This window comes from Cupressus sempervirens, chromosome 5 (assembly GCF_028749045.1).
Source record: "Cupressus sempervirens isolate cs-2001-9-10 chromosome 5, ASM2874904v1, whole genome shotgun sequence".
NCBI lineage: Eukaryota > Viridiplantae > Streptophyta > Pinopsida > Cupressales > Cupressaceae > Cupressus > Cupressus sempervirens.
The window spans coordinates 427,935,804-428,007,892 of NC_143122.1; positions in this window are offsets into that span (position 1 = coordinate 427,935,804).

Sequence of the window (72,089 nt, forward strand, 5' to 3'; positions counted from 1 at the left end):
AGAAGATCAAAAGAAGAGACATAAAGAGTTCCAAGTTGGGGATTTGATTATAGTTTACTTGAGGCAGGAATGATTTCTAGTAGGAACCTACAACAAGTTGAAGATGCAGAAATTTGACCCCTGCAAGATTTTGAAGAAACATGATTCAGGGAATGCATATGAAGTAGAGTTGTTAGAGAGGATCCATATTTCCCCTATTTTCAATATTGTAGACTTAACAGAATATCATGAAGATGATATAGAGGAGGAGTTGATACTATATCCATGTCCAATTCCTACTTCTTAGAAGGAGGAGATTAAAGAAATCTTGGATAGTTGTGTGGGCTAGAGTACAATAAACATATAGTATGAGGAGTACTTGGTCAAGTGGAAGGGACAACTAATGGAAGATTCGACCTAGTTATCAAAGACAAAGGTTTCCCATTTAGGTTTTCCTTAACTAGCTATAAAGTGACAAGGTCACATTTCAATTTATCATGGGTGTATGATGTAGGAGCATCCAGTGGTGTAAAGGCAATTTAGTATGACCCAAAATATTCTTAGTATTAGTTTTTATTTAATATTTTTGTATTTATGGATATCCATATGGGCCAAATAGAGACTCCAACTCTCATAGTTCTACTATTAGTTTTCTAAGTTAGTATTTTTTCGCACCTCGGAATATGTGCCAATGTAGAAAATGAGTTATTTTGTAACTAAGCCATAACTATGATGACTCAAAGAATTTAAGTTTGAGGGATGATTATAATTATAATTTCAAGCACTACAGAAAAAGAATCAGTTTAAAAGGCTTTACATTTTGAAAGTTATGGCAGTTTTATTTTACCTTGAGACCTCCTAAGAATGCTTCAAAGTCAAATTTGAAGCACTAAAGGGCCTTGCACAAGCCTAAAAAATTGAGACAAGATCTTATTTTCTTTTGGCATATAGAGTGCACAGAAAATTTTCTATAAATGGGAAACAATTCATCAATTAGAGCCCCAGATCAAAAGTTATGCCTCCCAGAAGTTGGACTAGCATTTTTGAATTCTTCTAATTTTACATTGACTTCTGATGTGTCTTCTAGAATCTTATGATTTAGTAGTTTATGGTAAATGGACTATTCTAAAATTTATTCCTAAGCTTAAACCTAATTTTTGTTACTTAAGGTCATTTCTTGCATTGTAAAGGCACTTTTTGTGGAGTTGGGGAGAAGGTGCTATGAGAAGGGTTTTTCTCTAGAATCTAATTATGTTGTAAGCCCATAGGGCATATAGTTGAGTTTTTTTTTTTCTATAATGAATGTAGTAGCATATCATTTCTAATAATAAAAGTCTCCTTTCCTATTGTGTTCATTTTGTCTTTGGTTGTGCCCTCATCATAGATCATCTACAGATTTCTCTCTTCTTATCTTCTCCTTCTTTATGATTTTTTGAGTCATGTAAAGGTCCATGCACCATATAATTAATAAAATAAAAAGTGCAAGCCTACTTAGCACCTAGGTAGGAGTTTTTTTTATACACAATTTGCTTAAAATTAATGATTTTAGCATAATTTTTGCAAGAAAAAAGCTCTGGATCCAAAAAATTCATTAAGGACAGGGTTTCTTATAAACATAGAGATATAATATGTATTTAAGGTTGGTATTTTGATGCAATAAAGTTTTCTATTGGTGCTCTCATTTTGTGTGTAGCATTTCTTCCTAGAATGTGTGTTTCTTTTATGAATTTTATGTTCATGAATAGCGATCGATGGATCCAATGGTTTTATTGTATGTTAATGCTTGTGAAATCTATTAGTTCTGGTGTTTTTCATTTGCTAAAAAAATTCTCTATTGTGATGAATTAGAGAAAGGACCACCTTCAAGTTCTTGCATAGTGATTTTTCTCATATATGCAGACTTTTCATGGCTATACAATTTCATGAGTTGCGTAATATCTTATGGTTTTCATGATTCCCTTTGATAGTTTCTTTGGAGGAGTTGAGGATGTAGTGCTACTAATTTTATTGGTTTTCTACTCAATCATTTTGAATATTTAATTCCCATACACATTGTGGCTTTGATTTATGTCCATTAGGAATTTTATTTTTAGAAATCATTTTGAATATTTAATTCCCATACACATTGTGTGTCATGTCCCCTGTTCAAATAATTAAAAAAAAAAAAACTTTGTTAAGGCAGGCAGGCTCCAAAAAGGTAAAATTTCAGAAAAAGGGGCTAATCTTTGAAAACCAATGGACTAATAAATAAAAATTATTATTAAATTATATTTTATTAACCCCTCTTGGACGTGAGTTAGGGTTATGCCCTCTTTAAAAGGGGTTTGGAGGCATTTTGGGCTCATTCTACATCTTGATTCTTGCTAATTTTCTTGTTGTTCTTCAGAGGCTGCCAAACCTGTGGAGAAGGAGACCCAGGAATGGGAGTTTGCAAGTTTCCAGGAAGGCTAAGGACGGGAGTTTGAAGCCATTCCATGTGCATGCTCATACAGAGTTTGCCTTTGTGCCGAATAGTGCCGATTTGGGTGTTTTCGAGGTTGTTTTTGGTTTGAGTTTGGGTTTTCAATTGAGTGTTTCATATCAGTTTGGTTTGCTGCTGTATTTCAGAATTTATGATGTTAAAATAGGGATGAATATATGTATTGGGTCGTGATTAAACTTCTGAGATAGTTTATGAGTGTTTTGTGGTGTTTTTGGGCATTTTTTTGTGTTAATTTCGGGAGCCCGATTGAGCATAGTTTTGCCCTACATTTGTGAGCTATTGTGTAAAGGCTATACAAATATGGAAATGTCATTTTGTCGGCTGTTATGCTGCTGAAATTTTTGTAAAAATGTCCATTTTCAGATTTATTAATAATTTGTGAAGTTGTGAAGTTTTTGGCACTAATTTGGACATACCTGATTTGGGTTTTATTGGGAAATTGGCAGATCTTTGTAATATTGGTTGTTTGATTTTAAAGTTCTGATTTGAGGCTGGAAATATCATAGAAAAATCAGTAAAGGGACATTATAGTGGTATCAGAGCCGTGATCTTGCCAGCCTGAGGGTTTGTAGAAATTGCATGTCAGTTTTAACAACTACCCAGATCTTGCATGTCAAGTTTTGATAACTACCCAGATCTTGCATGTCATATTTTATGATTGCATGCAACTAAGTGAAAGAGAAAAAAGATATTTGTAGCGAGAAAAGAATAAAGAAATTTTGATCAAACCCCCAGTTGAAAGAAAAAGTACAAAATCCAAGGAAGAAAAAAGTATGGCTGATCCAGATGAGATGGCAAAGAAATTCTTCCAAGACATCTAAAATACTCAGAAGCAAACAGTGGATGGTTTGGAGAAAACTAGAGAGGCTTTGCGAATATTGACAGAAAAATTACAAGGAATTGCATCTATTAATGAGAAAGGGAGCACTTTAGAGGAGCCAAGGAATGGGAGATCCACACCATCTAAATCAACCAAATCTATTTTCTTGCCTGCAGATGAGCCACCAGTACCAAATCCAGCCATTAATCCAGTGGAAGAGGTTACAGGTAATTTGATTACATTAAGAGCTACTTACAATGGCTTAGATGATGACTTTCGTAGTTCAGTTCCTTTTAGAGAATATGTGGATATGATGAACGCTTTGATGCCCAAGAAAGAGAACATGAGGGAGCATGACACAAGTGGAAGAGAGCTCAAAAATAAAATAAGCAAGTTTACAGCACCTACTTTTGATGGAACAAATAAAATTTCAGCTAGACCATAGCTACAAAAATTACAAACTTTCTTCACACTTAACCCCATGAAAGAGAGTGATGCTATTCAATTTGCAAGTCTACACTTGGAAGATGCAGCCTATGATTGGTGGTATCATGGAATGACTACTCAAGGTCACGATCAGGTAACTACATTTGAAGATTTCAGTCAAAGGGTGATAGATAGATTTGACCTCAAGGATGATGAAGAGTACTTTAAAGAATTGTCAAAGTTGAAGCAAACCAAATCAGTTAATGAGTATATAGAAGAATTTCAAAAAGTGGCTGTTATGGTACCTGATATGAGTGAAAAGAGGATCATTTATCTTTTTCTTGATGGTTTAGAAGATTCTGTTAAGGGTTTGGTTAAGGCTTTCTCACCCTCAACCTTACAGGAAGCTATCAAAAGAAGCTTGCAACTTGAAACTTGCGTGCCTATGAAATCAATCACTAATCAAAAACCCCCAAATCTTTGGCAACATAAGGGAAATTTTCAGAAAAAGACTTTCCCAACACTACCACCAAAAGATGTGACAAATGTGGCAAAAAAGAAGGTAGATGAAGAGACTAGGAGTGAATTATGAAGGAAAAAGTTTTGTTTTACTTGTAGAGAACCATGGGTTCGAGGACACAGATGTTTGGGGAAAGGTCAAGTGCACTATATTGAAGTTGCTTCAGAATCTGATTCAGATGAGCATGAGGAATTTCATGATACTAAGGAGGAGGTAGAAGAAGAGAAAGTAAAAGAAATCAGCAAGGATGGCACTTTAGCAGCATTATTAGGAGTCCCAAGATACCATCCCTTCCGAATTCGAGGGGTACTAGCAGGGCAAAGGTTGACTATTCTTCTTGATAGTGGGGCAACTCACAATTTTATTGATGAGGGATTTGTCATGAAAAGAGGGCTTAAAGCAGAAGATTTTGAGGGATTCAATGTTACTGTAGCTGATGGATTCACTATGCCTTGCACACGGGTGGTGAAACAACTCAAGATGACCTTAGGAGATTATGAGTTATGTGATGACTTCTATGTGGTTGGTATTGGGGAGACAGATCTTGTATTGGGTGTTCAATGGTTGCACTCTATCGGAGGCTATTACATGAACCATCAAACTATGGAGTTTAAATTTCATTCCAATGGGAAAGAAGTCATATTGAGAGGGTTATCGAATGGAGCACCTAAGGCGGTCTCTGCAAAGAGGATGGAGAGGACTTTTCGAAGAGGACAAGTAACATGGGCAGTAGGAGTCATAATCCAACCAACAAGCTCTCCAAAGAATCAAGGTAATTTCCATTTTGAAATTCAAAATATTCTTGATAAGCATAGTATAGTTTTCAACGATTTGCCTCCAGGATTACCACCAGATAGAGGTTTTGAGCATGTTATAGAGTTAGAACAGGGTGCCAAACTAGTTATAACAACCCCATACTGCCATCCAAGAGGTTATAAGGAAGAAATTGAAAAAACTATTAAAGAACTCCTGGACATGGGATTCATAAGGCCTAGCTCTAGTCCATTTGCATCATCTGTGGTACTTGTCAAGAAAAAGGATGGTACAATGAGAATGTGTATAGACTACAGGGCTCTAAACAAGAAGACCATAAAAAATAGGTATCCCATACCATGCATAGATGAACTCATTGATGAGTTACATGGTGCTGTATACTTCTCAAAAATTGACTTAAGATCAGGCTACCATCAAATCCGAATGAGGAGTGAAGATGTGGAAAAGACTGCTTTCAGATGTCACTATGGGCACTTTGAATTTCTTGTTATGCCATTTGGACTCACTAATGCACCTGCAACATTCCAATCTTGTATGAATAAGGTATTCAATCAGCATCTTCGAAAATTTGTTTTGGTATTTTTTGATGATATCTTGATATACAGTAAAACATGGGAAGAGCATCTAAAGCACATAGACACTGTTTTGGGAATCTTGGAGCAGCAATCCTTCTATGCTAAGCTATCTAAATGTGAGTTTGGTTTGACAGAGATCCTATATTTGGGACATATTATAAGCTCTAAAGGAGTACAGGTTGATCAACAAAAAATTCAGGCAATTTTGGATTGGCCTCCACCCACTAATCTTACACAGTTGAGAGGTTTCTTCGGGTTGTGTAGCTACTATAGGAGATTTGCCAAGGGATTTTCTCAGCTTGCTGCCCCCTTGACTGATTTGACAAAGAAAGGAGCTTTTGTTTGGATAGAAGAGGCACAAAAAACATTTGATAAGCTTAAGGAGGTAATGAGTTCATGCCCTGTGCTTGCAATTCCAGATTTCTCTTTACCTTTTGTTGTTAAATGTGATGCTTCGGGAGAAGGTATAGGGGCTGTCCTAACTCAAAGGGGACATCCAATAGCATTTGAGAGTAAAAAATTAAATCAATCAGAGAAAGGGTACTCCATCTATGATAAGGAAATGTTGGCAATCATGCATGCACTACATAAGTTTAGACAATATTTGGTATGTGGGAGATTCATTGTAAAGACAGACCATAATAGCCTCAGGTTCTTCTTGAACCAAAGGGATTTGAATGATCATCAACAAAAATGGGTAAGCAAATTGCAAGCTTATGATTTTGATATTGAATACATGAAAGGAAAGAATAATGTGGTTGCTGATGCTCTCTCAAAAAAGCCCACTTTGTGTTCCTTATCATCTATCTCTGCTGATTGGAAAGTCTCCATAATTTTAGAGTATGCTAAAGATTCATTTGCCACAAAGATTTTGGATAAGTTAGTGGATGATAACAGGTACAAGGTTGTTGATGAATTGATTTATTACAAGAACAGAATCTTCTTAGTGCCAGGGTCAAAAACTAAGGAGAGGATATTGAGGGCCTTTCATGACACACCTTTGGCTGGTCACTAGGGATACTTCAAGACATACAGGAAAATTCGAGAGCAGTTTTCATGGAAGGGTATGAAGGAGGATGTCCTTAAACACATTAAGGAATGTATGGTATGCCAACAAAGCAAGAGTGAGCAAAATTTTCCTGCAGGGTTGTTGCAGCCACTTCCTATTCCCGAACAAAAATGGGAAAGTATTTCCATGTATTTCATCACTGGGTTGCCCAAGGTTCAAGGTAAGGATTGCATATATGTGGTGGTAGATAGACTAACTAAGTATGCACATTTCTTTCCTATCACATCTGATTTCAAGGCATCACAAGTGCCCGAATTGTTCTTCAAGGAAATTTTTAGATTACATGGTTTGCCTAGAAACATTGTTAGTGACCGTGACAGTAGATTCCTCAGCTCTTTTTGGAAGGAGCTCTTTCATTTGGCAGGAACTGAACTCACTCCCAATACTAGCTATCACCCTCAAATAGATGGACAAACAGAGATAGTTAATAAATGGATAGAAGGATATTTGAGGAACTATGTTTCAAATCAACAACATGCTTGGGTGAAATGGTTACACCTAGGGGAGTATTGTTACAATACATCTCATCACATGTCTATTGGTATGCCTCCTTTTCGTGCTCTTTATGGTTATGATGCCCTTTCCTTTGTTGATCTAATACTTTCCGATAGCAGAGTACCCACAGCAAGTGATTTCATCAAGCAAAACCAAGACATAATAAGGTCCCTCAAGGATAATCTACAACATGCACAAAACCAACAAAAGATATATGCTGATAGGAAAAGGATTGAAAGATCTTTTGAGGTGGGAGATTTGGTATTTGTTAGGTTGCAGCCATATAAGCAAAGCACTTTGAAGAGAAGTGGGGCAGAGAAACTCAAGCCAAGGTTCTATGGGCCTTATAAAATCATCAAGAAGGTAGGAGAGGTAGCTTATGAATTGGAGCTCCCACCAAACAGAAAAATACATAATATTTTTCATGTATCTTGCTTAAAGAAGGTTCTAGGCCAGCAAACCATAGTATCTACAGAATTACCACCTCTTGATGATGAAGGGAAATTAGTTTTGATACCAGAAGAGATTTTGGATACAAGAGAGAAAAGGTTGAGAAATAGGAGCATCATAGAGCATTTGGTCAAATGGAAAGGATTACCACTAGAGGATGCAACTTGGGAAGGAGCACATATTCTTGAGAATTCCAACCTTCATTGCTTGAGGAAAAGAAATATATGGGAGGGGAGGACTTGTCATGTCCCCTATTCAAATAATTAAAAAAAAAAAAAACTTTGTTAAGGCAGGCAGGCTCCAAAAAGGTGAAATTTCAGAAAAAGGGGCTAATCTTTGGAAACCAATGGACTAATAAATAAAAATTATTATTAAATTATATGTTATTAACCCCTCTTGGATTTGAGTTAGGGTTATGCCCTCTTTAAAAGGGGTTTGGAGGCATTTTGGGCTCATTCTACATCTTGATTCTTGCTAATTTTCTTGTTGTTCTTCAGAGGCTGCCAAACCTGTGGAGAAGGAGACCCAGGAATGGGAGTTTGCAGGTTTTCAGGAAGGCTAAGGATGGGAGTTTGAAGCCATTCCATGTGCATGCTCATACAGAGTTTGCCTTTGTGCTGAATAGTGCCGATTTGGGTGTTTTCGGGGTTGTTTTTGGTTTGAGTTTGGGTTTTCAGTTGAGTGTTTCATATCAGTTTGGTTTGCTGCTGTATTTCAGACTTTATGATGTTAAAATAGGGCTGAATATATGTATTGGGTCATGATTAAACTTCTGAGATAGTTTATGAGTGTTTTGTGGTGTTTTCGGGCATTTTTTTGTGTTAATTTCGGGAGCCTGATTGAGCATAGTTTTGCCCTACATTTGTGAGCTGTTGTGTAAAGGCTATACAAATATGGAAATGTCATTTTGTAGGCTGTTATGCTGCTGAAATTTCTGTAAAAATGTCCATTTTCAGATTTATTAATAATTTGTGAAGTTGTGATGTTTTTGGCACTAATTTGGACATACCCGATTTGGGTTTTATTGGGAAATTGGCAGATCTTTGTAATATTGGTTGTTTGATTTTAAAGTTCTGATTTGAGGTTGGAAATATCATAGAAAAATCAGTAAAGGGACATTACATTGTGGCTTTGATTTATGTCCATTAGGAATTTCTTGTTACCCCAACTCTGTTATTTTCTTTTGAACATGAGGTTAGAATAGTAATTCATATAGTTGCATTATTGGAATTTGCATCCATCCTTAAAATTAAAAAATACAAAAATATATATTAGTTTGTGGTTGCATTTTTCAAAAGCATTTTTGTAGATTAAATATACCAGCAAAGGCCTCCTATGAACATTCACATTTATCTTCAATTGAGCTATCCAACAAGTAGAAAAATAACTATCTAGAACCCTGGAGTTGGTTAAAATTGATCAATTTTTTGAAAGATAAATTTGTAAGGATTGTTGTCATTGGCATTGTGCAAAATAACCACTCAATAGAAGTGGTGGTAGAAGGAGGGCCTAATTCTATAATTTTCTTGGATTTTGACAATCACTAAGGTGTGCAAGTGTGCAAGTGCAAAGGTGGGTAGACACATAAGTGTGAAGGTGCACTAGATCTCCACCCCAAAGGTATGCAAATAGGAAAAAATTGATCCATTGTCTCCCTTTCTAAGAGCATTGAGATCTTCACCCAAAAAATGTGAGTTCCTAGAACTCAACTATTTTTGAAAGAATTGTAGCGACAAAGGGATACTAAAGCTACATCTATTCATGTCATACATTCCATCGTCATTATCTACCACACACTCTACCACCTCTCTCCACACCATTTATCTCAATCCTTTTCAATAGAAAAGTCAATGCCACCATCAATCACCATGGATTTCTTCAATACCCAAAGTTCACCATTGAACCTAACTGGTAAATTACACGACTTGCCCAAAAATCCTAAAAAGTTTTTCCCATGGTTCACCTATGAAGAATCATGAACAATGAAAGAGCATATTAAAATTTTCAAAGAAATCTACAACTGGAAGAAAATTTAGCATATGGACGTAGTCTATCACCTATTCCCTTACACTTTGAGGGAAACAACATTCCAATTGGTACCTTAATCTTCTACTAGCATCAGTCATAGATTGGAAGTCTTTTGAGCAAAAAATTCTGGCATAATTCAAGGTCTACATTGAACCATCTATCCCACATCATTAGTTCATCTCAATTAAGAGGGATCCCCATGAGTCTATTTTGTATTTTAATCATCACTTTTATATGATGTATCTAAGAATGAAGTCTCCTTACTCTATACCATAAGAGGCCACCATCCATATCTATTTGGGAACAATGGAATCATTAACTTCTATTTTTCCATGAAGGATCTCTCTTGTAGACATCGATACCCTTGAGAAGGTCTTCAAAATGAATGTTACATTCATGAAGTAGGTAGATCCCCATGGTGGCAAGAACTTTGTGTCTTCCTTCATTTTGAATAAATTAACAATCATACCATTATATCTACAAGGAGTGCCTACTACACCTAATCAAATTCCCTTGTTGAATCTAGTATCTTTACTGCAACAAGTGACTACTTCTCCAATGCCAACAATTACATATTTGGGGTATGACCCCCAAAGACTGCATTCTTTGAGCATAAGACTTCTCCACCTACTAAACTTGAGAACAATATGGATAGTGAGTTTGAGGCCATCAAGAAGATAATGTCTCTTTTTTCCAATGAACTCATCAGAATAAAGTTGAATTCCTCAAGAAACCAAGCCAATCATCCAAGATAGCTAGCTTCCTTAAACAATTATTCTCAAAATCAGAGAAGAAATTATGGACCCTACAATAAAATCAACAATGCAAATAATGGTATTACAGATATGAGTCCAAGTGAAAATGGATATGGGTACAATGAAATTTTAAATCAGCATCCCCAAGTCATGGAGGAACAACCTTTATAGTTTAATGCTATGTTGTTTGAATAATATAATAAATCTTCACAAGAAGAAAGTGATGAAGACTGTTAAGAGGAGTTTATGTTCCCATTCAATGAAGAGAAAGAGCATGGACACTCTAAGATACATGTATATTACAACAATAATAGGAACACATAAAGTTTGAAAAGAAGAGAAGAGCCTCTAATGAATAATGTCTCTCTATGCTTGCATCCTACTCCTCTAGACATGTAGGTTTCTACCACTCCAATTCATTATGAGGCTCCAACCAACATTACCCCAACATTTTAGAAGGAATTACATGTAAAAGATGAGGTTTTGAAGGGTTTTATGGATATCATAACAAGAAATTTGAAGTATCTTGGAGAAAGTCAGAATCCAAACATCATTTTGCTTCCAAACTATCGCCGCCTCCATCAAGATAGTCATTTTGGGTTGGAATGTGCTAATTGCAAAGATGCAATATCTAATGTGTTAGCCTATATGAACCAACTTGCTGAATTTTATGAAAATATTGGAGTTACTACAAATTTTGGTGTTGTGGAAATAATAGAAAATTTAGAGGAAGCAAATAATTGTGAAGTTCCAAAAAACTATGTTGTTGCAAATTTTTTCAAAGTTACTAAAAATGATGAAAATATAGAGGTTGCTGATATTTTTGAATCAGGAACTAGTCAAGAAGAAGATACCAATGTTTCCTACAACCTATATTAGTATCTCATTGGATAATGATAGGATACCTTCCTTTGAACAATATATGTCATTAGACAAGATGTACAGAGTGCTTAATTTGGTCTCAAGCTTGATTGAGGAAATTTCCATTTATGGGTATTCTATGCATATATTAGACCATCCAATAAAGTTCATCCCTTTGGGTTACATTCAGAAGTAAGTTGTCCCAATTTCTTTCTAGCTTGGGACATCACCATGGAAGGTAAGTATGATTTTGAACATGCCTCTTTGAGATATGAGGTTGAAAACACCTTGATTGGTGATATTAATAAATCGTAAAATTCAAAAGGAAGGCATATGGTTGAGTTTTCTAGTCACAAGGAGCCTAAATGTAACAATTTGTGGTTTAGGGCTAATCATGGTGATAATAAGGATCATAAATGTAAAGTTCTATCTTTTGGGTCTTGTTTTGATAGTTATGTTACATCACTGACACATATGTTCCCATGTGTACATGGAGTTGTGTACCACGTGATAAGACCACTAGGAGGAGAAATTGCCAAGTGTGAGTGTACCCTATGGTGGGAGACTCATTAAATTAGGTGATATTTCTCCATTATTCCTCTTAGTTTGATGATTTTTAGTTTGAATATGATGTGAGAGGTAAGAAAACTTGTTAGTGGATGAGTCATGACCATGGAGAGTTACCACAACTTTTGATTTTGTATGATTTGTGCCCAGAATTTGAACCAAGATTGCCCAAATTTTGTTTTTCTGAGTATAAAGACAACTCAACAATTTTTAGAAATATATGGGGTGGGTTATTACTACTATACATAATGAGAAATATTCTAACAACCAACCCATGTTCTTATTGTTCAAGGTTTTTGTAGATAAGTTTTTGTTTCCTTTTCTTTTGAGTCTAATTAGGTAGAGGATAGTTTTCTTTGTTTTGAGTATGTTTTGTTTAGGCCTTTTTCATCCTTTTTTTTCTTTTTTCTTTTGATTCAAGGAGTTAGAGTATTTTTTTGGGGTTATTCCTAGCACATGGTTCATCCCAACTAGTTCTGACTTTTGGAAGAGGTATTTCTTAGTCAAAGTACTTAAGGATTTTATCTTGTAAGAAACTTTACATAGGTCTTATTGAAGGAACCATGGGTCTTTGGTTATCAATCTCAGATCCTAAGCTTGTTGTTCTCACCACCTTACACATATAAGAGCGATACATAGGTTGTTGTCAATCTAGGTGAGTAGTGATTAAGATTTATCCAAATTGATTGGTATGAGCGACAATAATTTTTAGAACCTCTCCATGTTTCTTGTTGGCATGTGAGTTTCTCGAAATTCAGAAAAGAGGAACACAAATAATGAGAGTCAAAAGAAGTAAAGAAATCGAGAAAGTTCAAAAGCTCTCATAGAACAATCTAAGTGTTACCCTACCATCTCAAAAAAAATGTAAGAAAAGAAAGGAAAAGAAAAATAAAAGATCATGCAAGGTAGCATAATCTAATCACTGCCTCATATACACAAAAGGGTTCAAAGAGAAATCAAATGGAAAATGTGTGAAATCACTCAAATTATAGATATTACATAAAAAAGGAAAGCTAAAAGATGAATCATTAAAATATCCCTCTGAATGGATTCTCACATCTGGCCAAGAGTGAAAGTATTGTTTCTCTAAGATTTCTCTTCCTAGGTTGTGAAGATGGGTCTTGGTTATTGCTCATTTGTGGCTGCCTATGCCTGAGAATCCAAAGGAATAAAGGAATTATGCACACATTGAACATGAAAAATGAAGTTTTGGATTGATGGATAAGATTATTTGTAACCTTTTATAGAATCAATGTTAAGTTTATTTCTTGATTATGTCTAAGGGTGCTTGCTGATAAAGAATCTCCTCTATCATTTCTTCCTTTTGTCAAGGCTATTTTTTTGTTCCACAACACACAAACCCCATTTTCAAATTTGAAGATAGGGACCCCTCATTTTTCTTTTAGGTCATGGAAATATTCTCTTCAAAATAGGGTGTCTTCCAAGATGCTTCAAGGAGTGGGAACTACCATGGTCTGAATTTGGTAGTCAAGATAAGGCAATGTCATCCAACTCTAGTGGCTAGAAAGAGTTATTTGTGTATAAAGCTCGAAATGTGTGGACCTACACATGTTAAAGAAGTTGCACACTATGCACAACTATGCTAGGATCATAAGGTCCATATCTCCCCCTTTTCTCATAGACCATGTTCACAAAAAAAAGTGCACCTCCAAAGTGTGCAGGTGTGCAAACACGTAACATGCATTGGTATGTTAGTCAAACACTAGACTTAGCCAATTTAGTGCACATTACACACCCTATGCACATGCATAAGTGTGCACGATGCACATGTGTACACCTTGTAGTTTTTTTTCATGTTTGTAGTCAAGCATTTAGTTTTTAACCAGTTTCTTTGAGTCACTAAGCATCTGTTTTCCTTCTAGAAATGAGAGTTTATTGATGTTTGTCCTTCTGTGTAGGTTACCATGGCTTCATAGACTTGCACTCAAAAAGATATAGAGCTTAGACACATGAACCTAAATGAGGTCTTCATCTTATGAAACTATTATGGTGAGATTCAACACATGCACTTTGGGAGTTCAGATTAAAGAAGCATAAGGATCTCAAGTCTATGTCAATGTTGGGCTATAAGCAGGGTATAAATCATCAAAAATACCATAAATAAATACATAGAAGTGGTCCAAGACTGCAAAAATGTTGAAATATTGGAGATTCCCAAAGTACATAGGTGCACTAGTGCAATTCTTGAAGTTTATTTTGTCTCCAAAGGTGTGAAAGTGTGCAAGTGCACAATTTGAAGATTTGCCGAAGAAATTATCTCTAAAGGTGTGCAAGTGCGCATATCCAAAACATCAAGATGTCTTCAAATCCCCCAAGATTACCATGGGTTCCTTGTCTTCTATAATAGCTAATATCACACCAAACCCATGACTTTCAAGTTTGAAGGAGTGCCCAAGAAGTCAGACTTCATGGATTTGCACTCAAAAGTGAGAGATACTGAATGCTACTAGATAATATACAAGAGAATCTAATTGGATAACATTGATAATTGGATTGAGAATAAACAAGACAATATAAGGCCATGTTATATATGTATGAAGATGTCTAAGATATGCAGGAAAGAGCACACACTAAACTATTAGAAGCATATAAGTACTATAGTGTGGCCATCTTAAAGATTTTCGATGATAAATCCAAAAGATAATTACACTCAATAGAAATAGTTGTACAACAATTTTGAGCATAATTTGAAGAAATTTCCTCTAAGGAAGATGTTAGACACATTTTTAAAACCAAGGGAACACTAAGAGAGTTGGACTCTAAGTTGGATGATTTTGCAGAGGTAGGGCAAGAAGTTCATGATTTCCATAAGGAAGCGAGGGATAAGAATGAAGCTTTAAAAAATTTGAATCCTCAAGAAATAATTTTTTCCAATTAAAATTTAAAATAAGCACATCTAAACATCATTTCGGTCAAAGGTCAACAAGACCCAAATGCTGGAAACTAAAAATTGTGGACTTCGACAAATTTTGCCAATTTTAGTCGTGTATCTTCCAAAGCTGCACAAGTGTGCAGGTGTGCAAATGTTGAAGTATTAGAGATGTACAAGGTCCTCAAGGTGCCAAGACACATAGGTTCCCAAGTACCCTAGTAGTTAACTACCATTTCTATTTTTTGAGTGCTTCATGCACTGAAAACAGATTTTGGTGGCAGTTTAAGTAATAGAGGCACATAGTGGAGCCTCAGTTTGCATCTAAAGAAGTAACAGAGACTCCCAGATCATCTAAAAACTTATCTCTTCTTATTTTATCCTTGTTTATAATTTTTTCAGTCATGTAAAGGTCCATGGACCATATAATTAATAAAATAAAGAATGCATGCCTACTTAGCACTTAGTTAGGAGTTTGTTACATAATTTTCTTAAAATTAGTGATTTAGCATGCTTTTTGCAAGGAAAATCCCTAGATCCAAAATTTTCATTAAGGATAGGGTTACCTATAAATATAGAGATGTAGTATGTATTCAAGGCTGATATTTTGATACAATAAAGTATGTTATTGGTGCTCTTATTCTATATGTAGTGTTTCTTGCTAGAATGTGCATTTCTTTATAATTTTTTTGTTCATGAAAAGTAACGGAGACAAAAAAATTATTGTATGATAATTCTTGTGCGATCAATTAGTTTAGGTGTTTTTCATATGCTAACAAATTCCTTTGTTGTGATGAATTGGAGAAAGGATCACCTTCGAGTTTTTGCATAATAATTTGTCTCATGTATGCACAATTTATGTGGCTATACGATTTGATGAGTTGTGAAATATCCTACAGTTTTCATTATCCCTTTTGATGATTGTATTGATGGAATTGCACACTGCTCCTAATTTCATTGGCTTTATACTCAATCCTTTTGAAGACTTAATTCACAGACGTGTTGTGGATTTGATTAATGTCTATTAGGAATTTCATTTATAGTACTTTCCTTTAATTGATTGCTACCCTAACTCTATTTTTTGGTTTGAACACATGGTTAGAATAGGAATTCATATAGTTGCATTGTTGGAACTTGTATTCATCCTTAAAATTAGAAAATAAAAAAATATATATCAGTTTGTGGTTGCATTTTTCAAAAGAGTTTTTGCAGATTAAAGATATCAACAAAGTTTTTCTTGTGAAATTTCACATTTATCTTCAATTGAGCTACCTAGCAGGTTGAAAAACAACCATCCAAAACTTTGGACTTGGTTGAATTGATCAGCTTTTCAATAGAGGATTTCATAAGGATTTTTGTCATTAGAACTGTGCAAAATGACCACTCAATAGTCATGATAAGATCAACTCTTTCTTTTTTATCTATTTTATTGCGAGTCTAAGGAATCTCATACTCCTGCTAATATGGGGGCTAAATGTAACAACCTAAAATAAATACACCCATTATTTAAAACCTTTTAGCTCCTACCCTTTAGCAACATTATGGACCATGGATGATTTTTTGCTTGATCATGTCTTTCTCCTATTCAGCCCCATATCTTCAACTTTTACAAATGTAGTACCTAAGACCTCAAGGATGGATCTCTATGGGCCAAACTTGGAATAAACTAAACTCTTCTAGAGTAGGTTAACCTATTCCATAATAGGTTAACCTATTCAAGAATAGGTCAAACCAAGTCAGCCTATTCCCTAGGGATTTAGAATCCTAGGGCCAATTTTGTCTCAAGGTTTTTAATTTAATAATCAAGTAATTTTTTTAGCTTGCTTTATTTTTGCACCCAAAAGTTAGTATAAAAGGAAGCTGAAGAACTTCATTTTTATATCACATTCATTATATCAATCACACATGAAATCTCAAGCATTCAAGAAATCAAGGAAGCATATTTCCATCAACCATTCAAAGCATTCAAAGATTCAAGGATCCTTTGAGAGTATTTCCTCTTTAAGATCTAGTATTTGCTTGGCCATCAAGGGAGGAGATCCACATTGATACATCTATAATATTATATTGATGGACATTTACATCCATGAATCCATGATCTAGTTTGGTAGATCCATTACGTTTGTGGAGATTTCCTATATTCTTCATTGTGAATTCAATATCCATGACATACTAGTATTGCAAATCTTTATTGATAGTGATTTCTACAAGTAAGTTAAATAGCTACATTTTTCTTTCTTTCCTTTATATATTTACATTTCAATCTCAACGTTAATTCTTCAATCTAGGGTTTGACCAAGGCAAGCACTCATACACCCAAAATAAAGAAACAAGTTTTTTTGTGTTCAGGAACATGATAGTCAAATTGTGACTACAAATTTGAAAATCATTCATCAAACCATTCTCGAAGAAGTTGGGTCAAATTTTCTATTGTACATAGAGAACATGATGACTTCATGGTAAATCATTTGAAATGTGTGGCACTAGGTCAACATCCTCCTCAGGCCTTGAGAAAAATAGTAATTTTTGGGTTTTCTATTGTGATCTTGAATCCAAAATTAAAAGTTCCCTCATTGTCTTAGATCCATGATTTTTGAATCAAAAAATCATATTCCTCTACATATTTTGAGGTAAGTAATTTACCATTTGTTTCATCTTTAAGCATAGACCTATTTTCTTTTCTTAATTAGGTTGATCCTTTATATTTGGCACCTAGACCTATCTTTCACTTCTCATTAAATCAATTAGCTCCATTGCACTTTGACATTTTTACATCTTAAATTTGATCCTACATTGCATAAAAGAGGAATTTCTTACATACTTCCTTGATATAATTTGGGTTTAGCATTGCCATGCCTTTATCTCCTGGGTTTTGCTAATCCAGCTTAAGTTATATTGAAAGTCATGTTTTGAAGCCCCTCTTCCTCTTGTATTGAATGTTAGTGGTAAGTGGAGGCCCAATATTTACATACCCTATTGCGTGCTTCCATTTCCCCCCTAAACACCTAAGGTGGATTTTCTCTTAAAGAAGAGGGAGAGATGGAGACTTTTAAAATTACAACCCTTGTATTAGCCCTAGTAAAATTATGAATACACATCTGCTACTAATCCTAGTGATGATGTGAAGACTAAATTTATTCTTAACATCTTTACTTTACAATGTGAATGAAGAGAAAGTATTATTTTTCAGCTAATCCCTTTTGATGTAGAGGAAAAAATTTTGAATCAACAAACTTAATCTCCTATCATCCTATAAAAAAGGGCTCACTTGGTGGAATAGGTGGTCACCTTCTCATACTCCTTGTCAACCAACTACCTCAAAGGCAACCAAAATACCACTTCCAACTCTTACAGATATTTGACATTTTCCAAATAGAGTTCTTCATCAAGAGCTTCACATAAATCTTCTTTGAAATGAATTATGAGCTTATCATTTTCTAGCTTCAACAAAATTTCATAGTACACAATGTCTACATACATGTACTCTATGGATGGAATACAATCTCCATTGCACATTCTTGAAAAATAATACCTACAATGTAATCATAAATTAGCCCTAGTAAGCTTGCGAATGCATATAAGTTGTGTAAATGATGTTTTTTTGGTGCTATTGTGATTTTACATTGAACATAGGATTGTGCATGCCACTATAGCATGTGTGTGCTATGACTTGGAAAATCCAAGCCATAACACATGTGCACTATAGCACTCACACACTTTGTAGGGACCAAGCATTTGACAACTTTTTGGTCCCCTATCTTTGTGCACCAACCCCTTGGTTATTCACAACCTTATCTCAATCAACAACCTAACACACCTTCTATATAAGTAACCTAAGATACCAATTGTTTGTATGTTATTTTGGTAAATACTAGAGCTAATAGTGCAAATATTAGCCCAAAGTTCTTATATTTTTAACACCAAGTTTGATGTATAGAGCCACCATATGAATCTTAAATAGATAATCAAATCTCTTATTTTGCATGGAAACATCTTTAAGTGTGATTTAAAAATACACTAATTTTTTTTTCTATGCCACAGTTAAAATATCTCAAGGTGCCTACATGATGAAAAACACCTTTTAGCTCTTCCTGTCAATATATTTGAGCTCTAGAAATGTTGATAGGCTTTAGCTTCTCTATCCCTAACCAATCTTTCCACATTGCTTTCTTAGGTTCCTTTATCATCATATAGATTTCTATATCATTGAAACAAGATGGTCAAAAATATTACAACAAAACCTAAGGTGTGCTTTAGGAACAAAATTAGCCAAACTTGCAATGAATGACCATGTACTAGCACTCGCTATGATTTAATAACCCCAACCAATTATCTCCTAAAAATAATGAATTGCGTTAAAAGATAATTATCCCATACTCCACCACTATGTTTAATACTCTTACATTTTATTGCACTTTATTTACTAGTCATTTCTATTGTTAACAAAAAAATCCTCTATTGATAAGATGTCACCAAAGATAATAAGACACCAATCCCATAGTAGAATAATAGTTAGGAAATGAAACTCTATAAAGTCCAACTAAACAAATACTAAATGTGTCTTAAACTCCCATGCATTACAATGATATGACCAAGCCAAATAATTATAATGCTTCAAACACCATAGAAGAGATCCCCACTAGACAAAGTTAATTAATCTCATCATAGCATTTTCTATCAATAAGATTTTAAAAAATTGAGTTAGATATTAAATTTTCCCCTTCTAAATTATAAAGAGTGAAATATGGGAGTAAAACATGATCATTGAGGTTGTTGATGGATATATATTTTAAAAACTTTATAAGTATAAGAATGATGACTCTAATATATTGTAAGAAAATAGTGCTTTGTTCTCATATTAGCTAAATAATTCTTTGTTGCATTCATGCCACTCTTCAATAATGACTATATTTTTTAATTAAAAAATTCGCTTTCAATCCTTTTACTTCAACAAAATGGTTAAATTATTGATCAGGATCAAATATTTATTTGAAGCATTTATTAATCTTATAGAATCTCCCTTTACTACTACATGATTAAGATTGAAAGATACAACTATACACATCCTTTCTATAAATACTTATTTTGAAAATACTATTAAGCACTCTCAATTATATTCGTCACTATATCAAGAATCAATGTCAAGTAAATGAACAAATTTGTCAAAATTGATTATATTTAAAGTATAAGAATTATAATAAATCATGGAGCTTGTTTCTATTTGGTATCCAAAACCTAGGCATACATATGATAGTTACGAAGATTAGCTGGTCATACATTGGTTATGACCATACCTATTTAAAGGAAGGTGAAACTATTAGTTTATCATTCTATTGAACTGCCATATGAAGATTAATGTTAATGTTCATAGAGGAAGGAACATATTCCTTAAAGACAAAAACAATAAACTCAGTGCCCATTTCAAGAATAAGCTCCAATTAGAAAAGGACAGAAAACAACCATAATATATAGTTTAAATTGGATAAGTATTATTTTCCAATATCCCGAATAATTAGCAGCATTTTATGGTTGATAGAATAAAGATGTTTTGACACATGATTTCACATGTTTTGAAATTAATATTGGGAAAGACCCACCATGTGAAGAATACTTATCACGTTTAATCTGCATTGTTTGCTGGCCGACCACCTCGATAAGTAAATTGCCAAGAAAGAAAAATAGCAAAGACTAATGTGATAGCAAAGTCAAATAAATAAATAAATAAATCAGTGATCTGCAGGGATGATTAAAATACAATGATTTGCAAACAAAGGACTCTATTATTACCTAATGGTCGATGTCATGCATTGACAAAATGCAGCAAATATGATGTATGCATAGCATGAGAAAATAAGTGATAAACTAAACAAAGATTTGACTAAGAGAGCAATGGCGTCTCTATAGATTGGTAGTGATAACTAAACATGTCTCTAACATAGCAATTAGAATTGGGACAGGCAAATTGATAGGCAAAATGTACTAAAGACAAAATAAAGTTTTTTTTTTTTTTTTTTTTTTTCAGGTTCACAAAAACGTAGTGATTTTTTTCTAATTTTTTTTGTTGTTTTTGACTACAAACTATGCAGATCATGAAGATCAGATGCTGAAATTTTCGAAAAAATCCATGATGTTTTTTTTTTTTGAAAATTGGTCAATTGTACAATTTGTATGGAGGATAGCCGTGTCCAAAATATAATTAAGTGGAACACTGGTTATGTGTCACAACCCATTTTTTTGATGGAAGTCATCCACAAACAAGTTTTAGGTACCCGATACGGGCCCACGGTTATGTGTCACAACCCATTTCATCTGATGCACATGTGGAATTATTTTCTAGATACATGGATTGAAGTGAATTTATTAAATTATATATTAATGAACAACTATTGGAAACTTGTCCCATCTTATCTTAACAGTTTAGTTAAGAATAGGAGAATAATATGTCATTATTTTGTATCCGACGATTGGGTCAGTTACCATTACTCAAGACACAAACTCTTGCTTTTCCAACTTGAAATGTTTATGGAATGATTGCTAGTGAATAAATATGTGTTCTGCCTTATATTAAAGGGGGTTTTCTCTATACAAATTCCATCCATTTATTCATAGAAAATGTGGTGTTTGCGGGCACCCTTAAACATCACACATTAAGGCGAAAATTAAGCTTGAAAAAAATAAGTCAACTTTGACTATTTAACACTTTTAGTATTGGAATGAAGCTTAGTGTGTGATTTCGTCTGCGTGTTTGCCTTAAAATGCGGTTGATGTAAGCTATAATACCGATTCTAGAGGTTGCGTGGGTAGTTAACCTCTGTAGGAGACTTAAACTTCTCAAGCAACATTTTTATACTCTCTAGAGGATAAATAACAATGCTTAACAACAAATTGATGTTTTTGAATTAAAAAGCAACCAAAACAAGGGGGTTGGCCCATTAAACAGTCAAACTGGTGAACCATCAGCAAATTACCACTAACCAAAATTACCCCCTACCACTTTTAACACAAAAATATTGTTCGGAATCACAACTAAAAAAATATCAACAGGCATAACACAACTACTGCCTGTACTAGAACTTATAAAACTAAGAAAACAAAAAAACAAAGGCACTATTGCCTTAAACCCAACAAAGTTCAACAACCAACAGAAAAAAAAAAACATAATAACTAGGAGGAAAGAGCCCTAAGGCTTCTTGGCATCCTTCCTCCCTAGGAGGATTTTAGCCTAATCTTCTGTAAGGAAGTCAAACAACATCTTGGAGTCCTCGTAGTCAAATCACCCTCCTGGTCTTTTAGCAAATGTAGCGTGGTAGCAACATGCATCATCTTGACAGTAAATTTAGTCAAGAGACACATTCTTTCCTCTAGAGCATAGATTCTCTCCCATAGTTCATTGCCAACTATCTTTCGAACCTCCTCAGTGACCTCCTACTTGTCACAATGGTAGCCATCCACCTGCACCTTAGTGGTATCCTGCACAATCGGGGGGTTAGGTATAACATTATCTTTGGAAGAAACCCTTACAGGAGAGGATATCGTAATAGGGGAGGGCACTCTATCCACAGTTTCAGGGAACTGGTCCCGAGTTAAGTCCACACATCCCAACCCCATGGTGGCCAAAACATGTATCATCTCTTTCCTCCCTTTAATCCCATCTCCCGAGCCAGGCCTTGAGGAATCAAAAACCTCCACTTCCTCCTCCATGTTCCCCTCACCAAAATTTGAAGCCTTCTCTTTAATACCTTGTTTAGGATGACCCATCTCCTCCGAATCTGACTCCTCCTCTTGTGAGGTCCTAGATCTCAGCTTCCTTTTAGCAGCATTGGATTTCGTAATCCTCCCTGACCTCCTCCTACCACCTCTCCCCTCATCCTCTAATTCCTCTGGTTCCTTCTCTTTCCCTTTATCTGACTTCCCCTTTTTTACTCAAGGGGGTGGGCTTTGCCTCAATAGGGGACCCACTGGGCAAAAGCAATGGGGTAGGGGTTCTGGGGCCCGTGACCCTAAGGGGGGCCTATTAGGGACGAGGGTTGGGGTGAGCAGGAATATCAATCTCAACAATCCTAGGGGGACCAAAGCAAGGTGAAATTGATAAAGCTAGAACATTAACCCTTGATGCAGAATGGTATAATAAACTCCCTTCCTCATTTTTTCTTTAACATCAGTAACTATATCCACTAAATCATGTAACAAAAAGAATGGAATGGAAATAAATTCATGGTGGCAAAAATGGTTTAGGAGAGGGAAATGATAGTAATAACAAACACCATACCTCCCTTCTAGAGTTAGGTACTTCATCAACATTAGACAAACTTCATTCCATGGCTCGGGGAGCTTCTCCCACATAAACCCTCCTCTGTGTCAAATAGGTTCCTCCCTTTTCAAGAAGAAGTGATTCTGACTCACTTTGTCAGCCACCCTTGTCACTTTTTGCCATTTCCTACCCCTCATAGCAAGTCATGTTTCCAAAGAGATGACTTCCTCCAAGATATGAAACAAGATGCCATTAATCATGACTCTTCGATCCTCCCAAGAATTGACAAACTATAGGGAACAATTCTCATCGTACCCATTCAACACCTCCATAAATGAGATGAATCCTCCTTCCTTAAGCATGTACCACACCAATAGCTTCCTAGCACTCTCCTCTATCATGGATGACTCAATTTGCAAAAGATCTCCCCCCATCTCTACAATTTCCCTAAAAATCACTCCTCCCAAACCTAGAGGCAATTACTAAGAATGCAATCACACTTAGGTGCAAAAATAATGGCCCTTAAGCAAACATAAAGGCCCTTTTTGTCAATAATAGTTCTGTCCCATCTAGACATAAATGTCACGTGTCGACCACCTCTATCTCTTCTCTAATTTTTTCCATCATTCCCAATACTCCCAAATCATTTAAAATTTGAACTTTTACTCATCACAGCATACGAGGACACATAGAAAATAATCATTGAAAATTTGTTCATCTAAAACTTTAAAATTCTTTCTTTTTCGAGCCATGTGAATTTATTATCACAAGTACCTTTTCCACCACTCCTTGCCATCTATCCATAATGACTCTGTCCCATCCACCTACTCAACAAAAAGTCACTATAATTTAAAAGGATCCTCCAGCTAGATTTCATCATGCTTGATTTCATTATTCACTAAATCTCTTACCAATTTGGCAAGGCGTTAAATTCCCTCCAACATCGTAGTTTCTTCACAGTTAGACCTAAATCCACCATTCCATCAGCCGCACCATTTCTCTCTCAAAAAATATGATGCATTTCAAAATCTTTTAAAAATAATTAATAAGTGTTTGATGTCTTCTACAATACATTTGATTGCCCACCCTTCCTTCATGATGCCTTTTACAATCTCCATAATGATTTTTTAGTCACCTTCAATCTCCATGTTTTCCCATCCAACACTAATCACCAATTTTAGACCCCAAAAAAGAGCCATTGCTTCCACAATATTGTTGGACACTTTCTCCAGCTATCCAGTATAGGCCAAGACCATCCTACCATCGTTGTCTCTAGCTATACCTCCACCTACTGCTCCCTCCTTTCTAGCTGCACCGTCAAAGTTGAGCTTAACCTAGTTCTCTCTCGAAGGTTTCCATCATGTCCTTTTCCTTTCCAATAGATTGGAATTATCAGTCTCCATTATACCCTCCTCCAAATTCTAGCACTTGGCAATCCTAATATCCAATTGATTAGGGGGGATTGCTAGCTTCCTCCACTTGTTGCACTTCATAGTCCCGACCAGAAGTTTGCAAATCTTGTCCAAAACAACCTCCTCACTTCTCTCTTCATTCCTAAATGACCTATTATTTCTCTCCTTCCAAATACCCTAGAAAACATGGGGGGGATTACCTTCCACATACTGACAAGGAGGGGATAGGTAAAAGGACCTTGCCAACACACAAAAAATTGCTCGATTCCCTTATTAAACACCCAAGTCACATCCAGTTTCTGTAATAGCCTTCCCCAAACATTAGAAGCATAATTGTAATTAAGGAACACATGTTTAATAGTCTCCTCCACTTTCTTGCACAAATAACATCTATTTGATAATTGAAATCCCCTTTTCATGAGATTATCAATAGTGAGTATTTTCCCATTAATGGTGGTCCACTAGAAAATATTAATCTTTGGGATTAAATGGTTAAACCATATATCCCCCTAGTAATTAAGCTCTAAAGCTTTATCAAACATTAATTTGTAAGCAGATCTAATAGAGAACTCCCCCGTTGAGGTAGCACTCCAAATGAACTTATCATTCTGGTCTACTCCTAGGATTCTATACCCTCCAAGTAGACCATTTAGCTCTTCGATTAAATCGCCACCATCTAAAGCATTCTATTGCAATTCAACCATTTTTCACTTCCTCCTTGGGCCAATAAATCGAAAACCTTATTCCCCACCTACTCTTGAAGGTGATTTTGAAGGGACCCATACTTCATTCTTCTTAGAGGTTTTTTAGTAAGCTGTGGATCCTCCTAGAAATTAATCTGATTACCATCACCCACCAACCACTTCACACCTTCTCTCAAAATACTTATGTTTCTCACTATATTACCCTAGATCTTATATCCCATAGGAAGATCATTTATCCAGATGCAGTGAGAGAATTTCAAATTTTCCAAATACTTGGCTTTCAAAATTTTACACCAATTGGCCTCCTCCTTCATTAGGTTCCACCCCACCTTAGTGAGAAGCACATTATTCAAATAAGATATCCTTCTAACTACCAAGCCTCCTCTACTCTTAGGTTTAAAAACCGTGTCCCAACTTACCAAGCTTAACCTACTCTTCTCACTTCCTCCCAACCAAAGGAAGTTTCTTTGAATTTTCTCCAATTTGTCTGCCATACACTAGGTAATTTTGAACAATGATAGGAGACACACAGGTAGGCATTGAAGGGATGAAATCAAAAGTTGAAACTTATATGCACTACTCAGGTTTTACCTTTCCACCCAATCAACTTCTTTTTGATTTTTTCTAGGATGGTATTCCAAAAGTTCTTACTTACATCTTTCACCATTAAGGGAAGGTCTAGATACGTATCGAGGAGCACAATAGTATTACACCCCAAAATATTTAAGATCCTCTGCTGAATATCAAGAGTGTTGAAGAAGAACACCTTACTTTTATCCAAAATAATTTTCTATCCTGCATTGACCATAGAAACCTCTAGGGAAAATTTTCAGGCCTTAGCTTCACCCACAGAGGATTCCCTGCATAGGAAGATGTCATCCACAAACTACTGAATCACCTCCAGTGGAAGCGTGGGGGTAGGCTTATTACTTTTGATCACCCCCCCTTCCATCTTTCTCAGGAATGCCCTTCCTAACACTTCTACCACCATAATAAACAAGTAGGGAGAGATAGGGTCACCTTGTCTTAGTCCCCTCTCCCCTCCAGAGTTCCCCCAAGCTGAACCATTCACCAACGCTGAGTAATTAATAATTTCTATCATTGATTTAACCATCCTTATAACCTTTTGACTAAAACCAATTTTAACCATAACTTCATACAAGAAGGTCTAGTTGATCCTATCATAAGCTTTAGAGATATCAAGTTTCAAAGCCATACCCAGATTAATGCTCTTCTCCATAGAGTGAAGCACCTCATGAGTGGTTATGGCCACATCAAGGATTTGATGCCCTGAAGCAAACCCATTCTATGTTTTCCCTATGAATTTATGCAACAATAGTTTTAACCTATTCACCATAATTTTAGAAAAGATCTTATAAGTGGTGTTATAGAGGCTAATCAGCTTGAAATCATAGAGGGCCCCCAGGTGTTTGACCTTAGGGATCAAGGAAATAAATGTTTTATTGAGTAGCTTGAGAAGCTTCCTAGTTTAAAAAAATTCATGGGCAGCCTAGAGTAGATCCAATTTAACCACTTCCTAGAAGAATTGAAAGAAATCCAAGGGGACATCATCAAGGCCCTGGGATTTGTAGGCTTTCATAGAGAAGACATCTTTGCAAACTTCCTCCTTAGTAACCAGCTCTGTTAGTTCCTCATTCTCCTCCATTGAGATCACTATGGGCATGAAATTAATCAGCCATCGTCTGTCCTCCTCCTTGATATTTCTACGCTCCTCTTTATAAGATTTCTTGAAGTAAGCAATATCCCAGTTACCTATCTCTTCAGTTTTAGTGAGCGCCATGTTATTATCATCTTTGATAGTATCAATTGTGTTTCTCCTTTTATGGATGGATGCTGACCTATGAAAAAAAGTAGTATTCCTATCCCCTAGCTTGAGCCATAACACCCTTGATCTTTTCTTCCAGAAGGTCTCCTCTCTAATAATCATATCTTTCCAAACCTTCCTATAGTTATCCTCTTCCAAAATCATTTCTTTCGAAGCTAAGCCTTCCCCCATAGCTTTCTGGAGCTCCTCTAACTTCATTTCCACTTTTTCCTTAGTCTTAAAGATATCCCCAAAAAATCTTTTTTGCCAAGGTACCACCATTCCTTCTAACATTCTCCAATTTAGCAGAGAGTCTATACATAATAGTTCTTTCCACACTAATCCCCCACCATTCCTCCACTTGAGTACTAAAATTAGGATGAGATTACCACATCATCTCATATCTAAAGGGTCTTGGTCCCCCTCGGGACACTTCTTTCCAATTAAAAAAGATGGGAGCATGATCCGAGACTGTCTTGGGTAATCCCGTGAGAGAGGAGGAAGTCAGACCCTCCCAGCCAGCTGAGACCAAATTTTTATCCAATTTGACTTGGATAAGGTCAAACCCACTTCCTATTTTTTGACCAAGTGAACTTCACTCTATGCATCTCCATATCCATTAAGTCATTTTTATTAATGAAATCAGCCAAATCCTTCATACTGTCATTAAAATCCACTGTTTCTCCAACCTTATTTGAGGGGTATATAGGGGAGTTAAAATATTCCATACAGAAAGTATTTTTGTCATGAGAGAGAAAGATAAACAACTCCTCCCATAGACAACTTCTTCCTTGTCTTGAGTTTGGGGCATACACATTAACAATATTCTAGATCTTGTCATCTTTCCTATGTTCAGTAATAAGATACTTTTTTGAACAATGTATAAAACTTCCTTTCCTAGCACTTGGGTTCTAGAAAGTGGCCTTACCTCCTAATGCTCCCTCTGCTTCACTATAACAAAATTTAACACCTAGCCAAATATAACTAGCAATACATTCCAGGTTAGACATAGTCATTTTAACTTCTTGGATCAGAAGGATATAAATTTTAGGTTAGACAGCTACTACTTTAGGGAAAACTATATTTTGAGGGCTATTCCACCCTCTCATATTCCATGATAGAATAATCATTTTCTACCTTTTGTCAAGGACTCCAATGTAGATTGCCTACCAGTAGCCACCTCCCTTGCCATCTGCTTCATTCATCTACTCTATTTTTGGGATTTCCCCACATCCATCTTTAACTGTATCTCCAACTTAGATTTCTTTGATACTCTTTTCTACCTTCTCTGGGTTTTCTATTTCCCCTCCACATTCTCCAACATAGCCAGTGATTCTTCCCTCTTAGAAATTGGGGAACATTTTCACTCCAACAATGTACTCTAGCTACCTCCACATCTTCCAAGTATTTCCCTTTTCCTCTCTCTGAAGCTTTACATTTATCCTCTTTACCCCCATATACCTCCTCAATCACCATGTTTCTCGAAGGGGTGCTGAGGAGATCCTTTATGCCTTGTAGAAAGGGGAAGGTCTTGTCTCCATTGAAATCTTCAATTTCACCTTCCTCTAACCCCCTAGGAGGCCCATCTGGTTCACAGGTCTTCTCAGAAGCCTTTTTCATGTTAATCTCCACCTCTCCTTGGTGGGTAGTGGCCTTCTCTTCTAGCCCCTTCCTAGGTGAAGCAACCATCTTCACCTTCCCTTCCAAATTTGCATCATCTTTATCCAAAGATACATCTCCCTCCTCTCCCATTTTCGAAGAAACAAGCACAACTTCCTTCTGCCCTAAAATAAGGACTTCAAGTATAATCCATTAGGATGAATATTATTTAATCACATATTTTTAGTCAAAATATAATCATTACCATGTGAATTACGTATATTGTCAATCATTCAAGAACATTTCAATTTTGACAATCTTTAAAAGAATGCAATGTCTACTCAAATTCATGACATATATAAGGAGCATTGTATCCTTCTCTATCATATGTAATCATAACTAGGAGACACAACATGCAACCCATGTCATCAACTTACACAACATAAATTAAGCTAGTTGACTTACAGTTGTGTGTCAAGCATAGTGAACTCAAGGCCCTAGTGTGGACCCAAGAATTCTGATACCATATGTAAAGACTACCCCAACAAAACCCATGCCACATCAACATTCTCTGTAAAATACATAAAATTCAATGAGATTCAAGGTACTTTTAATATTGACTAGTCAAGATTAATTTTTAATTATCATTAAAATTAAAGAAATACATAAACTAGATACTAGATACTAGATATTGGAATACCAAGATGGTCTAAACATGATGACCAAGTTGAAATGAGCTTTAGAACTTGCTTAGGAAAATATAAGGGCAAGAATATTGTAGGAATGTTTTACCACCCTACCATGAAGCTATTAAGATTCCTCAGAATGTTTCTTGACATGAAAGATATCCATCCCAACATCAAGAAAGTCTAACTAGGTAATACCAAGAGAGATAATGGAACTGTGTGGTTAAAAGGAATCATGTCCATATCATAAAGAAACATGAGAAACATTATTTCATTTTACCATAGTACATTTATAATCATAATAGCCACCATATTTCATAATGAAGTGCAAGGACATCCAACCATAAGAAAATCTAAATGCACCCATTTCAAAGAAGAGAATTAAATGAATACAATAATTTTAATGTGCTATCTCCACATAGGCATAAACTGAGATGTTGGTGTAGGGAACCTCCCTAATTTTTGGTTTTTGGAGTTATTAGAGGTTAGTTGGGTGTGTGTGTGTGTGTGTGTGTTTGTGTATTTAATAAGTTCCAAGATTCCTTGGAGTGCAACTAATCCAAATGTAAGAGCCAAGTTGTTCACTAGGTCCTAGGTTGCTAAAAAGGTGCTCAATAGGTCAAATATGATTAGGGATTGGTAACTAAGGTCTTTGATTTCCTAACTAGGTCCTAGGTATCTTATCTAGGTCCCTATAATGGTCCTAGGTGGAACCATTTAGCCAAAAAGTCCTAAGGAGCAAAAATTGCTCAAAAGTTGCTTGAGCAACTTTTGCAATTTTTACAAGAAATTACAAAAGATAGTTTTGGAGGTTGTAACTACCCATGCTTGGGTATATGAGCATGGAAGATCATACTTTGAAGGTTGGAAGGTTTTACCATCAGATTATGCACATGTGGGACTTCTGTATGGACTATTTTCTAAGTTTTCCATTTTTTAATGGTGTAGTATGGTTGTGTAAAAATTGGCACAGTAGATCAAGTTTATGGTTTTTTTAGATTATTCTTTCCTATTCATTTTTCATATTCAAACTTGTGTTGAAGTCATCAGGTTTGCAAGTTATAGCACTTTCTTATTGACTGGTTTGAGAACTTCTTGCACAAGGTTGTCTATACAAAAATGGCTCTAACCTAATCACCCATGGTGGAAAATGAATGAAACCTGGTGGGGTGATAGGTTAGATAGTGTACATAGTGTTTTAGTTTTTTTTTCCATGTTTATTATTGGTTTATGAGCCATGGAGTGATGCCCTAAGCTGGCTGCTAGGAGTATGTGAGCCTGGACAGTTTGTAGAAGTTGGTATAAAACACACCCATGATCAAGCTAGGTCTAACAAATGGTGTTCCTCAAAACCCTAGTAAACTAGATTTATTGTACAAGTTGAATGGGAGGTTTTCTTAAGGTTTGAAGAGTTCTAGAGGCTTTGTAGTGATGATTGGTTTAGAGGCCTACAAAATAGGCTAGAAACTAGGGCTCAAGATTGAATAGGGTTATAGGTGTTGTGAAGCTCTAAAAAATTGGAATCTTAGAGTGCTAGGGGATAGATTTCAGATACCTAAGGTTATTCATGGGGTTATTTGGAGTAATTTGGGGTATTGGTGCAAAATAGGGTTACTAGACCTAGAAGTTAATAGGCCTAATTAGCCCTATGTGAAGAAAGTTAGTTTTCTTTGGTTTTGGTTGTGACTAGAAGTATTGGACAAGGTTAGGAAAGTTATGGAGGGTACCTAAAATGCTAGTAGACTCCAAGGGAGTGAAGGAAAAAGATCCTAAGTGAGGGTTAGGGTTCTAGGGGAGAGAAGAGCTAGTAGGAATAGTGCCTAAAGTGAGAGATTAAGTCTACACCATACCAACTACACCTACGAGGCAATTTGGGGGAAGATTCTTGGAGGCTTGGATTGGTGGAAAGGAAAAGAAACAAGAATCATTGGATGATTAAATATTAAAACCTTAATTAGGTTTTATTTTTTGGAATCCTAGACCCTCTACATCAAAGTGGTATTAGAGCCTACTTTCAAATTGGTGTATGTTAGATGTGGAAGACCAAGAGGCTGATAGTATGACACCCAAAGAAATGAGAAAGGGTGCCATAGTGGATTTGGTCAAGGATCTACTAGCCAAATCCAACCAAGAAATACAAAAAAGTAAGAAGAGAATCATAGAATGGGGAGATGAGTGTGAGGAGGAAGATGAAAGCATTATAGGGGAGACATTTGATAGGGGCAAGGATCCTGAGGTGAACCAAGATAAGAAGATGTTTTTGGATGCCTTTAAGTCTCTTAACAAATATAGTATGGAGCATATTCCTTACTATAGTTGTAGCTTGAATGGGGAGGAATTGCTAGATTAGTTGGAAGCCATAGATAATCAATTTGACTACAAGAAGGTGCAAGAAGAGAAAAGAGTCATCTATGCTAAGGCTAGGTTCAAGGGATCAGCACTAATATGGTGGAACATGATGCAAGATGTAAGGGTTGTATTAGAGAAGAATAAGATTGTGTCTTGGGATAGGATAAAGATTAGATTGAGGGCAGGGATAACTTTAAGAAACCCCTCCCAAAAAAATGCCTAAAATGTTGGGCGGAAAATCTTTAATGTCAAGGGCAATTTTTTTTGTTCCATGTAGGGAAATAAAATATTATATGTTGGGATTTTTTGATTGCCCTAAAAAAAAGCATTTAAAATGTGGCTAATTAAAGATTTTTCTTGCTGACAAATAAATAAATGATGGCTATTTTTTTCCTTGGCAAAGATGAGATTGTAATGTTAGAGGCAAATTACGTGTTTTGTAGGAAAATGAATAATAATGGTGTTGGATAATCTTTAGTGGTAAACTAATTTTTTTTAAAATTTGAAAGTGAATTTGCAACTATGTTGGCTAGTGACCATTAGTAATCAACTGCACTGACTAGTGTACTTTTTATTATTAATAACATCAGTGTCACCATTGGCTAGTGACCAACTGTACTGACTATTGACTAGTGTACTATTTATTATTAATAATGTCAATGTTAGTGGTCACTATTAGTAATTATTGTCACTTTCATATTATTAAAACATTAGTTTTATCAACCATTGATTAATTAGGGATCAACGATAGAAGATACATTTTGAGGCTAGATGCTTGAAAAGACCTGGATCGACATGAAAATCTTTGGAATAAAGACACATGACAAGTTTTGCACAGAAACCATTAACTAGAATGTATTGAACATCACATCGAGATTAAAATCATAAATGTGGTATTGATAATTACAATTATTACATTCTATTTACAGCCGCATTGGCAAGCACTTTGATTGTCTGACATTAATGCGAGTACATTTCCCACACTTGAAAATTACTAGGAATATGAAAAAAATATATGAAAGATCATGAACATTGAACAATTTAATGCAACTACCATTAAAGAGTCTCTTAAATTACCCTTTCATTATCATTTCTTAAATTCTTGAATCTCAATTTGGTTTGTAAAGTTTCCTAGTTTGCGAAGTTTCTTAGAATCTTAGGGTTGTAAATTGTAACTATCATGGATACACCAATTTGGTTGAAATGCACCACAAAGGGTCTACAAAATCCCTTTTTGGGCATGATACATGAGGATTTCCTAGCCATGGTTTGCAAGGAAGATTTTGCAAGTCCTTTTATTCGCTCTACTTTGTTCATGATCCTAGGCCATGAATTATGAAGAAAGGGGAAGAGGTACCATGTGTCTACAGATATTAGCTCCTGCTTCCTCGGGTCTCTTCTTGACCTTGGAGATAATCAAGTAGGCATTTTGATGCTTCTACAAAATGTTTTTAAGGAAATATTTTTAGAAGATGATGTCAAAATTCTTTTATTAGTGGAGAAGATATCGGGGTTGGGCATTAACATCCCTTTTGTAGATGTGAAAGACAAGTGTTGGGAGAAAGACATAGGAAGACTTGTATAGAAGCATCCATTCCTACTCAACATGAATGAAAACCAATTGACTTGCCATCAGAAGTGGGCGTAGCTCGGGAGGGATTTTATGCAAAAGTTGTTGGAATGTTCAAAATGGGAAGAGTACTTTTAGGTGGTGGTGGGGGGGGGGGGGTGTAAATCAGAAGTATCACACTTTTAACTCTTTTTCAATCCTTTAAACACATAACTAAAAAGTAAACTACATGCATGTAAGTATATAAAAGAGCATAAAATAAACACATGCAATAACACATAACATAGGATTTGATAACCCAGAAACCCTCCAGGAATAAGAAGGTAAAATTGGGGTGGGGATGATACCCACAAAAATTACTACAACAATAATTATTTGACTACTTCTGATAGTCTGCCCTGTTAAAGGCTTTACACTGTGTCAATAGTGATTTAATTAGAGGATTTACAAACACTTTACATAAAATGTCACCCTATTAAAGGATTTACAATAGGTTGTTAAACCCACCTAATACAAAGGATTTTCAATCACCTTCTCCAAAGGTTCTTCTACCTAGTTGTTAAGCTAACCTATCAATATAGGATTTCCATCTTCTAATACAATGGCAAGAAAGTATTAGAATAATGAACCTGACAATATGCAATCTCTAATTGATGGATTCAGGCACTGGATCTACTCTCTCTGATCTTGATCCTCTAAGATCTAATATCTGATCATGTCTCTTGTCCCTTGTACTATTTTGATCAATTGGATGTATAGTTGCTGCTCTATTCCTCTAAGTCTTTCCTTCTTTACACTGAAATTTTGCTATAATCTCCCTATACTTTGCTTTCATCCACACATGCAATGGGTTTTTTGAAATCCTTTTAAAGATTGTGAAGACTTAGGGTTAGGTATGGATCTACAATCCATATTGAATCTCAAATTCTCACTCATTCCTTTCATTTTTCTCATTGGTTGCATGCCTTCTCCATTTTTCAGATTGGCTGCATGCTAATCGCATAGGAAATGTAAAAGATTTGATCTTATCCTTTTTCTTCTTTGAAATCCTTCTATGTCATCTCTAAAAATAGTTTACGTCTGAGTTTGTGAGGGCACAAACTCATATGCTAATTCTATGTTTCTCGGCACATACTGAACTACTGGTGCTTAGCACATACTATCCTGAATTGCTCAACACCTATTACACTCTGTCTTGATCAACACATACATGATTCTATCTCACTTGACATATGAAGCATTCTAGCTTGCTCAGCACCAATTGTGACTCGACACCTACATGTCACTTGACACTTATATACTGCTCGACACTTATTGAAAATTTGACTCGGCACACATTGTGGCTCGACATACATAGTGTACTCATCTTCAATGTAGAAAGTGATTAAGTGTGTTGACACTAATATGTCAAAACCATCTAAGGACCAACAATCTTCCCCTTTGACATGAGTGTCAAAAGAACTTAACTAGGCATCACTAATTTGTCCTTATGAGTACCTTATCCACAAAATTTCAAATTTGTTCAAAATTTGTTCAAAATACCTTAAGTCCCCTTGAGTTGTGTGTGCCTTGTCATTCTAACAATCAAAACTCTATCTTGATACTCTCTGTCTTCTACCCTATACCTATATTTTGTACTTGTGTCTCTGTATCTAATCTTTTAGAGCTTATGGAGTTTCTGCATTTTGCATCAGAGCAACAAAATTTATAGCATTCTCCCCCTTTGATATATCTTTCTTACTATTATTTCTCCCCCTATCTTATTATCTCTCCCTTTCCTTATTATTATTTCTCCCCCTTTTTTGACACTTATGTCAAAGGGTTTTAAGGAGTAATACTATACTTAGCCAAAAAAAATACTATTTACCTCTATTATTGTTTTCAGAGTTGCATCCCAATTCTCCAAAGCTATGTAAAGTGACTTGTGTTGGATGGTAGTCTCTACAGCAAGGTGTACAAGTCCATCAAGTGTAGAAAGATTTGGATCTTTCTTTAAAACTATTTCAACATAAACTTGTTCCTTGTGGAGAACTTCTAAATGAGGGGTTATGGAGGACTGGATCTACATCAATTTAGCCTTAATATTTGCTTCCTCTACTGTTAGTACAACTAACTCCTTTTGTGTGTGAAGCGATTGTGCAAAATGCTTCTCAGTTTGAGCTAGATCTCTAGGTAATTGCACGCTAGAGATTTTCAAGTTTCTTTCCAAGCTCATTATTCTTTGGTTTGTTTCTTGTGTGAAATTTGAAAAGTCACACAACTTCCTATATAATGAAAAAACGTTTTCAAGAACAATTTTGGCCTTATCTATTTTCTTGGGCAACTCTACCTATTCAAGTGATATTCCACTTTATATCTTCTCATTCACCTTTCCCTGAAACTTTCTCTTTGACTATTCCATGAGTTTGACATTGGTATCTCGATCTTCATTTGTCACCTGGTCAAATATGTCTGATAGTTGCTCAATTATTTGCTTGGCTTCATTTGGTGATTGCAAGCTAAAGGCATCCATGAAGATGTCCTTGATTTCATGAAGTTCTTGCTTATGTTTGAACTCTTTCCTTAGTATTTCACACCTCATCCTTCTATCTAATGCATTTTGCATTTCAGTCAATTGTGTCATTGTTATAGTCTTGGAATCATAGGAAGGAATCACAATATGTTTGTCTAATTCAGGGTCTCCATAGTGAAGTACCCTAGCCACTCTTGTTGAACTCAAGCCTAGAGTTGAAAATTGCAAGGGGATGACTTTAGTGCTTAGCTTCTGAATGGTCTTAGTAGGAGTACCAATCTTTGGTAATTCTACCAATGTCTGAATGGCTGCATGTTCCTTTTCTTTTGTTGTATCCTCTTTCTTATCTAATTTCCTTTCTTCTACACTCGGCATCTAATCAATATTACTTGTTGCACTTGGTGGAGGTGGTGGTGGAAGCATCATAACTTTTTTCCTAGTAGTTGTGTATGTGAAAGGTGGTTCTTGTGTTTTCACCTTTACTTTTTGTGGTGTAACTACTGCTTTTTGGAGTTCATCTAGACTCACCAATATAGGACTTGAGCACAACTATGCCTGTAAAGTAGATTGGTGAAGGATCTTGGAGAGATCCTCAGTAGTTAATGGATTGGTGTTCTGAGATGACTTGTTAGTAACATCCTTTATGATTACTATCTCTATATGTGTAGTGGTTACATGAGGTGGACTGGAAGGTGGCAATTATGTATCTTGCACACTGTGTTCTTCTTCTTACTGCTAATCAATTGTTGCCATAGTTTTTTCTCCCTTAGCTAATTCCTCTTCTTCTTTCTCCTTATTTTCTTCCTCTCCTTTCTCTTCCTCATCTTTCTTTTCTTTTTCTTTCTTCTCTATTTCCTTTACCTCTACCTCTCCTTTTTGCTCTTCTACCTTCTTTTCCTCTACCTTCTATTTGGCACTAGTTTCTGCCTTATTGGTTTCTTCTACCTTATCATCAATAATCTTATAAATGGTTTTCCACAATTGTGTGGATTTATTTATAACATCCTCAATTTTGTTTTGGAAGATGCAAAAGGCATTGTACTTGGGTGCAAACTTGCCACTATGTTTCTTGTTTACTTTTGTTATTTGAGCATTTGTCATGTTAGGCTTCACTTGAGCTAGGGTAGATTCTCTAATCTCCCTCTCCATCTTTAGATAATAATGCCATTTATTCTCAACTATCTCATACAATTCCTTTGGTATAGTATTGTCAAGCTCTAAAGGTGTTTTTTTAAATTATGCCATCATGGCATACACATATTCCTCTACCTTATTATTCTTCTCTTCCCTATTGAGCTTATTGAAATTAAGAGATTTTAAATCATTTAAATCTACATTTTTAATCTTATTATAGAGTTTTTTAATTACAGATATAGGAGGATGGCTTACCACTTTAAACTTGTTGATGTCCTCTGATTCTATCCTTTCATCATTTGTATCTGGTTGTGCCACATACCTTCTTCTTTTCTTGGGCTCTTCAGCTGGCTGTACAATGGTTTTCTTCTTTTCCTTTGATGCCTCTTTGGTCTTTTGAGTGGTTGCTCTTGTAGTGGCCTTTGTTGCTAGAGCTGGTTTGGTTTGAGCTATTTTAGTAACCCTTTTAGGCTTGGATTGAGCTGTAGGATGAGTTTCTACCTTTCTCTTCTTTTGTTTGGCAAGTATAGGTGCTTCCTCAGCTTCTTCTCCCTCAGCACCTTCCTCCTTGTCTTCTCCTTGGCCTTGTGTTAGCTCAATTTGGCCTTGCCCTTGCTCTCCTTCTTCCTCACTATCTCCTTCTACTTGTTCTTCTTCTTCTTCACCTATTTCTCCCTCAATACTTGCCCCAAATGTCTTCTTTATTTTCCTTATAATTTTCTTTTTCTTTTTGATGATAGAGGCTATTTTCAATTTAGTCTCAACTTTGGACTTGACAACATCATATGTCCCAAAGTGAGGAGTTGCCTTATCAATTTCTTCTACAAGCAATGTTGTGATTATTTTTGAGGCTTCATCTATATCAAGCTCATATCCCAATGGCCTTAGCCATCTTACTCTTGGTATTGCTGCCTGAATATAGGTGTAATCTATGTCAACCAAGAAGCATATGTCATTGACATGTTTTTCTACCAGTGAAATTGGTATTCTCATTCTTTGCTTCATAGACTTCTTAAAGTCTTCAAAGTAATTTGTCATTTGTGCCTCAAAATTGTCACCCATTTGATCAATGAACTCATTGATTTGTGTAATAGCAGTTTTGTTGGGGTTCCAATTTACCTTTCCTATAAAAGGGAATTCCTCCATCACATAAAAGAATATACTCATAAGAACTGATCCAAATTTACATTCAACACCTTTTGATCTCCTTATAGCTCCTAGGTTCTCATTAATTTGCTACAACATGAGTTCTGCCAGATCATAGGTATGATCTTTCTTCACCAGTTTGAAGGCTACATCAACTGCTAGAAATGGCACACTGTTTAGTCTATTGGATTGGTAGAATTTTTGAGATATAATTCTTGCAAAAAAATATAGAAGTGGATCAGTTATTGTATCAATGGTCAATCCCCTATTGTTCCATTTCACTTTTGTATTCTTCTCAATAACCTCCTTTCTATCACTTCTCAAGGTCTTTGGCCGATCTAGGGTTGGGAATCCTATAATCCTATGAACTATTCTCTTTGTAATCTTGAAAAATCCTATCTCCAATCACAAACATCCATCATGAATTCAACTTAGAACAATGCAAATTCATTCAGTTTTGAATCCTATAGGGTAGACTAGGGCATTTGTCAAACACTTTTTCTCAACTATCTCGAACTCCTTTAGAATCTTGTTCTCACACAGTTTTTCATAAGCTTGGAATATTTCAAAGTCACCTATGGCACCAATTTTGCAATTGTAGCACTTTCTCACATTTTGGACCATGACTACTTTAGGTGGAATGACGGAAAATGCACTAGCTAGGTCATTTTTATAGGCAACTTTGGGAATTTGTCTGAATTCAGGTTGTTTTACTTCATTGCTGACTAAATGAATCTCATGACTCTCTTTTGCTTTGGGGTTTTGTGAACTAGAGGCCATTTTACCAAACTAGGGTTTTACATGTATTGAAAATTTTAACTCTGCGTAGCTCGACACTTAATAAATACCTTTGAATCGATGAGTTCATGTTGAATTATTGTTAGGTTGTTGGTTGATTTCTCCTTCACTCCTCTCAACTTTTCTCTATGTTCGAATGACATGAAAATGAAATAAATTTGACCTCTTACCTGTCACATACGTAGCATTAAATGCTTCATGCATATAGCTTTAAATTCAGCACTTGAAGGATTCATCATGACTCGGCTCCCATTGTATCTCATTTACTCAGCTACCACTAGACTTCTACTTCACTTGGCTTCCACTATTAGCTCAGCATCCATTAGAACTTTACTTGGCATGGAAGGGTAACTTGACAGCTTCTTCAAGATTTTGTCTTGGCATATTTGCTTATGTAGTACTCTTTTGTTCTTTGGGACTCATGTATGATATAACTTTGTATATCAGTCCCATGCATCTTTCTCTTGCTTAATTGGATGAAGTGTGATCACTTGACCTTTTAGGTGAAGTGATCCCTCCATTAGATGTGTTGCACTCATCTTTCTTCTTCCAAGTTTTATTCATTTTCCCTCTTATTTTTTCAACATCAACCTTCTCTTTTCCTTTGTTGACTTCTATCTTGGGTTCTTTTGACTTTGTTGGGCAATTCCTGTTGATATGACCAGTCTTCAAGCAACTAAAACATGTAGTTTGACTTAATCATCTACTGTAACTTCCTTTAAAATGTGCCCTTATACAATTTTTAGAAATGTGTCCATACTCTTGACAATAGCGACATCTATAGCTGGTGTTATAATCCCTGTTGTAGTGATGTGTTGTAGTGATGTGCATGGTTGGTTCCTCTTGCAGGCTGATTAGGTGTCAACATAGGCTTTGATCTGCATTCAAATGCTCTACGTCCATACTTTCTGTAGTTGTAGCAATGACCTTCAAATCTTGATGTCCTCATGATCTTGGTTCTACACTCATGTGCTTGATGTCCTTGTTTTTTGCACTTGTGACAAAAACTTGCATTTATAGGCTTATCATGTTGATGATTGTTCTTACTAGTACACACATTTGAGGTATGTCCCTTTTTACCATAGAAATGAAAAGTAGGTTTAGTGTTCTTATCTTTGTTAATCCTTTCTTCTACAGTCTTGGATGATTCTCCTTGTTCAGTGCTGATGTAACCAAGTCCTAAAGTATCATTACTAGTCCTTGGTGATTTCAACAGTAGCTCAAAGTACTTGATAGCCTGATTTGGTTTTTTGTAACTTTCTACTATCTCTTTTTCTCTCTTCAATTCATTTTACAATTGTTCATTCTGCATCTTCAAGGTGGAGATCTTAATGTCCTTCATGTTTAGCTCATGATGAACATTCATCATCTAACTTAAGGTGTCTAGTTGCATGTTTGAAATATTTTCAAACTCAATTGTCTTCTCTTCTAGTCTATTGGTAAGATTTCTCTTGTCATCTTCTATTATGGCCTTGTCTTCAATGGCTCTCTTCTTTTGTTCAATCACTTCACAAATCATTATGGCTTGTGATTCTTGTTCAAGCTTGAGTAATCTGATTTCTTCAGCTTGTGCTCTATTTTTCTCTATTAGTTTTGTTGTTGCTACATCAAATTCCTTGGAGTCTCCATTGGAAAATACTTGTGCGGTATCAATCTCCTTGTAGTGTATGTCATTTTCAGCTATGGCTATCTCCTTTCTTCTTTTTAAGGAATTTCTTAATTCTTCTTTGGCTTCTTCCATTTTGTGTAGAACTAGGTGCACATCAATCCCCTAATTGTCTATGATCTTCCCAAGTTTGAAGACTTCCATCTTCAGATCTTTTCTCTAAGCTGTTAGGCTTCTCCTTGTGAGAACCAATTGCTATGTTACCAATTGTTGGAATGTTCAAAATGGGAAGATTACTTCTAAGACGGGTGGGTGGGTGGGGTGGGTTTGGGGTTGAATTAGAATTATCACACTTTTAACTCTTTTTCAATCCTTTAAACAAATAACTGAAAAGTAAACTACATGCATGTAAGTATATAAAAAAGCATAAAGTAAACACATGCAATAATACACAACACATGATTTGATAACCTAGAAATCCTCTAGGAATAAGAAGGTAAAACTGGGGTGTGGATGATATCCACAAAAATTACTGCAGCAATAATTATTTGATTACTTCTGATTGTCTACCCTGTGAAAGGCCTGCCCTATTAAAGGCTTTACACTATGTCAATAGTGACCTGATTAGAGGATTTACAAACACTTTACATGAAGTGTCACCCTATTAAAGGATTTACAATAGGCTGTTAAACCCACCTAATACATAGCATTTTCAATTTCCTTCTCCAAAGGTTCTTCTACCTAGCTATTAAGCTAACCTATCAATATAGGATTTCCATCTTCTAATACAATGGCAAGAAAGTATTATAATAATGAACCTAATAATATGCAATCTGTAATTGCTGGATTTAGGCACTGAATCTACTCTCTCTAATCTTGATCCTCTAAGATCTGATATCTAATCATGTCTCCTGTCCCTTGTACTATTCTGATCAACTAGATGTATAGTTGCTGCTATGTTCCTCTAAGTCTTTCCTTCTTTACATTGAAATTTTGCTATAATCTCCCAATACTTTGCTTTCATCCACACATGCAATGGGGTTTTTGACATCCTTTTAAAGATTTTGAAGACTTAGGGTTAGGTATGGATCTACAATCCATATTGAATCTCAAATTCCTACTCATTCCTCACATTTTTCTCATTGGTTGCATGCCTTCTCCATTTTTCTAATTGGTTGCATGCTAATCACATAGGAAATGTAAAAGATTTGATCTTATCCTTTTTTGCTTTAAAATCCTTCTATATCAGCTCCAAAAATGGTTTACATCTGAGTTTGTGAGGGTACAAACTCATATGTTGATGCTGTTTTGCTCAGCGCATACTAAATTGCTGGTGCTCAACACATACTATCCTAGATTGCTCGGTAGCTATTACACTCTGTCTTGCTTGGCACATACATGATTCTATCTCACTCAGCATATGAAGCATTTTGGCTTGCTTGACACCAACTATGACTCGGCACCTATATGTCACTCAACACTTATATACTGCTCGGCACCTGAAGTCACTTGGCACATATTGAAAATCTGACTCGGCACACATTGTGGTTCGGCATACATAGTGTGCTTGGCTTCAATGTAGAAAGTGATTAAGTGTGTTGACAATCATATGTCAAAACCATCTAAGGACCAATAGAAGTGATTTTTGTTGGATGCTGTCAACGACACTGACTTCACATGGTTGCACGAGTTCAGAGACATTATCATTTCTAAGAGATTCCTCATGGAGGGGCTTAAAGACATTTATGATTTAAGGCTTCAAGCCCTTAGCCTATTGATGTTCCCTATTCCTTGGTTCCCTATTCCCTATTTCTCTATTTCCTTGACCCTTGCCCTTAGGGTAAAAAAATGTTTTTAAGATATTTATTTTTCTTCGGATTGGGCCTTGCCCTTGAATGTAAATTATGAAATAGTAAAATTAGGCTGATTTAATAAGCTATTTTGAATATCTATGCTATGAATCTTTACATTGTACAAGCTCAATATAACTAATGAAAACAATAGCTTTTGGCTTCTCAAATAGTTATTCTTATTAGTCTGAGACTCTATTTTTGGCTTCTCAATGCACACTTCAAATGTTAGTCTACAAGTCTGTTGTAAAAAATTAACTGTTACAAAGTTAGAAACAAAAAAAAAGTTTCAACAATCCCTTTATGGTTTCACATTTGATTAATGATTTATAGTAAAAAATTATTCTATTGAAAATTATCCAATGAAAATTTGTAATATGTATATGTATATTTTTTGAATTTCAAACCCTGTAAAATTCAATAATATATGAACACAGGGGCTAGGGCCATGCAAGTTAATAGTTATAATAGTTTGAACTATTGTTAATTTATTTTAAAATATTAAATAAATAAATAATTATCTTGTCAAAGTTAAACTTATGATACATGTAACATCATGAACAATAGCATGAAACATGATTCCTGAATCTTGATCATGCAATTTAAATTGTATAAATAACATTGAAATTTGATTTGAAAATTTAAAAAATCAAATTATAACTTATATATAAATGTTCATATAGAATATAGAATATTAAATTATTTATTCATTACTTCCTATTATAAAATCTAAATTTATTTAAACATCATGATCATCATAATATATTTTATTTATTTATCATAATTTGAATTAAATGAAAAATGTCAAGGTTATTTAAATTTAAATTAAGTTATCACTTATCATTATCAAGTTGAAGCAATTTAGTAAATATTGATTATAATCTTTCCTATAGTTATGTCGAAGTCACGATCATTGATTAAAACTAAATGAAAGATCAATGACTCGAGATGAATTTTGGATCGATGTGGGGAATGTTTTCCCATGTGCCTAGATTCATCATGAATTGTGACATGTATTTGGTCATTGCAATGCTCAATTAAGTGACAAGTGTTAAGACTCGATTAGTAATAATGATGTTTAGTCTTATTTATTAGTTAATCTAGACTATTTTTGATTAAGGAAAATAGGATTTAACTGGGCCCTAAAACCCTTACAATACATAGAATAGACAGAGCATAATGCTTAAAGTATCAAAAGAAACTAAAAGAAAAACACTAAAACACCTCCCTGAAACTAAAAAGATAAAACTAGTAAAAAGCCAGGGAGATAAGACAAAAAACTAGGACCAACCAAAAAAAGCTAGGGTGCTCAGGATATATCTTTTAGCATTTCTGATGCACTTATTTCTAGCTATGTCAGTCTACCAACTGCTTCCTTCATGTTTGATAGTTCCTGGTCAGGTTATAGGGTGTCTTTCTTCCTCATGTTGGATCTGGTGTGCTTTCCCAAGCTGTCATTAGGGGTCCTATCCTTAGCACTATGGGGGGTCAGGTCATCCTCCTTACTATTTCTTTGCTCCTCCATATTGTTAATGAACAACTTAATATTCTCATTGGCCTCTTTGAGAATATTGTAGCTTTGTTCTACTATAATCTGCATTAAGCTCTCCATCATTTGGACCATATTCTTGACCTCCTCCATTCTGTTGTTCATGCTCTATTCTTCCTTCATAATCTTGTTCTTCAAGCTAAAGTTCTCCCTTTATAGGCTGCTCACCCTATATTTGAGTTCTTAGATTTCATGAAAAATCCACTTGGTGGTGTGGCAGCTATCCATCGTGTTGTTTTTGGCATTGTTGAGAACATCCATATTCAGATTTTCCTTTGTGGCGTCACTAGAAATCACCAGGGATGGGTCTATCAACTCTTCCATTTGTATTTTACCCTCCTCATTCTCTTTGACCAGAGTTCTAATCAACTCATGATTGATCCCCATTCTAGTAGTAGTGTTAAAGTTCCACCACACCACGTTCCTTTCCTTCCCCATGATCGAGCATCTATATTTGCTAGTGTTGAATTCCTCGTAGCCCTGCTCCTGCTCCTCCCTATCACTTTGATTGAGGTCCCCTTCCACCTCCTCCTTCTCCACCTCCTATTTATCTTCCTTGGCCTTAGAGAGTTTTCTTTTCTGGTTCAAGGAAGTCATGACTTCATCCTCTTTATTAGTCAGAACTTTGATGATGATGTTTCTCTTGCCCCTCTTCTTCACCATGCCTTCCCCTTCTTGAAGATCCTCCTCACCTTTAGTGCTCTCTTCCCTTGTATCCATTTCTTTAGTCCTTTCATTATAGTCCCTGTTCGAGGAGATGTCAAGGCTCTACTTGGGTTCGAGAAGAGATTTTTTCTCCTTCCTTTCTATTTTGATGATTTCTTTTTTCCAGAGCCCCACTAAGGGTAATAGAAATTAATGTTCTCATTCATATAAGAGTATAGGTAGAAGGGAATAGAAATTTTTTCCCCATACCTAAAGTGGTTAAGTAACACAAAGTGGTGGGTGCAAAGGCAGTCAAATCCAGTATTGAGGGAGATATATTTGATGATGACCCACAACATGAACCTCCACAATGGCTTGATGGAGCTTGAAAGATAATGCATTCCTTTCTTCACTAGTGTCTTTTTTTCCTCTTGATCCTTTGTGAATTCCACTGCCACTTGCCCTAAGATTTTTTTGTCTATATAGAATTTATTTCCCATGATGGGAATGCTAGTAACAATGGAAATGACATCATCCATCACCATGAAGTCCACCCCATCAATTTTAACTATTCCCTCATTTAGGCTCTTTACCATGCTCCTAGTAACAAAGGGTTTCCAACCATGGAGTCTTTCAATGAAAATCTTGATTTCCCCTTTTTCAAAATGTTCCACACTTTGGAATGCCTCCTCCACTTCTAGGCTTCATCCTCGGGTTCCCTCTCGTGTCTTTCCCCCACCATGTTATCCTCCTCCATGCAAGCTTTATAACTAGTACCAAAGCCCTTCAAAATTAGAAAAACTTTGGCGCTCCTCATTTTCTTGGACCTTATTTCCTTCCTATTAATTTTTTGCCAAAAATTGGTCCTTGAAATAAGTTGATATAAATTGTTGATGTACAAAGTACAAGTGCTATCGTACTTCCACATCACAATTTTGTACATTCTCCATAAATAACTAACAATCATAATAAATTTGACTACTTCCCATAACTTATTAACAATCATGAAGAACTTTTTATGATACCTAATCTACCTGGGATCCTTTCCCTTTCAATTAACTCATTAATTTTGACAAGATATTATAGCCATCTTTCCACTTAGCCACTTCATTGTACTTAACTACCTAGTTAGCCAGCCTATCCGCCACTTGATTAGCTTCCCAGTACTCATGTGCCACATAGGTCTTTTCAAAGGTCTTGAGATGTTGGATGTAGTTATTAATGATATTCATAGTCGTCCAAGTTGTCTTGTTCTTCTCATTTAGACAATCAATAATATTTTTTGAATCTCGTTCCAGCCAAAGAAATTTCACTCCCATTTCTCTTGCCAATTTAATGGTTTGGTGAGCTGTTATAGCCTCCACATATTGATTAGTTTCTATTCCAAGGGGGGCTGCAACTGTAGCAACCCCTATACTAAAAGCATTTATGATAATGCCTCCCACCCCAACCTTTCTCGGGTTGCCTTTGGCCACCCCATCAAATTAGCCTTATGCGATCCCTCAGGTGGAAGAGACCATCTACATCCATCCCTCTTGTTATTATCCCTGCCCTTTGTACCAGAAGGGGGATTGGGCCTTTGATCTTGGTGTATTTTTCCATCAAGGCATTAAGGCATTTGTGAAAAACAATGTCTACCTTAGTTTATTTATCCTTGAAAATTTTGTTGTTCCACTCTTTTCAAAGCCCCTAGCACACATGGGGTAAGGTCTAGTTCCACAAAGCCATAGTTTCACTCCCCAACATCTCCAGGTGCCATTGTTTGAAGAGCCCCAAAATGTTGGAAGGGAAGCACCAGGACATGTTGAAAAAAGATAGGACAAGAGACTAGATGGTTGTGATGTAAGGATAGTGGATAAACATATGCTCAACACTCTCATAGTGAATTTTGTATTAAATGCATCTGTTGGGCATCATATTGCCCCTCTTGGTGAGGTTTTCCATCGTAAGGATACGATTTTAGAGCATAATCCAGAAGAAAGTATTAATTTTTGGGATTAGCCCCAGGTACCAAGCTTTAGCCCACATAGGGGCTAGGCCAAGGTTTTGTAGAGTCTCATAACCAAAGGCCACAATATAAGTGCCTTTGTTAGTCTGTTAAGTAAAAGACAAATCAACAATTTGAGATGAATTTTAGGTAAATTTTGGGAATGCTATCATTGTTGTCAAGAAACATTTAGAATCATGACATGTGTCTAGGACACATATCCATGACGAGTGTCATGACTCCGGATGACTCTTGACAACAATGATAACATTCCACTAGTACTAACCAAAATTGAGACACATGTAGTCCAAGATACTTTCTTATAGTTATGTTCGAGTCATGACCATTGATTAAAATTTAAAAGAAAGATCGATGGCTTGAGATGAATTTTGAAACAATTTGAGGAATGTTTTTCCATGTGCCTAGATTCATACAGAATCATGACACGTATCCAAACGTTGCAATGCTAGATTAAGTTTTAGGACTCAGTTAATAATAATTATGTTTAGTCTTTTAAATTTTTTATTAGTTAATCCTGATTGTTAAGTAAAAGATAGATCAATGACCCGAGGTGAATTTTGGTTAAATTTTGGTAATTCTATCGTTGTTGTCAAGAAACATCTAGAATCATGACACATGTCAAGGACACGTGTCCGTGACAAGTGTCACAATTTTGGATGATTCATGACAATGATGATAACATTTCTCAAGTTGACCCAAAAATCATATTGACTATTAAGTTTGATTTTTATTATTTAATTTATTTACAATGTACAAATTTTAAAATTCAAATGTATATTAATGTAATCAATTATTAATTTGTATTACTATAATTATGTACATTATTGATTCTTTATGTCATTTACATGTACATTGTACATAGTATTTATAGTATCAGTAAAGTACTTTAAACCTTTAATTACTTAATAGTTACATTTTAACTTTTAACTATTAACCTTTTATGTTTTTATACTATGAAGTTTAGAGTTCTCAAGAGTTCGATACTATGGGGTTTTCAAATTTCAACTTTTCAAAGACTCTAACTGAATTCCATTTTTTGTTCTGAAGACTGAAAGTCTAAAACTTGAATATCACAAGACAATACCAATTATTTGAATATCTGCTAGCACCGATATTATCAAATCTCAAATCTCAATTCTGTGTATTTAAATTTTTTTAATTTGTTTTAAAGTGTAATTGCAATAATAGAAATATTGATTCTTACTATCTTAGGTTTACACGTTACAATTTTTTAAAATAGGGCTTGAAGAAGAATTTTTTGTAATAACAAGTAGCAGGCATGGGAAAAAAAAAGTCAAAAACCTCTAGTATGAGTGCAAGCATAAAGGAAAAGAAAGACATTATAGAACTCAAGCAAGTGCTACAAACCCCAGGTTCCATCAATGAATGTCATGATATTTTTATCTTGTTATCCATGGAAATTTGGGAATCATGGGAATTAGACATTCAATGTTTAATAAGTGGAAAGATCCACAAAAGGGGATAAATTATATCAAATATGACAAAAGTATTGGTGCACATACAAATAAACTAGCTACTTTGGTTAGTGGATTAGCAAACCTCAATATACCTAAAGTATTCCCTTGCCTTGAAATTGTAATGCTATGCACTCAGAACTATGATGAAAATAAAACACAATTGTAAACCAAAACACTCAGGAGAAAATTTTATCCTTAACTGAGAGTGAGATTTTCACTCTGTTAGACCTAGGGCTAGGATTTAAACCATAAAGCTTTAATGAGTGCATTGACTTGGATAAACTAGCATAGGCTTATGACAAACTAGATAGAGTTTTTCAAGATTGATATGTTAAGGGTTTATAAAACTCAAAGTTGTTTATTGATCATACTAGTGTTACTGTTACACTAGACATAGACCATAAGCCTCCTTATAAGTATGATATTTTTGTGTCATGGGTTCAGAATACTATTTCTTTGTTATCATTTTGTCTGGGATTGGACAATAACAAGTAGGGGCTAGTGTTCTCGAAATGATTTATAATATCCATTGTCAAGGTCAGTCAGTTGAGAAGGTAGAAGTAAGATATAAATATGTTTAGCACATTGTTGAATCTATGCAAGAAAAATTACTAATGATTAAACAAAGTACAACTATAGGAAAGATGAAGAGATTCACAAGTTACTTGTGCTACCATCTTTTAGCAAAGCATCACCTAATATTTGAGACAGAGAACAAAAAGCTTGATATTTAGGTGTATAAGTTCATTGAGGAAACCCAAAAGAAATTAGAGACTCTAAGTCTAGTACATGAGTGGACACATAAGATGAGGATGAATACTAACAATAATATCTACAACCATTTTGTAGACTTCTTTTTGGCACCTATTTACCAAAAAAATCACAGGCACTTCGATGCCTAGATTGTGTGTGTCTTGTAAAGATTGCATTCAACTAGGAAGTCAAATTCAATTGGCTGACTAGTTCTTCATGGAAGACTACATTGTATTAAGGTTTTATGGTTTAGCAGTTGAACCATGAAAACTTCCAATGCATGTTACAGAAAAGGTTTTTGCACTAGAATATGTATAGTAGATGGAGATAAAAGATAAACTTTTTGTTGGAAATGAGAATGGAGTAATTGAGAGGGGGAGGGGGTGAATCAGTTACCACAAAAACATTTCATAGTCCCTTAGATGTCTAAAATCTTGATCTTGGTTATAGATTACTGAAATTTGATAATGCAGCAAATACTAATAATTATTAAGAACTGATAACCAAAACAATTCAGCAATCATAAACACTAGAGACACCAGATTTAACGTGGAAACCCAATATGGGAAAAACCACCAATGTAACTAGTTACTGTTTTTCACTCTTCTGAAGTGAGCCCTATTAGGAGACAACCCTGTTAAAGGTTACAAAACACACTGTTAGGTGTGACCCTGTTAGAGGATTTAATCACCCTGTTAGGAGTGGCCTTGCTAGAGGTCTTTAGAACAATTCAACTGAACTGTTACCTTGTTAGAGGATTTACAATAAGGCTGTTAAACCCACTCTGTTAAGAGATTTGAAATCATGGCTACAATTGTTAGAAAGTAACAATGAATGATCTGAATATAATGCAACTTATCTTTGTTGATACAGATCTGTGTTCTGCTTCACTAGATCCTCTCTGATCACATAAAAGCTTTGTAGCTCCACAAGGATATCTGATCCTTCAAAAATTCGCTTGCACCTTCACAATTTGCACATACATCTTATCCACACATGCACACTTGAATTCACAACTTGATCCTTCATATATACCTTTCTGATTATCAAGTCGGCCTTAAATACAAGTTAAAATTATTAATAATTATGCCGTGAGTCGGCTACATTCATCACATAAATCAATTTTAGCCTTAATTCCACACTTTTCAAAAATCCTTCACTAACCAACCCAGCTCGGTAAACACTGTACCATAATGATCATTAGTGTTAACCAAGTGAGGCTTGGTAAGCACTGCGAATTGTGCAAAAATCCTTTGGACACCGAGTGAACTTGGTAAACACTGACTTTCCTTCGCTTACCTTCCCAGCCCGGTAAACACTAACTTTTCTTCGCTTACCTTCCTAGCTTGGTAAACACTAACTTTTCTTCGCTTACCTTCCCAGCTCGGTAAATACTCTGCCACAGTTTCCTTTGATCACCGAGTGAGCTCGGTAAGTACTGAACTTCCTTCGTTAACCAAGTTAGCTCGGTAGAAGCTATCTTTACAGTGTAATATACAGCAACGCTCGGTAGACTCTGTAAACTACTATGCTTACCTTCTGAGCTCAGTAGACTCTGTCTGATGATTGATATGACATTTGTGTAACATCAAAGACAACACTCAATTAACCAATTGTATCCAACACTTTTCACTAGATAGCGAAAGAAAATTATATTTCTTTCCTTGTCTTTCACAATTGGAGGCCTCACATTTGAGAGAAAGGCTTTCAAAGTGGAAAATGAATTGGTAAAAGTTTTTGGCTTTGATTTTGTCAATCATTGAAGTTATGATCCATTGAACATAATAAAAACAAGACTTATTGTCAATGGAAACTCTACAAGAAAATATCAACATCAGGACATGTCGTTGATAGAAAAGTTTAAAAAAACATGGATATGTGGGATGAGGTTAAGAAAGAGATGAAGAAACATGCATGAAAGAATAGTATTTCAATGCAAGAATTATCATCCCAAATTATGACATTGCACATATCAAAGTCACACAAATCAAAGCCTTTGACATACTCAAATTTTTACAAGAAAGTGTCTTAACCTTCTAAGAGTTCTATGCCAAAAGCAATTAAAGAGACATGGAAATCTGAATTATGGTGTCAAACCAAGATGACTGATTTTTGGAAAATGAGGCAAAATTTGGATGAGCCAAAGACCTTACTATGTTTTGAGGAAATTGAGGAGGATGAAATTTTTAGCAATTATTGGAAGAAAAAGCATCCAACTATAGTATATGAATTTGGCACTTGTAGTGATAGTGATAGTCAAAGACAGAAGGACCTCAAGTCTGATGGAGAAATTTAAGGTACTCAGGATCTTGGGTCAACCAAGCATATTGTTAATTTTCAAATAAGTGATTTTATCAAACAAACATATAATAAAGGAGAAACTATGATAAAAAAATTGTGTTATGTAGGTATAGGGACCATTGGTGCAAGTGGCGAAGGGATTTGGAATCCAATTGCAATATCAAGCCCACCCAAAATTGGAAGTAAAATAGTTGTTGGACTCTCCCATGAGATTGAAGATGATTCATCTAGAAAGGGCACAAAACATTATACTTCTGCTTCTAAAGGTCACCCCAACAAAAAAAAAATTAAATCTTCAAATCCAGATGCAGTTGGTCCCACTGGCACTAGCATGGGTGAACCTTGTGAAAAAAAGAAAAAAGTTATGACAGTTACAATGTAAGCAATGTCAATGATTACTTCACCAATGTATGCACCAATAGCTTCTGTAAAAAACCCTAAAAATAGTCCTAAAATGCGTGGATTTGGAACAAGCCATCTTTAGTATGTTGGCAATCCTCACAATACAATTGTAGGTTGAGTAAGTGTAACTAGAGTTGGAGGAGCATACAAGAATACAACTGATAATTCACCTTTCAAACACTCGATTGTTTCAGCAAACCCAAATTTTAGTTTAAATGACTTTGCATCAAATTTTGATTAGACAAGCACAAGAAATAGGTAAATTATGAAGACTTTGAAAAGTGATGTAGTTGTTGAACATCAGGGATCTAGTAACAACATACTTCCAACATATGATCCAAACACCAAAATAATAAGCTTCATGGTTGTTATGCCCCTAGTTATAGATAATAATCCACCAAAAAATCTAATAAATCCTAACAATGTACAAGTTAGCAGTCTTTAAATGGATTTCTCAAAAGTGAAAAATATTGACAAAATCAATATATCAAAAGAGAGAAACAAAATGGTCTACTCTACACTTACGAAAGAAGAGAGGGAAAAAAAAAGTCTTGCAAAGAAAATAGAAAAGTTGCAAGTAGACCTTGATAATGTGAAGGCCAAAGAGAAAGAAACAAACAATAGGTTGAGTGTAAAAAAATATTTCAGCATGAAAAAGCCTCTACTACACAGTTGTTCAAGTATGTAGAGAGTAGTGCACAGGTAAACAATAAATTGAAAACTGACTTGGACTTTGTTGTCAAGGAAAATAATAATTTGAAGATTGAATTGGAGAATGAAAGGAAAAAGTACTCCTCTACTGAAAATACAATCCATAGTTTGAAGATGGTATTGGAGAATGAAAAGAAAAATGAGGAGCCTAATGCAGGGATAATTGATAATTTGAAGAAGGAATTAGGGAATGAGAAGAAAAAAATCCACAATTTGAAGAAGCAATTGGAGAATATGAAGAAAAAAAGGGGTCAAGTGCAAAGACAATCCTTGATTTGAAGAAGGAATTGGAAAATGTGAAGACAACAAAGTCTAGTGCAATTGCAAATAGTAACAAAATCCACCATGTGAAGAAGGAATTGGAGAATGCAAAGAAAAAAGAGGAGTGAACTACAAAGAAAATCCTTGATTTGAAGAAGGAATTAGAGAATGTGAAGAAAGAGGAGTCTACTCATACTGCAAACACACTCCATGATTTGAAGAAGGAATTAGAGAATGTGAAGAAAGAGGAGTCTACTCATACTGCAAACACACTCCATGATTTGAAGAAGGAATTTGACAATGCGAAGAAAAAGGAGGAGTCCATCATGAAGATAATTCATGATTTGAAAAGGGAACTTGAGGATGAGAAGAAAAAAGAGGTAACTACTATAACGACAATCCAAGATTTGAAGAAGAAATTGGAGGATGAGAGGAAGAGAGCAAATAATTGGCAAGGGTAACTAGAGAAAATACAAAAAAAGAGTTAAATAGAGATGTCTGAAATGAAGAAAAAGATGGAGAATAAAATTGCACAAAATATAACTACATTCTTCTGAAGACCATCATGTCAAGGATACTATAATAAACATGATTAAGCTTATTAAACAAGAAAATTGGGAGAAAGTAATGCAGAATAGTGATAGCTTGTTTGAATGGCTTGATTTAAATAGCAATATCAGAGATGTATTTGAAGAAGTAATAAAAGATGTTGATGGTAAAAAAAGTATCTTCACCACTTCCTTAAAAAATCTTGCAATACAAATTTTGAATAAAGTATAGAGATCTAGTGACAAGGATTTGGAAAACCAAAGAATAAACAACCAATGTGATGCCTTTGTAATGACCTTTGTTGTCTCTCAAACTTGTGACCAATTAATGGAAATAGATGAAGCTCTAAAATCAGCTTCTAGAGACTTGATGAAGATGAACTTTCTAAATGTTGAATTACCAAATCCAGTTGACTCAGACAGAAAATTCATTAGAAAAGAAGATTACATGAAAATTTTGTACAACACCATGAACTTTGATTTAGGCAACTTGCTAGAGGAAACCACTCCAAAAAGAATTGTAAGTTGCATCAAACCACTATCAATAATGAATCTAGTTATAGATAAATTCCTCGATTCATATAAAAATATCTCTTCAAAGTATTCATTGTTGATGATGTTACAACTATTTAGGTACAACCTCAAAAAAATGGAGCTTCCAAATGATGCAGAATGGAACACCCTAAAGAACATCATTGGAGTTGGGTTATCTACTCAATTTGTTATTGTTAGTGTCAGTCACAGATGAGAGCACTAAGAAGTAACAACTTAGTAAGTGATAGTACTATAATCACTTTCTTACTTGTTGCTCTTTAGTTTCAAACTTTGGATTTAATTTCAACTTTGTTTAATATTAATTGTTATAGGAATCAAGAGCCAAAATATCAAGATAACTAGATAGCCAGGCACTGGCATACTAGTAGTAAGTACTTCACAGTGGAAATGGAAATTTTTTCCCTACTCCTACCTTGAAAAAAATGTACAATTGGTAATGTGGCAATGTGATTGTACACACATAATGTAGTAATAATCTGATTATATATAAAATTAAAAACTGACCTACAACTATTGTTGCTCCCTTGTATCTATAAAATGGAATTCAAGGTCATTTGACATTGAGTCATTTGCAAAGGGTTTTAATATTCTACTTCTATAGGCTCAATATTTGTATAATTGTTTTTATTTGTTATATGTATTATGTTACATGTTGATTTATAATTATAAATTATAATACAATTTTTTTTAAAGAAAGCTTATCCTATAAAATACATTATGTTACAATTTCTTAAAGAAACTAGAATTAATGAAAATCTAAAAATGTCTAAAAATTAGAATGAATGGAAATTTCAAGTTCAACATTTATAAAAACTAGAATCAATGAAAATATCAATCAATTAAAATCTCAACATATATAAAAACTAGAATCAATGAAAATCTCAACATGTAAGTTTGTAATGTATCAACATGTTTAAAAAAAAATTAAGCATCTATAATAGGAAAGTGAATGAAGGGTATAAATTAACTTCTACCAACATAAGTAATTAGTATATAGAGTCTTAGACATTGGTAAGATCAAAGAACATAAATTAATTTGAATTGAAATTGGTAAGACCAGAGCTACTAGCCTACTACTTGACTCACACAAAAGTTAAAACTTGAAGTTGAGAAGCTGAGATAGTTGCCACTCCCCCTGGATCAGCTTAGCATCACTTTCATCATAATCCTCCTCATTTATTGTATATAACATTTAATTGTTCATTGTGTTTTCTTCATATTTTCTATCAGTATGCATGCCAAAGTCAACTTCATCTTCATTGCTTTCAATATCAAGACATGAACCACTGCCACTGCCACTACCACTATCATCATTACTGCCACTACCACCACCACTATCAGTACCACTTGGGTTTGAAATGTTGGCCATCCCTCTTCTTTGACATTTTTTTCTCCAAATGTTGAGAGTCCTGTCATAAGGGAAACTATCTACCTCATACCTAGAATTATAGAGCCTCAAACAATTATCCAAATTTTTGTCTAATTTGTTTCTAACCTTTGACATCAAGAATCCCAAAGTACTGAAAAATATCTCATCCTCCACTAAACCCAATATTACTATCAAACATAAATCATTAAGCTTAAAATATTTTGGTATTGAATCTCTCAACTGATTTCTCTGACCAAAGTTTTTCCAAAGCTTTGTTACTGCTCCCTCTTCATTTGGATTCTCCATAAGATCATACTGTTTTGTCATTATGTTTGCAAAATATTATGATTGATCTCTCTATCGAGATTCATCTAAAATTCTATTTATAGTTACTCCATTGATTACTTTAGGTTTCTAAAAAATGTTGAATCAAAGTCATCATCCTTCTTTAAAAATCACTCACACAGTTTAGAGACCAATATTGAGGAAAAATAGTAGACATTGTTTTGAGTAGTTCCTCTGGAGGGAATTTGAATCTAATTTGTGATGGAAGATTGTAGCAAACTCACTTAATAGAGTCAAGCATGGAGTCTTTGATCATTTTAAAGTTTTCACTTGTAACACATGAAGGTACCTTCTCTAGTTTTGATTGTACTTCACTTCTTGATTCATTGGGGTTGGACTCAAGGTCAACATAGGCATAGTACTACATTGGTATGTCAACTCCATGTACCCTGGCACATACCTCATCATTTGCAACAATATGTAAAAAGTTCCCAGGATTGTTCAAATCTATGATTTCTATCCACTTTGTAAAATTTGATTCATCTAATAGTTGTAATCAATACAAAGTATCCAGGCTATTACATGTCATTTTATGCATCTTATTATATTCAACAATGTATGTAGCTCTTTGTTGAACCTTTTTCGAATGTCTTGTAGCATGGGGAGAATAACTACTAAAGTTAAGAGTATCTTAACATTAGTTAGACTTAAATTTAGTCGAGGGAGTCTGTCTCTCACATAGTGGATTAGTCCAAGAAATGATAGATATTTAGAGAATACTCGATGTGTTGGTCCATCCAAAGAGACCCATCTCGTATCATTGCCTTTAAGAAGCTTCCTCCCATCAGTAAGTCCTTGAGCAAAGTGTTGAAATTCCCAGACTCATTTTAGACTTTGACAAAAGTATTAGTAAATCTCTTTGTTTAAAGATTCCACTTTACTTACACAACCAAAATTCCTGACAATTCCAAAACCTAGATTTATTCAATGGATCATGCAGTGAATGGGAATAGTGTAGGGTGTCAAATCATTCTTGATCTTTTTTCAAAGACTACCTTTATGAACTTTCATAACCAAAGCTCCATCTACTCCAACACACACCAACTTTTTGGCATTCTCCATGTTATCCATACCTTCACAATCAATTAGAGTACTCTTTAATAAATTATATAAATTTTTACCTGTCACACTACAATTCAATTTAGCAAAAGATAGTAGAAAGGGTTGACAAAAAAGATCATTTACAGTATAAACATGCATGCACACCTAGGAAGTATTATGAATTGTTGTAACTTCATCTAAAGATAATGCAATAAAATTTGACTATTTGATTTTTTCCTTCATATCTTCTTTTTCAACCTATGCAAGACAACTAGCCCATCCCTATGTGCTAAAATGTGAGTACACTTCTATGAGTCATTATATTTAAGATTGCTCAAGAATAAGGTCTCGAATGGCAACTCATAGCTCTTTTTTCATAGAGTGCAAGGGTTTGTAATGGAGGCCCTCAATTTTGACTTAGTTTGTGCCCATGCAAGTACACCATAAAATAAGAGATTCAAAGATCCAATATGCATGCAAATGGAGATGAAAGCTAATCTGTATGATAACAATGCAAAACAATGCAAGATCTAATCTATCAATGCAAGATCTAATTTATCAATGCAAGACCTAATCTATGAAAGAAAGATCTAAGCTAAAATAAAAAGGCATGGATGAGATATGATAATGGAAGCCATGGATGCATTAGAGAAGAAGACTAGAAGATAAAAGTTCTCCGCAAAAAACTTTAGTATTCAAACTCCTTCAAAAATTGCTCTCCAAACCTGCAGCATAACAATAGCATAGAGTGTGTGTATGTAAAATGAGGAGAGGGCTCTCCTTTATAAAGAAGATTGGATGATCAAGATTAAGAGGAAAAAAGATTTAATCAAGGGTGGAGAAAGAATGATCTGTGTGAAATAAAGATCCACCAATGAGAAAATGGGAAAATAATTAAATGGAATCCCAGTTAGAAATATGTGCATTTAAGTGTAGAGGAATTTTTAATTATTAATTATTTTATTTCCTCTTTAAGTGGGGATTTATTTAATTTAAAGGCAGTAAGTTCTTTTAATTAAATAGGAAATAATTAATTAAATTAAAAGAGGAGTTTTTCTCTTAATTAATTAAATGTGGATGAATTATTTAATTAAAAGAGAGGTTTTCTTTTAATTAAATGGGGACTTATTTTATTTAATTAAAAGGGAGATTTTCTTTTAATTAAATAAGACTTAGGATAAAATGATCAACCTTAGAAAATATTGAAATAATCAAATTTGATCAAGGAAATTGATTTGAATTGATTTAATAAAATATTGCAAACTATTGATTCAGGAAATTGATAAATTGATAAATTGAATAATGAGGGCCCATAGTGTAGGTGACCATTTTAGGGTGCATACATTTGCCCCTCTTTGACTAATGTGTGGTTGACTCCGGAACACATGTAGTCAAAGAAAGAAATTGAAGTGTGACATCGATTCGGGATCATAAAACAATCCATATGTGCGATCGATTTGGGAACACATCAGGACAATGAATACAAATAAATTTTGACTTGAAAAAGTCAAGGATATAATTTAATTAAGGATTTAAGTTTGATAAGTACTGCCCCCTCATGATCGAAATCAAAATGAGATAAAGGAGAAACAACAAATTGAAAAAATTTATCAAATCAAACTAAAGATAAGGTTCTTGATGTAAGATGAAAGATATAAGAATCACAAAACCAAGGTAGATCATCAAGCATTAAATATTATGCCCCAAAGTTGAATTAGAAGAAAAAAAGTGGGGTGAAAGCAAATGGAAGGTAGAAATTTGGAAGAGATGGAAAGAAATGGAAAGAAGAGAGAGAATTTGCCTAAGAAAGAGAATGCTCCAAAATCAATCAACTGTTTAAGATAGAAAATTTTGTTTGAGATCACAAAAGAAGATAAGGAAATGAAGATCAAAACATGACCATAGTTGATTAAAAGTCCACAAGAAAGATGAAGGGAAAACCCTCTCAAACTCATAATGCAGCCTAAAAATGCAAACTAACATGAAGTCTAATAATGCAAGCTACATGAAAATGCAAAGGTGTACTTGCAATAGAACAACTGTAACATAGTATTTTGTGTTCATCATTCATTAGAGAATGTAAAGGAACTTATTTTCATCATTGGGCCATTATTAGTGAACATCAAAAAATCACACAAGCATCACTAGTCACAAGCGAAACTATAAAGATATGAATGTGATTCATATCGGATTGGAATGTGGAAAGATTCTAACATAAGTATAAAAGACATAAAGGTCAAGATGACTTCGATGTTAGCTTACCCAATTTAATGTAGCAAATAAAACACATGCCTCATGCCCCAAGTCCTCTAGCTATGCATCCCGGAGAGAGTTAGGAACAATGACACTCAATGATAATCAATAACACTCAGCACACAAAAAAAAGATCATGACATAGATCAAACATTAAGTGTTTATGTTAAAAAATTTAAGTTTGTTAACTAATATTGAGTTCCTAGGATAAGGATCGAATGCTTGCAAATATGTAAGATTACATGACAAAACTGGATAAGACCAAACCAATAAGTGTTGAAAAACACTCGGTGTTAGGGGTTTATTGAAAAATACAATTGGGGTGGTGTTGAAAAACACCATTTGCAAGGTTTCATAAAGACTAACGCAACCAAGAGACCGAAGCTAACATAGTTATGCCCCCTAAACAAAGACCAATTCCAAACCAAGGCATGATGGAGAAAGGCTAAGTGTCGAGGACACATGCACAAGGGTGCAAAGGCCTCAAGTAGCACCAATTTCTAAGTTTTCACCACTTGGATTTTTAAATTTTTTTCAAGACATTTTATATATATTTTTTGTGTTTTTGCTACCAAGATGCCTATTTCTAAGTTTTCACCAAGGCACTTTTTCTATTTTTTTGAATTTTTGAATTTTTTGATTTTTCTTATATTTTTGGAATATATAAATTTTTTTGGAGATACATCAAAGCCCCTATTGCTAGGTTTTCACTAAGATGATCATTTTTTTCAAGTCATTTTCTAATTTTTAGAATTTTCACAATATATCATTTTTTTAATTTTTGAAATATATGACTTTTTTTGAATTTTTTCAGGATCAATAAATATGTACCAAGATATACAATGCCCTTATGCAAAAATAAGGACCAAACTCTCAAGCAAGATCACATTGTGCAATCCCAATATCTAGCAAGGTGGAGGATAAGAGTGATTAGTAATCTGGTGGAAAAAATGATAGACAAGAGAATGAAGGAGAATAAAGGGAAGGAATCCTCGAGGGAAAACTCCTCAACATTACCCAAGCTAGGGAAAAATTGTCATGTAAAGCACATTTGGAACAGAAATGAAAGGCTAGCATACGATAATGCATGAAAGCATAATTTAAAAGTGGGAAAGATACAATCCAAAGGAGTAGACATGTCAATAGGCTTCATAGCATTATATTTTACTCTTTTTTATTAGATCAAGAGCAAAGGGGTAAATGGGAAAAGGATAGTGAAAGACTAGAATGAATGGAGGAAAATAGATATGAAGGCTAAACATGAAAGGAATGAAAACAAGATCATCATAAATTAGCTCACAAGATAGCCAAATGTTTGTGTATAGGTCAACATTGTCAAGATCAAAGAGAGAAAACGGAATGGATGAAAGATGTAGAAGAACTATGCATGATGCTTGATTGTCAGGTTTTCATCATGGTACTTATCCAAGGCACCACAAGGGAGTGGTTTTCACCATAGGACAAATTTATTTTTCTTTACTTTTCCTACCAAGGTGCCTGATTACTAGGTTTTCACCAAGGCACATTTTCAATTTTTTCATTTTTCTTTCTTTTTTTCAAGTTATATGGAAGAAGTCAAGATTTTTAGATAATGCTCCTTGAAACTTTAAACCATGACATGCAAAGGATTTGAAATGATATGCTCAAATATGCTAATAGAGAAAGGAATATGGAAGACAAAAATGGAGGATATAGCTTTATGCAAAGTGAGTGAGATTGGAAGATAGAAATGAAGGCAAGATCAACGTCAACACACACCTTGAAGAGTAGAGAGAGGATGGAGAAAATGTGAATGAAAGAATACGTGAAGGAATATGGTGAGTGGATAGAAGAGGTTGCGGTTTAGGCGCATGGAATGGAAGAATGCTTTTGGAAGAAGATGAAGTGGAATTCTTTGGAAGCTTGAATATCAACTTTAATTGTTGTTCAACATTAGACTCTCTCAAGAGAGACTTTAGAATCTATATAGCCATAGGCCTCTTTTCATTTCTTTTTTATGATTTAGAGATAATATCTTCAATGATGGATTTTGGAACCCATACTTGTCTTATAATTTTTTTCTTAGATATCTCTTTTGACTTAATGCCCCTGTGTCGATTAAAGGAGACATGGTGGTCTTCTTTTTTATATGAATTCTTGAATTGCTTCTTTTTCTTGTATTGAAAATTTAGGTTACTTCCAAAAAACTTGGGACTTGTGGAAGAAGAAGGATGATATGACTAGTTTAGGTGAGTGGGTGGATGAAAAGGATTCAAGGATATGCATCTACATTGATCTTGAGGAAAGATAGGAGAGGGAGGGACATAAGGATCCAAGATGGATGATGAATTAGGAGAGTTGGGAGGAGAAAGTGAAGGGACATAAGGACCCAAGATGGAAGGAAGACGTGAAGCATTTAGTATTGGTGGGGGAGGTCCAAGGATGGATGTGAAAGATGCAAAAGGGTAATCAATAAGCTCATCAACATCCATATGACAATCAAGGACATTAGCATCTTTAGAGTGAGCATTAGGATTTTCAATAGGATCATGAACATCTTGAATAGGAGCAACTCCTTTGATAGGAGTACTTGAAGCTTGAGAAGACTTTAGAAGAGTAGAAAGTGGAAGGGAACATGGAGTGGTAGAACAAGAAGATGGAAGACTTTGATCTTGACAAGGATCTTTGGATAGCATAAGTGTAGATTTTTTCTCTTGATTTTCAATAGGCTCAACATTGGAAGTAACAACACTATTTTTAATAACCTTAATGGAAGTATCATCTTTGGAAGATGCAACTATATTAAGGTTATTTTGATTTTCAATAAGCTCAATGGTGTAAGTAGTAGCTTAATCTTGCTTAGGAGAAGACTTAAGACATGGTGGGATGAATGAGGAAGGGTAGAAAGGATCAAAAGGACCATAAAATGGATCAGAGACATCATGAAAATAATTGGATGACATGGAGGGCTCTTGATCTTGATCTTTCTTTATATTCTTTTCTTTATCATTTTTAGAGTCCTCTTGACATGAAGCCACTCCTAAGGAGAAGGAAGCATGTTGGAATTGTATGGAAGATTTTGGAATAGATGATGGAGGACTAACTGACATAGGCATTATAGTGCATGAAGGCTTAGGATCTTTAGGTTTAACATTATCAAAAGTGTGATGTGAATATCAAGATTTAACTGTGTGATTTTGAGTCAAACTCGATGACCCATGTTTCATGAGTAGTGATTCAACATGAATCCATCTCTCATGAGAATAAATGGAACACTTAGCACTCATTGGATCTAGGTGATGCTCACAAGGGTGAAGCACCGGGACTTCCCGGGAGGTCACCCATCCCAGTACTACTCCAGCCTGAGCGCGCTTAAGTACGGAGTTTCCTCCACAGTTAAACCCAAAGTTTGCAACCCCATTTGCAAAACCTTCACCAAGTATTGTGGAAATCACACAGTTAAATCCTGATATTCACATCACAATTTGACTAGCTGTGGAAATCATCTCCTACTTATCAATTGATGAGCTTAAGGGGCTTTCTAATGAATGGTTCATAAGGCACAACACTTGGTGAAGGTTTTGCAAATGGGGTTGCAAGCTTTGGGTTTAACTGTGGAGGAAACTCCGTAGTTAAGCGCGCTCAGGCTGGAGTAGTACTGGGATGGGTGACCTCCCGAGAAGTCCCGGTGCTTCACCCCTATGAGCATCACCTAGATCCAATGAGTGCTAAGTGTTCCATTTATTCTCATGAGAGATGGATTCATGTTGAATCACTACTCATGAAACATGGGTCATCGAGTTTGACTCAAAATCACACAGTTAAATCTTGATATTCACATCACAATTTGACTAGCTGTGGAAATCATCTCCTACTTATCAATTGATGAGCTTAAGGGGCTTTCTAATGAATGGTTCATAAGGCACAACACTTGGTGAAGGTTTTGCAAATGGGGTTGCAAGCTTTGGGTTTAACTGTGGAGGAAACTCCGTAGTTAAGCACGCTCAGGCTGGAGTAGTACTGGGATGGGTGACCTCCCAGGAAGTCTCGGTGCTTCACCCCTGTGAGCATCACCTAGATCCAATGAGTGCTAAGTGTTCCATTTATTCTCATGAGAGATGGATTCATGTTGAATCACTACTCATGAAACATGGGTCATCGAGTTTGACTCAAAATCACACAGTTAAATCCTGATATTCACATCACAATTTGACTAGCTGTGGAAATCATCTCCTAATTATCAAAAGTATTTTTAGCCAAGTGAAGATTAGCTTGAGTTTTTTTAAGAGGTAGCCTTTGAGGATAACTATAGGGAACTACATGAAAAGCATTAGGATCTTTATTGGATGAAGGATTGGTAGAAGATTTGAGAGACTTAGAATCTTTAGGGGATGTATGGATAGTGGAGGAAGTAGAAGATGGAAGGGGAGCATCAGAAGAAAAAGGTTCAATTATAACATGATCTTGCTCAAGAGTGTAATCTTTATTTTCAGCTTGAGGGTTCTTAGAAGAAGAACTCTTATGGCATTGATGTTTTATTTCAATGCAAAAAATGTTTTCTCTTCCTCAAAAAATGCAGATTTATCATTTAGGTATTGTTCACAAAATTTGTCAATATTGTTTTCAAAATTTGAGTCATATGGATTACCATCAATATCTATTTGTGACTCATCCCCTTTAAGCACAAGCATAGGACTAGGCGGACTTTTAGGACTTGTAGGAATATAATAGTCACCATCATCATTATCATTGTCACTATAGGCATTATAGATAGGCATATCACAAGACTTTTCATGTTGTTCATTATGGTATGTCTCAATAAGAGGAATAAGACTCTTGGTAGAAGTAGAAGAAGAATGATATCATGGAGAAGAGGTAGGTGAAGACCTACACGAATGATATTTAGAAGAGTCATGGTAAGACTTGGAATATGAAGAATGTGAATGATATTCAAAAGAATCATGATAAGACTTGGAATATGATGAATGTGAATAATATTTAGAATAATCATGATAAGACTTAGAAGATGAGAAATGTGAATGATATCTAGAAGAGTCATGGTGAGACTTAGAAGATAAGGAATATTTAGAAGAAGGATATCATGATATGATCTTGCGTATGATCCTAGTAAAAACATATGATCTCTTCCCTTTTTCCATAATTTTTGTCACAAGATTAGCATCCATTTATCTATTGGAGTAACAAAACTTTTCAAATTCAATAAGGAGGTTAAGTTCATCTATGCTCAGACGAGGATCCCTAACAAGATATTGAAATCCATGGTTCTGGAAGAAGAAGAAGAATCAAGCATGGAAGAAGAGAAAGAATGAATAGAAGAAGGTAGACTATATGATAATAGGAGGAAAAGAATCAAGAAGACATGAAGAAGAGGAAGAATGGAAATGAGAGACTAGAAAAACATGGAAGATGAAGAAGAAAGAAGACCAAGAGTCATTTTGTGAAACTTGATACAATTTGAGTTCATTTGAATGTTGAGCAACATGTAGCACTTGTAACCAACATGAAAGGAAATGTATTAGTTGATAGGATAACCCTAAGAAACATTGGTACAAAACTAGGATAGAAAAAGCACTCACTTGTCCAAAAGAGAAATGATAAGATAAAATATTGCAATAGGTATAAACCAACACTGCCACAGAGGTTCACACAACTTTGGATGAATACCCTAGCACATATGGATTAGGAGGATGATTTATCCAAATTATAATTAATTGAAATTGAATTTTGATGAAAGTGGATGGACATGAGATTACTGAGACTCTCCAAGTGTAATATCAAAGGATTTAAGGTATATCTTTCTCAATAGCGACGGTCTCTAATTCACCAACTCCAAACAAGGTCACTTGTGAAATCAATGATTACTAATTCAAGAGATCAAAGCACAATAACTCAAGGTGCAAACAAACTTCTAACAATGGGGAAAGTAGCCTAATCTAAATTGAATCAACGTACGAAGATTGTAAATAATACGACAACAAAGCAGTTTGATCATAAAGTCTTGACTCAGGAACTCAGATTTTGTTTAATCTTGAGCTAGGCATGCAAGACATCAATTAGGGATTTCAAAAAAAATTCTTCAAACAATGAGCAAGGGAAAAAGCAACCTTGCACATGAACAAGAATAGTGTCGTAATATCAATCTAATCCCTAAAACCACTACTGTGTATCTTCGCAAAATATTTTCCAATCACGCACATAGTCCTAGAAAAGAAACTTTGGTAGCGCTATGGTTCTTAATAATATTCAACTCTGCAACTTTTTCAATCTAGAGTGGGAAAAATCCAATCCCAATGTTGTAGGGTTTTAAAATATTCCAAGAATTTAATCAATCGAAGATACTAAGAAGATTTGACAGCCTAACAAAAAGTTACACCCGTAAGGATTTACCCCACAGGGACATTATATGGCGGTTTCTACTACCACATCAAAAATAGCTATTACTAGTTGAAGTTCTGTCTATGTGGTTGACGCAATAAATGGAATGTCCACTATAGTTAACCCTCTCTAATCAAGGAATGCTCACAAAGTTGTACCACATGGGGACTTGGTTTGGATTCAAGGGTTCTAAGTTTCTGATGTGCCCAAAAGGGAATAGAGCATACTCCTCTAGCCTCTTCACTTTACCCAAACATAGCAAATAGGATTCTTTGACATGCTAATTCGAAATCACCTCACCAAATATTTGAAAAATCCAACAACAAACACCATCAATCTCAAAAGAGAAAGTACTAATGAATGTTGAGGACAAATTCAAATAGAATAGTGAGATAATAACAAATATCCTTCCCTACCTACAAGGGGATCCATCGCCAAGAGGAGATTCACATGTAAAGAAAGAAAATGAATCTCAGTCTCTCAAGATCTCCTAATTATTGTTCATATGGCCTAATTACTATGTGAAACATAGATGCATGAAAGCAAATCTAGATCCAATTTTAGAGCACCAAATGAAGTGTGAATCTATGAAAGCATGTAAAAGCACTCAAGCCAAACACATGAGATGTTCATTTTAGTTTCAAATCCAAATGTTATAAAGATCCAAAAAAATACTTGATAATCCTTGCAATGTGTCTTTTCTCTGTTGTACCTTTTGTTCATGCTTGAACGCTCGCTCACAACAAACAAAGCAACAAGCAAAACAAGCAAACACAAGATATACAATATATATCCAACTTATGCAAAACTAGGGTTAGAATTAAAAATCTCATTTTTAAGAGTCATAATAATCAAAAAATAACCCAAATGAAATCTCACATCATGCATTGATCCATTGTGAAAATTAAATGTAAGTTATTCATTAAATGCCCTTTTTTAGTATTGATTTTTGACCTAGTGATCAAGATTGAACCTATATGATATGAATTTGGATCCAAAATCCTAAATATAGAAAAGAGACCAATATCAAAAATTAGAGAGATTTCAAAAAATGTTAGAATTTTGAAAATATATTTTCATTTGTGCCCTAGGGAGCCATTTTGTCAAAATAGACCATTTTTTGCAAATTGAATTATTGAGCCTTAACATAATCTCTAAAATCAAAACACAAAGAACCAACCCATTTTAAAATTTAGAGACCTTTCCAAAAATGAAAATTTTTCTTAAAAAGGTGCTGATTTGCACCCTAAAATGATTTTTAATGAAAAATCAAGAAAAAATTATTAAAAAATAGAAATTACCTCAGAAAAATTTTAAAATTTCACTGAAGCTTCTTTGATGCGTCTCCAACTTGCAAAAGAAAATTCAAACCAAAACACAATGCCATTTGGGATATATGATCAAATTTTTAAGATCTAGGGCTTTTCATCTCCAAACAAATTCGTAAAAGGGGATTAGATCTAAAAATGTCCAAAACTAACAAATAAAGGTAGGTTGCCTCATAGTGGGTGCCAAAAATGTGTGATAATATGTGAGAACACTTCTATGAGTCATTGTATCCAATATTACTAAAGAATGAGGTCTTGAATGACGGTTTATAGCTCTCTATTCATGGAGTGCAAGGGTTTGTAATGGAGGCCCTCTATTTTGACCCAGTTTGTGCCCATGCATGTACACCATAAAATGATAGATTCAAAGATCCAATATGCATACAAATAGAGATGAAAGCTAATCTATATGATAACAATGCCAAACAATGCAAGATCTAATCTATCAATGCAAGATCTAATCTACGAAAGCAAGATCTAAGCTAATATGAAAATGCATGGATGAGATATGATAATGGAAGCCATGGATGCATAAGAGAAGAAGACTAGAAGATAAAATTTATATTAGAAATGCTTAAGAATAATTGAGGGTTGGGGGGGGGGGGGGGGTGTTGTGAATTAGTTATTCAAGGTCCAAATGTCCTAATAAATTTTTTTCACTAAGTATAGTGAGCTCATTTAAACTAACCATGCATCCAAGCTAAACTTTCTTCTTAGCAAGTTACTGATAAATTAACATGTAGGAATAAGACAAGAAAAATCAGCACATAACATAGTGATTTATGTCGAAACTCAATTTGAGGAAAACCACTAGTAACATGCTACTACTTTCTCAGTCTTCTGAAGTGATACCCTATGAAAGGCCTACCCTGTTAAAAGCTACAAAACACACTGTCAAATGTAATCCTATTAAGGGATTTCAACCACCCTATTAGAAGTGGGCCTGGTTAAAGAACTTTAGAACATTCACTTGGAATGTCCCTCTGTTAAAAGATTTTTAAAATGGTTGTTAAACCAACCTAAGCTCATAGGATTTTCCCTAACTGATACAATTGCTAGAGACTAACAATAAGGGCTTTTGATCTAATATAACTCACAACATAACTTGTAGATTTTAGATCTCGATTCAATTCACAAAATTGTCTAGCTTTCAATCTCTATAGCTCTGATAGCTTGTCCTTCTTTCAAGCTTTGTCTCCTTGAGTCTCCATGCTCATTGTGCCAATGCAATCACCTATGTGGTCACTTATCAAATCAGAGTCTCTGTACTCTGTTCCTCCCTCTCGATGCCTTCTCCTTGATACCACACACTCTATCCAACCACTTTGCTTCTTGACATGTAACTCATTAAATAGAAGTCTAGAATACTTTCTCACTCTAGTCTTCCCACTCTTATTTTTTGTTCAAATGGATTAGGTAAGATACGATGTATCTACCCCTTATCTTGTTTCTTCTAGAAACATCATGAATAATCCACCTATATTTTCCTTAAAATGGTTAACCTAAATTCTCTACCATCAGCTCAACATTACTATCTTCCATCTAGTTCACAAAATTCAAGGTAACAAACTTGTTAGCTCAAATTTGGTGAATCTTTGATTTTTCAAATAATGCAAAAACTCAACACTATTGAATTTCTAATGCTCGGCACATACTGTGTTACTCAACACCTACTATGGATTCACTCGACATCAACTAAGTTTTACTGATGCTTAGCACCTATTTTATTTTTGTCTGGCTAAGCACCTGGACTTGCTTGAAACCTTCTATTTCACTCAGCACACACTAGATTTTGCATTTTCTTGGCACTTACTGATAATCTGCTCAGCATGAACTAAGTTGCTCAACACCCACTAATGAATTTAGTCAAGCTTTGTAGACAACTTTGTTACAACTTATTCTTCTAGAGTTTCTAAGTGTAGCCAACTTTTGTATCTTCAAGTGTATTATCAATACATCATTTTACCATTATCTTAACTGATTCTTGTACTTCATTACAAAACCATAACTCAACATTTCTCTTAGGTTCTTTTGTTACATCTTATTAATTAAATCCTCTTTATCATTCAACTAAGTGATAATACTTGAATCTTATAAGCAATTTTCATTCCAACAAATAGAAAGTTTGACATCAGTGAGAAAATAATGGTTGAAAACATTCTTTATCAAAAATATCCCTTCTTCAATGATGATATTTTCAATTAGATTTCAACAATCTCCCTCGTTGGCATTGATGAAAAACCAAATTGATCAACCAAGTTAAAATGCTAACTAGGTTAAAACAGTAAATAAAATGCCAAAAAGAAAACTTTATCTCCAAAATTATTCATTCCATCAGCAACTTTGAATTTCTTATGACACCCTCTGAATTTTGTAAGTAACTCCCTCTTTCAAAGTATTAAGGATATCTCTTTTGCTAATACACTGTCTTCTCCTTTTTGTTCTACTCCCTCTTTGATCTTGTCATCCTGATTGATTGATTTTTGTTTGTGTTGTTTTCTCTGACTTAGTTACTATTTCCCTTCTCCTTCCTTTCTGCTATTTCTCCCTTTACACATTTGATCCTATAGAATTGATCAATTTCTATTATTTCTACCTCTCTGACAACAATGCCAAAGATATATGATTTCAGCATCTTATCATATAAATGTAGCATTTGTAGGTACTCCAATTTCTCCCTCTATCACCTTGCTTGTGACTTATATGGAATTTGAGCATTTTAATTACTTTAATCAAAATCTAATGTAAGTATCCTCTGCATCAACTTATATCATTTCAAAAATCAACTCATTTGATGCAAGGCAATCTTGTTGTTACTTAAGCAGCCTTGGATAGGGGTATCACCTCTAACTTACCTCTAAGATACTCAAATTCATATTTAGGTAATGGTTTTGTGAAGATGTTAGTAATTTGTTCCTTTGAGTTGACATATTCCATCTTCACTTGTTTCTCTTCCACTAATTCTCTTACATAACAGTACTTAATTGCAATGTGCTTTGTTTTGGCATGCATCACAAGATTCTTTGATATGTTGATGGCACTTGTATTATCACAATAGAGTATCATAGGTTTAGTTATCTCTTCCTTCATATCTTTCAATAGGTTCTTGATCCATACAATATTGGTATAGTTGATGGTAGCAACAACATACTCAGTTTTAGCTGTAGACTATGAGGTACAACTTTTCTTTTTACTAGTCCAAGTGACTAATCTTTTACCTAAGAAGAGTGCTCCTCCACTAGTACTTTTTCTATCATCTATATTACCTCCCCAATCTGCATTAGTGTAGGCATTCAACTCAAACTTTTTAGTCCTCTTATTGTATAAGCCAAAGTCATCTGTTCCTTTTAGGTATCTCATTATTCTTTTTATTGCCATAAGACGATTTTCTCTTGGGTTTGTAGAAAATCTTGCCACTATTCCAATAGATAATGCAATGTCTGATCTACTATGTACAACATATTTAAACTTTCCAATCATTGATCTATACATTGTCTAATTTACTTTAGCTGATTCATTATTCTTGGATAACTTATGTCCTATTACCTTTGGTGTACTGATTGGTTTTGAATCCTCTAAGCCAAATATTTTGAGTATCTCCTTGATATATTTTGATTGAGTCACAAATATACCATCTTTTAGTTGATGTACTTGCAATCCAACAAAGAATTTGATTTCCCCAAATATTGACATCTCAAACTCATGTTTCATCTTATCAGTGAAATCTTTGCATAGGGTATCTTTTCCTCCAAATATTATATCATCAACAAAGATTTTAGATATCAGAATGTCTTTACCTTTTTCTGTCTTGATATATAGGTTGTTGTTGTCATCTATTATCTCAAAACCTATCTTCACAAGATATTTGTGAAGTCTCTCATACCATGCTCTAGGTGCTTGTTTCAAACCATAGAGTGCTTTATGTAGTTTGCAAACCATATCCTTCTTGTTTTCATCAACAAATCCCTCTAGTTGTTCTATGTAGACTTCCTCTTTCAATATACCATTTAGAAAAGTAGACTTTACATCCATTTGATAGACTTTAAAATCTTTGTAAGTAGCATATGCAAGTAGAGTTCTTACTCCTTCCATCCTTGCAATAGGGGCAAATGTTTCCGTGTAGTCCAATCCTTCTTCTTGAGCATAACCTTTATAGACTAGTCTGGCCTTATTTCTTGTGATCTTACCATTCTCATATAGCTTGTTTCTATATACCCACTTGGTACCAATCACATTCTTATCAGTTGGTCTTGGAACTAAAGTCCAAGTTTTGTTCTTCTCTATTTGATCAATCTCCTCTTCCATAGCTTTACACCATTCATCATCTTGTAGTGCATCCTTCACTATTTTGGATTAAATCTTGCTTAGCAGACATGATTCATTTATTAGTCTATTCCTTATCATTGTTCTAGCTTCCTTGTCACCAATGATTTGTTCTGCAGGGTGATTTCTTCTCACATACTTGGATAGCCTTGGTTCTGTCCTTGTTTCCATGTTTGGTCTTTCAACTTTAGAGTCACTATGCACATCTCTTTCAGGTAGCTCAACATCTCTTTTAGGTGTACTGATTTTAAAATCATAATGTGCATCATCTTCATTTTGCAACTCGGTATTCACTAGTTGTGATTCGGTTGATACTGAAACTTGTTGCCGATTTCCAACTTGATTGGCAGCTTCTTTAGTAGACATTCCTTTATAGAAGTATACAAAGGATCTGTACTCTTCTAGTTTCTTGGATTCATCAACTTGAACTTCTACATGCTCATCAAAATTTACATTTGCACTCTCCACAATTTTTTTAGTGTTAGTATTTAAACACTTATATGCTTTACTTCTAGTGGAGTATCCAAGGAATATGCCTTCATGAATCCTTGCATCAAACTTGTCATTTATAGAGTCTTTAAAAATATAGCACTTACAAACAAACACTTTGAAATGATTTATATTGGGTGAGTGACCATACCATAATTCAAAAGGTGTTGCATTTGTACCTTTCTTGATTTGTACTCGATTCAGGGTGTAGACAGCTATACTTACAGCTTCTCTCTAGTACTTTAGAGCAACATTCTTCTCCATCATTCATGTTCTAGCATAGTCCATCACTGATCTATTCCTCCTCTCTGCAATTTCATTCTGTTGGGGAGTTCTAGGTACTGATGTTTGTCTCTTGATTCCTTTATTATTGTAAAATGTCTCAAATTGTTTTGATGTGAACTCTCCTCCTCTATCTGATATTAGGCACTTCAAACTCTTCCCTATTTCTTTCTCAACCCTGGCCAAATACCACTTAAACATTTGAAATGCATCAGATTTTTGCTTTAAGAACATGACAGTCATCATCCTAGAGTAGTCATCAACAAACAAAATTATATATCTATCTCCTTTGTAGCTTTGCACTTCTATTGGGCCACATAAATTAGTATGGACTAACTCTAGTACTTCTTTGGAAGTATAGGTTTTTCTTTTGAAAATTTACTTGCTCATCTTTCCTAGCTGACACTGTTTGCAAATTGTATTGTCAGGCTTCTTTAGTTTAGAAAAAAATTGACTTTCTTCATTTTGTTGATACTAATTACATTATCAAAGTTGACATGCCATAGCCTTTTATGCCATAACCACACATCATCGAATCTTACAATGAAACAAGCAACATCCTCCATATCTAAGTAAAATAGATTACTCCTAGTTTGGTCTCCTTTTCCTATTTGATTTCCATCAGTGTCATAGATTTTGGCAGTCTTATTTCCAAATTCTACTTTGCATCCTCCATTATTTAACAGTGACACACTCAGCAGATTGTAATTCAATCCTTCAACATAATATGCATAATCACATGAAATTTTCTCTGTAATCTTAATGAACCTTTTTTCTTTGATTAGACATGGAGCATCATTTCCAAATCTAACACTATTTCCATCATATCGAGTTAAGGTTACAAACTTACTTTTGTCTCTTCTCATGTGATGTGAGCACCCACTATCTATGATTCATCTACCATTCCTATTTACATAGGTTACCAGTGTTGTTGCCTCAT